At 44.5% G+C, this 60,948-nt stretch overlaps 1 protein-coding gene across 1 annotated transcript; it reads left to right on the forward strand.

Annotated features, from left to right (window-relative positions):
- Positions 1-33,678: 33,678 nt before the first annotated feature.
- On the forward strand, positions 33,679-53,840 carry linc.pou2af1 (lnc RNA pou2af1; the record flags this gene model as incomplete). The annotated part of the gene is made up of 5 exons (XM_070892833.1): positions 33,679-33,754; positions 36,879-36,979; positions 49,653-49,707; positions 51,372-51,589; positions 53,520-53,840. Coding segments are annotated over 5 exons (771 nt in total), but the record flags the coding sequence as incomplete, so codon positions are not given.
- Between the last annotated feature and the right edge of the window lie 7,108 nt (positions 53,841-60,948).

Raw genomic sequence — 60,948 nt, forward strand, 5'->3', positions numbered from 1 at the left:
CAAAAAGGAGTTAGATGAGGTCCTTACTACTAGGGGGATCAAGGGGTATGGCGAGAAAGCAGGAATGGGGTACTGAAGTTGAATGTTCAGCCATGAACTCATTGAATGGCGGTGCAGGCTAGAAGGGCCGGATGGCCTACTCCTGCACCTATTTTCTATGTTTCTATGTTTCTATGTCTACATATTAAGCACGTAGAACTGACTTATCAACCTAAACACATCTTACAAAGGAGCCCTCACCATTTTCTACCAACCATTCTTGAATGAGCTCAATCCACCACTGACATGTGAAGTTTATATTTGTTGTTTCTCATATCACTGACAACTGGCTTCTGTAAAACAATCCTTGCAATTAAATAGCCTATTGGTGTTCAATAGAGTTTCCTCTGTGCCCTAAGAAACAAGTCGGGGCCAGAACCTAGCAATTGTACAAACAGCTGGGTTTCAGTGTAAAGCCAGTTCAGGGCAGGCAAATTCTGATCAACTTGTTCCGATAGTTTTTGTGGTTAACGTGTACAGCCTGGAAAGCCCATCAAGTAAGGCACAATATCCTTCGACTTTATCAACTTGAGGTGGCCTTCAGCTTTAGAAACTCAGAAACATAGAAAGTTACAGCGCAGAAGGAGGCCATTCCGGTCCATCGTGTCCGCGCCGGCTGACAAAGAGCCGCACGGCCCTCGGTCAGCAGCTCTAAAGGTTACATACAAACCCACGAACAATAACGGAAAGGCAAAGAGCACCCAGCCCAACCAGTCCGCCACACACCACAGCAACATCCCTACACATACTAAAAAATATCTGCACACCACCCCAACTAGAGCCATGTGATCTCCTGGGAGAGGCAAAAACCAGATAAAAACCCAGGCCAATTTAGGGAGAAAAAATCTGGGAAAATTCCTCTCCGACTCATCCATGTGATCGAAACTAGTCCAGGAGATCACCCTGGCCGTACTTAGTTTCAGGTACCAACTTTACGGAGACAAGGCAAAAAATGAATGTAAAGAGACGGGCCTACAAGATCCATCCTTCTAAGGTGGCGTGGCGCCTCACTGCTCCACCTGAAGTCCCTCCAAGGCCCAAGTTGCTCTCAGTTGAACCACTCTGACTAGAGAAGGTAATTCATACTCTCCAGGATCGATTGCTTTATTCTAGCAAAGGTTTAGGGCCTTTAGAAAGCGTAAAAGTGACACGCATAAGCTCTTAACTGATGTGAATTACATCATATTTACAGCACAGAAGCAGGCCATTTGGCTCAACAGGTCCATGCCATGAACTCTACTGAAGCCTTTCCATAAAAGGTGTGGTTTCCCAGAGGAGCTCCTTTGTCGTAGGGAGGAGGGCGGAAGATCCGCTTATGTAACCCCCACCCGCCCCCTCCCAACCCACCTCCCCGCTCCAATTTAAAGTTCTGGTCTAACAGCGGCAAAATCCCAGTAGAGATGGATTCTGCCCCATGTTCCAGACACCTCTCCTTCTCCAGCCCCATGAATTTCAGAGCTACGGTACTTTTGTCAAACTTTCATTTGCCACCAGTTTTTCTGCCATTGGACTATTCCTCTCCCTCAAGGCTTGAACTCGTTGCTGGGGAGCAGTTGCAGGGGAGACAACCATTCTTGCCCAAGCGGCCAAGGTCATGTGTAAGTCTTAATATGGGTATGGGCAGACCATTTGATTATGTGGCACAGCCCAGCCAAGATTGGATGTACCCTCATCTAATGTACAGACACATACTTCCAGCAGACATCACTGGAGGCAAGGAACGCTGGCTGATTTTTCCATTCTGTAACCCAGGAGGACACCCACTTCTGCTCCAGTTCAGACCAGCTAATAAAGCACAGAATGGGAATTAAACCTGGCACCATCCTGGTCTGGAAAGCTTCTCGCTGGATGAACTAATTGAGCAATGGTGGAAGCATATTGCAAGTTTGATAAGTATCTGCTTAAATGAGTATCAGTGGAAATTCAATAGTAACTTTCACAACTCTCCATCAAGCCCAGGGGCTCACATTGTCGGACTTTTAAAGAGGTATTTTGTCACCAATAACATCAACAACGGTGGGACAAAGGAAATTGGGAATGCACAAGAGTCCAGAATTGAGGAGCGCAGAGTTCTCGGAGGGTTGTAGGGCTGGAGGACATTATAGAGATAGTGAGGGGTGAGGCCATGAAGTGATTTGAACAAAGGGATGACAATTTTAAATTCAGTGTGTTGCTGGACTGGGATTTGGCGCAAGTTGGGATACGGGCAGCAGAGTTTTGGATGAGTTCAGGTTTTACGGAGGCAGGAAAATGGGAGGCCAGCCATGAAAGTATTGAGTTGAATTCGGAGGTAGCAGAAGCATGGGTGAGGGTTTCAGCAGCAGATGGGCTGAGGCAGGGGGCAGAGACGGGCGATTGTCATCATTATAGGCAGTCCCTCGGAATCGAGGAAGACTTGCTTCCACTCTTAAAATGAGTCCTTAGGTGGCTGAACAGTCCAATACGAGTGCCACAGTCCCTGTCACAGGTGGAACAGAGAGTCGTTGAGCATAAGGGAGGGTGGGACAAATTTTCCACACCCTCTTTCCGCTGCCTGCGCTTGGTTTCTGCCTGCTCTTGGCGATGAGACTCAAGGTGCTCAGTGCCCTTCTGGATGCACTTCCTCCACTTAGGGTGGTCTTTGGCCAGTTGCACTTTTATCAGGGAGGGTGTCCTTGTACCGTTTCCTTTACCATCAAGGGGTGATTGTACAGAGGTGGGATAGGCGGTCCTCATGGTGGCGAGGATATGGGGTCAGAAGCTCAGCTCAGGGTCAAGTAGGACGCTGAGGTTGTGAACCAATGGTTTAGCCTCAGACAGTGGCCAGGGAGGGGGATGGGCGGGGGCCGAAGATGATGGCTTCGGTCCTCCCAATATTTAATTAGCGGAATTAAATTGGACGTTGGACAAGCAGCTTGACAAATAATAGGCAATGAAGGGGCCGTGAGAGGCGGTGGTGAGGGATGGGTGTCGTCCATGTGGAACCTGACACTGTGTTTCCGGATGATGTTGCCGAGAGGCTGCAGGTATATGAGCAATAGGTGGTGGCCAAGCATCGATCCCCGGGTGACTCCAGAGGTCATGGTGCAGGAGCGGGAAGAGAAGCCATTGCAGGATATTCTCTGGCTATGATTGGATGGATAAGAATGGGAGCAGATGAGAGCAGTCCCATTCTCGGGCCAGATGCTGAATCTCACAGACAGCAACCTTGCTGAGAGCTGTTACGTATTTAACCCTTGGCAACCTGTATCACACCACCACCAGAGGGCCTACCTGTTGGCGTCCCAAAGGATCCCAGCATCCCTTGGGAGCACTGTATATAAGCAGGTCACCCACGCGGTACCTGCACTCTGAAGTCTAATTAATAGAGCTATGGTCGCACTTACTCATTGCTTACAATACTCAGTTTCATCCTTTATTTCGAGCGTAACAAGAGCAAACGTTCTTGTGCTGTCTACCTCCTCCAAATATCCGACGCAATTGTGGATCGAGGAGGAATTTTCCTCACCCTGCCAGCTGTGTATACAGGTCCAGGCAGTCGTACCAAGACACTGCTTGAAACTCCCACCTTTCCCTCCTCATTTTTGAACGATAAGGGAGTGAAGGGTTATTGGGCACGGGCAGCGAAGTGGAGCTGAGCCCAAGATCAGATCAGCCATGATATTAAATGGCGGAGCAGACTCTAGGGGCCAAATAGACTACTCCTGCTCCTATATCTTAGGTTCTTATGTTCTTATGTTCCCCCTCCTCTGCATTGTGTGTAAGTGTGTGTGATTGCCTCATTGATGATCTTATCAAGGCCTTAAACAAACGGTGACTTCCTTTTTAAAACTAACTTTTCACTAATGTTTATTGATTCTTTTTTGGAGGAATAGAAATGGACAGAGAAGTGCTAAAGCAAGAAGGAGATTGCGATGACACTTTCTACCTACACAATCAGCGCTTAAACTCACATCTACTTTCTTGCTCCTGATGACGGGGATTTTGGCCCCTAATTGTTGAAGAATATTCAACTTCTGATGGAAAAACATATTTTGTGCTACTTCTTGAATTGGACGCACACAAAGAAAAAAATATGTTGAAGGTAATGGTGTTAGAGTAGATGGTTTCAGTGTAGAACTAACACAGGCACAAAGGGCCAAACAGCCTCCTACATTACAACAGTGACTATACTCCATGAGTACTTAATTGGCTGTAAAGCGCTTTGAGTCGTCCGGTGGTCATGAAAGGCGCTATATAAATCCAAGTCTTTGTTTCTTGCCTCTTGTTTGACATTTTATGACTCCAAGGGCTGGGCAGTATCAGCATCATCTAGTATTATAAAACCGGCCAGGAGTTTGAGAGTTAAACTTACTTTGGAACCAGATTGTTACAAATCAATATTAGTGTTTGTGATTCATATCGGAACGTATAGAAACATAGAGAATGTACAGCACGGAAACAGGCCATTTGGCCCCACAGGTCCATGCCGGTGTTTATGCTCCACGCGAGAGTCCTCCCACCCCTCTTCATCTCATCCCATCAGCATATCCTTCTATTCCTTTTTCCTTCATGTGTTTATCTAGCTTCCCCTTAAATACATCGAGGCCATACACCTCAACTACTCCTTTTGATAGCTAGTTCCACTCTCTGGTTACAGAAGTTTCTCCTGAATTCTCCTGAATTCCCTATTGAATTTATTAGTGACTATCTTATATTTAAGGACCCCTGCGAGTGGAAGCATCTTCTCTACGTCTACCCTCTCAGACACTCTTCCTTTCAGTTGGCTCCTTACCATTCATAATGTATTTGCTTCATGGGTTCTTTGCTTAAGAATTCATGGCAACACATTGCTATTAAGAACTAGTTGACTTATTAGCAAAGGTTTAACAATCACACTACACATTACCAGTTTATCCAGCAGGCTCACAACTGCCTGCCTCATCGTTGATTCCCCAAACCCAACTAACTGGAGTTTTATTGAGTCCTGTGAACATCACGTGATTGGCTAAGCACTCACAATTCAACAGCTCTACAACTATTATAAGTAGAACTTTAAATCAAGCGCCCCCTTTTGGCAAATAAAACTTTAACGAAAATTTAGATCAAATTAAAATTTGTTTGCCGGGGGTTATGATGCACTCCAGTCCCTCCGGTGCCCAACTCTCACAGAAGACCGCAAATGCACCAGTGGACACCGTGTGCTCCATCTCCAGGGATACTCTTGCGGTAATGTAACCGCGGAAGAGAGGCAGGCAGTCGGACTGAACGACCCCCTCGACCGCTCGCTGCCTGGACTGATTAATGGCCACTTTGGCTATGAGGAGGCCCTCTGACCTGCCCGCTCCCCTCCGCACGGTGCCCAAAGATCAGGAGCGAGGGACTGAAATGCAGCCAGAAATCGAGGAGCAGCCCCTTCAAATAAAGCTGTGAGCATACTCACAAGTGCATACATTACACCATTAAAGATGTATAACTAGTTCTCAGATTTCTGTGTAGCTGTTTGTCTTTCACTGTTCCTGTGCTATATTGCTGCCGTGGGAAAGAGGAAGTTAGTGAAAAGTTTTGCAGCTGCTATCAATCCCTGTATCTCCACGGAATGGCCTTTGTGCACTGTTTTGAGAAAAGCAATGCCCATCCCTAAAATCTGCAGGTAAGGAGGAGGATCACAGGAGGCGTACCATATACTTATGTTTGTGCCTCAGAAGATTGAGAAGGCGTTTTCCTCGCGCTGTATATACAGGCCCAGACATTTGTATTTGGACATGCTGCAAGAAATTGTTCTGTGGAGTCTACACTTCCCCAAAGAATGGACTTTGCTCCTAGTCAGACCTGAAAATCAGTTCAGTAATAGTGACTGCTACCCGTCGCGGTCAAGGTGACTATAACATTGAATTTTAAACAACAGTGAAGTGAAGGTTGCAGAAAAGATTTACCAGAATGATTCCAGGGATGAAGGACTTCAGTTACGTGGATAGACTGGAGAAGCTGGAGTTTTCCCATATTACAACAGTGATTACACTTCAAAAGTATTTCATTGGCTTTGAGACGTCATAAAAGGCGCTATATAAATGCAAGTCTTTCTTTCACTTACTTTCTTTCTTTCTTTCTTTCTTTCTTTCTTTCTTTCTTTCTTTCTTTCTTTCTTTCTTTCTTTCTTTCTTTCTTTCTTTCTTTCTTTTCTTGGAACAGAGAAGTTTGAGAGGAGGTTTGATAGAGGTGTTCAAAATCATGAGTGGTTTAGACAGAGTAGATAGAGAGAAACTGTTCCCATTGGCAGAAGGGTCGAGAACCAGAGGACACAGATTTAAGGTGATTGACAAAAGAACCAAAGGCGACTTAAGAAAAAACTTTTTTACACAGCGAGTGGTTAGGATCTGGAATGTGCTGCCTGAAAGATGGGTGGAGGCAGATTCAATCATGGCTTTCAAAAGGGAATTGGATAAGTACCTGAAAGAAAAAAAGTTGCAGGGCTACGGGAAAATGCGGGGCAGTGGGACTAGCTGAAGTGCTCTTGCAGAGAGCTGGCACGGGCTTGATGGGCCGATGGGCCTCCTTCTGTGCTGTAACCATTCTATGATTCTATAACAGGGACTTTTCAAATAGCCGCAGGAGATATCTGCCAAATCACCCAACATGCTTTCCCTTTAAGGCCAATCAGCAGCCTTACAAGAGCAGTCAAAGTCCTGTCCCCACTATAGTGCACTCCCAGTGTTGTGAACCGGGAATGGGGAGGATTTATTTAAATGACCTCACATTATAAAATGAAGGCAGAAGAACATTTTTCTTTGCCTCAATATTGGGGAAAGAATTTGTATGGGTATGACAATCCTTTCATTGAATTATTATTTTACTGTTCATTTAATAATTATAACTGTTTCATATTTCCTAGTCTTCTGGCCAAATTCACCTATTTAAGCCACCTGGATTAATGTTGCCCAAGTTTGCATTCCCCCCTTGTTACACAGTCTCTCTCGTATCACAGAGGTTTACATCCAACAAACTGAGTGCAGACCAGTGGTCTCTTTACAGTAAGCATGGGGTTAAATCCAACAAACAATAGCTTTGGAAAGTGAAAAATATAAAGGAACATAAAGGAGGCTTGAATCAATATGTATACAAAGGTAAAATAATACTTTAATGCTCCGTTTGTGCCGAGTATAGACTCCCTAAGTCAATATAGTTATAACTAGTGCCAAAAATGTATAACAAACCAAAAAAGGACAGCCTCCCTAAAATATGCAACCACATTGTGACCTTTATTCGAGAAGAAAAGCACTGATTAAAAAATATCTCAACTATGTTTAGGCAAATGGCAGTGTTTGTTTTTAAACAATTGCTCTTCTAACTTTTACGAACTGGATAACAGCAGATTAAGGTTAAATTATAGGTGATTTCAGGTGATTGGCAAAGGACTGAAAGGCGATGTAAGAAAAACTTTTTTACGCAGCGAGTGGTTGATACTGGAATGCACTGAAAGGGTGGTGGAGGCAGATTCAACCTTATCTCTCAAAAGAGAGTTGGATAAGTACCTAAAGGGAAAAGAATTGCAGGGCTACGGGGAAAGGGCGTGGGAGTGGGACTAGCTGAGATTTGGCATGGGCTCAATGGGCTGAATGGGCTTCGTCCTTGCTGTAACCATTCTATGATTCTGTGATTCTATGAGATAGGATGGGTAAGCTCCACTTCAAATGAGGTGCCTTTGATCATATGCGCTGCGGACGTTCTCATTTTCTCTCTTGGCCCGGCAAGTCATCCGAATCGGTGTCAGCCATGGCTCAGTGGATAGCACTCTAGCCTCTTAGTTAGAAGGTTGTGGATTCAAGTTGTACTCCAGGGACTTGAGCACAAAAAAAATCTGTGCTGTACACCAGTACAGTGCTGAGGGAGTGCCGCATTGTCGGAGGTGCCTTCTTTTGGATGAGACATTAAACCAAGCCCCCGTCTGCTCTCTCAAGTAGATCTAAAGGATCCCATGACACTATTTCGAAAAAGTGCAGGGGAGTTATTCCCGGTGTCCTGCCAATATTTATCCTTCAATCAATATAACAAAAAACAAATCATCTGGTCATTATCACATTGCTGTTTGTGGGAGCTTGCTTGTGTGCAAATTAGCTGCCGCATTTCCCACATTGCAACAGTAACTACACTTCAAAGAGTACTTCATTGGCTATAAAGCGCTATGAGATGTCCGGTGGTCGTGAAAGGCACTATATAAATCCAATTTTTTTTCTTTGAATAAGACTCCGCAAGCAATATCAGTTCAGCAGTGGTGACCCTATAACCAAGTGCTTGATGAGTAGGCCCGACACCTTTTAAGGCTGATGGGAAGGAGTGAATAACACAATTGGATGAAGTGATCTCATCCTTTTTCGGCTCTGCCATTTGCATGTAGCTGCCACTGGAAGGTATGAAGCCTATAAAGGAAGATTTACATTTCACAACCACCGGACATCCCAAAGCGCTTTACAGTTAGTGAAGTACTTTTTGATGTGTTGTCACTGTTGTAATGTGGGAAACGCGGCAGCCAATTTGCGCACAGCAAGCTCCCACACACAGCAATGTGATAACAACCAGCTAATCTGTTTTTGTTATGTTGATTGAGGGATAAATATTGGCCAGGACACCGGGGATAACTCCCCTGCTCTTCTTCAAAATACTGCTATGGGATCTTTTACGCCCACCTGACAGGGCAGATGGGGCCTCGGTTTACTGTTTCATCTAAAAGATTGCAGCTCCGGCAGTGCAGCACTCCGTCAGTACTCCCTCAGTGTCAGCCTAGATTTTTGTGCTCACATCACTGGAGTGGGTCTATGAACCCACAACCTTCTGGCTCAGAGGCAAGGATGCTGCCCACTGAGCCACTGACTGGCTAGCTTCAGAGTGCCTTGTAACTCAACAGAATTTAAGCTGGGGTGCTCCTGCAGTTGAACCGCAGTGTACATCGGCCCTGTCAAAACTCCCAGCCTCTGCAAAGACACAATTGCCCACTTATTCAATGACCAGGGATTTCAGTTACATGGGGGGTGAAATCGCCCTTTTTCATAGTCCCATCTCCGCCTCCGTTGAGGGGCGGAAGGGCTGAATTCCGCGTCGGGGGTGGAACTTCTGGACCGACCGATAAATGTCCTGTCCCCAGAAGGTTACCGCCTCCAAATTTCGTCCCCATGGTATCTGAGGTGAGCAATGTGCTCGTAGGAGTCCTGAGAGTACTGCCCTTACACTCGATTTGTGTTGAACCTAGCTTTTGAAATGTAGTTCCTTCCTGTCATGAAAAGCGCTCATTAATACTGGGCAGTTTTCCAAAGCAGGGACCCGTGCCCCAACTGTATCTGTCTTCCCATAGTCCTCTCACGCTCTCTTGCAGGTGGCGTTCCTCTCATTTGCCTGATATTTTTGTCACAATAAATGTAAGCTATGAATAAAGTGGATACATTTTAGTGGTAAATATTTGTGCGGTTGTGTGCGTGCCAAGGTACTTTGCGCACTCAGGCAGATGCGCTCACCTTTTTTTTTTTGCACATCTTGTCCCTGTCACATTTTAGTTCAAATTTGTTTTTTCAGGAGCAGAAACAACAGAGCAGGTCAATTGAGAAGATTGTGTTGTGCAAGTGTAACAGTCTGAGAAAGGGGAACCATGGCGTTGTGGTACCAGGTATTAGCCAGTTTCAACCGGTTGGATTCCCAAACACATTTTTGGATGGGTTTCCTTGGGCGAGAGCCAATTCAGAAGCAGCCAGTTCAGACTGATTGCGGCGGCAAACAAAAGTTGAACATTTGTCAAATCTGAAACCCACCTGCCTCTATAGACAGAGGCCAGGAATTTTCTGCATCAGTGCAACCCAGAAGTTGGCATCGAAAGTACGCCCATTCTTCTGATGTCAAGCTAGGCTCAAATTGCCTGCTAATCTCATCAGCAAACATCCGAATGAAAAATCTGTGCAACTGCCCAGCATGGGTTCAAATCAATTTGACTGACTCACAAGAGAAGGCTGCCAGGAAAAGGACTTTCAAAGTCACGGAAGAAGACCTGAAGGCTCTTCTGCATGAGATAGAAGAAAGGCAGGACCGGTTACTCTGATCCCCGACATCCCAGCCCTCACGTGTGGTCAGGAGGTGGGTGTGGAATGGAGGTGGCTGAGGCACTGAGTGCCACATCCATAGTGCCCAAGATAGAGGAGCCGTGCTTAAAAAAAACATTCAATGACCAGGCCATAGCGAGGAAGGTAAGACAATCACCACATTCTCTTTTCCTTCCTTGCCTACTGTGAGCACCATCTCATATCTCTGAGGTAGAAATAATTGTTCATTGACCCCTTGCAGCGAATCGCCCCCACCCACCCCCCCCCCCCCCCAGAAAGATGCAGACCAGATCCTTCAATTCTTCCACTTATTCAAATGATTGCAGGTCTAATCATTCCCTATTTTTGTCTTTGCAGGGCAAGATGGCACACAACGCCCGTAAGAGGGCAATGATTAGGGGTGGTGAACTGAAGTCTCCGCTCTCTGACCCCACACGGGGAGGAAGCGGTGCAACTGTTGAGCTGCCGCACTACTGAGGAGGCCGAGGTGTGTGAGGGAGGGAGAGACCAGAGCTCCCTTGTCCACTTGCTATCCGTCAATGCTCCATGATCGAGGCCCAGGCCTCTACCACCCATCGAGGCATCACAGCACTAGCAAAGGCCACCATTCTAACCCTCTGTTTTTTCTTCCTATAGGTGATTCAAAGATGCCAGAAGGTAGACGCGGTAGAGGAGGAGGGGAATAAAGAGGAGGAAGGTGGAGAAGAAGACATTACAGGAAAGACGTGCTTGCACTAGAGAAGGCGCAGAGGAGATTTACGAGGATGTTGCCAGGACTGGAGAATTTTAGCTATGAGGAAAGATTGGATAGGCTGGGGTTGTTTTCTTTGGAACAGAGGAGGCTGAGGGGAGATTTAATTGCGGTGTATAAAATTATGAGGCGCCTAGATAGAGTGGATAGGAAGGGTTAGGGTTAGGGTTAGCAGAGAGTCCAACAACCTGGGGGCATAGATTTAAAGTAATTGGTGGGAGAATTAGAGTGGAGATGAGGGGGGAAAGATCACGCAGAGTGTGGTGGGGGTCTGGAAGTCACTGCCTGAAAGGGTTGTAAAGGAAAAAACCCTCATCGCATTTAAAAATTACTTGGATGTGCACTTGAAGAGCTGTGACCTACAGGGATACAGACCTAATGCTGGAATGGGATGAGGCTGGGTAGCTCTTTTTTGACCGACACAGACACGGTGAGCGAATGGCCTCTATTGTGTTCCTAACACAGATGAGGCTGCACACAGGGAGGTTAAAGTAACAGTGACCTCAGTCTTTAATAAGACATTCCAGAGTGAGGAACAGGTCTTAGAAGCCGGCTTATTGACAGTGCTCCCAAGGGATGCTGGGATCCCTTGGGACTTCAGGGGATGAGCTCCCTGGTGGCGGAACATGGGAGTGCACGCTTTATAGATACACGTCACTCCGCCCCCAAAGTCAAAGTGAAAACTATGTACAAGGTGAGGCGGTCAGGAGCCTTTCTTTCCCAGGTGGACCGCCTCAGTACAAATGTCTGTTCTGGTGTGTTGGCTGTGCCCTCGCTGGGCTGGCGTGTTGTTGGCCCTGCAGGGCTGCTGGGTGAGCCTGGCCTTGCTGGGCTGTTGAGCGTGATGGGTTCGATTTCCTGGTCTGGTGTGGTGTCGTTGATCCTTTGGGTGTGTGTTGTGGGCTCGAAAAAGGTGGTGTCTGCTGTGGGTTGTTCAGGGCAGTCTGTAAACCGCAGACTCATTTGGTCCAGGTGCTTTCTGCAAATTTGTTCATTGTCCAGTTTGACTACAAACACCCTATTCCCTTCTTTAGCTATCACCGTGCCCGTGATCCACTTGGGACCATGTCCATAGTTTAGCACATAACACAGGGTCATTCAGATCAATTTCCCGTGACACAGTAGCACGACCATCGTTTACATTTTGTTGCTGCCGCCTACTCTCTACCTGATCATGTAGGTTGGGGTGAACCAGCGAGAGTCTGGTTTTAAGTGTCCTTTTCATGAATAGCTCAGCCGGGAGCACCCCTGTGAGCGAGTGGGGTCTCATGCGGTAGCTGAGCAGTACTCGAGACAGGCGGGTTTGGAGTGAGCCTTCTGTGACTCGTTTAAGGCTCTGTTTGATGGTTTGTACTGCCTGCTCTGCCTGCCCATTGGAGGCTGGTTTAAACAGGGCCGAGGTGACATGTTTGATTCCATTGCGGGTCATGAATTCTTTCAATTCGGCACTGGTGAAACATGGCCCGTTGTCACTGACCAGTATGTCAGGCAGGCCGTGGGTGGCAAACATGGCCCTCAGGCTTTCAATGGTGGTGGTGGTGCTTGCCGACACTATTTCACATTTAATCCATTTTGAAAAAGCATCCACCACCACCAGGAACATTTTACCGAGAAACGGGCCTGCATAGTAGACATAGATCCTCGACCATGGTCTGGATGACCAGGACCACAAACTTAGTGGTGTCTCTCTGGTCGCGTTGCTCAACTGAGCACATACAGTACACAATGCTGTACACAGGACTCTAAGTCAGAGTCGATACCGGGCCACCACACATGGGATCTGGCTATCGTTTTCATCATTACTATACCCGGGTGTGTGCTGTGGAGATCCGAGATGAACGTCTCCCTGCCCTTTTTTGGTAGCACTATGCGGTTATTCCACAACAGGCAGTCTGCCTGAATGGACAGCTCGTCCTTTCGCCGCTGGAACAGCTTCATTGACTCTTGCATTTCAACGGGGATGCTGGCCTAGCTCCCATGCAGTAAACAGTTTTTTTACTACGGACAGCAGAGGATCTTGGCTGGTCCAAGTCCTAATCTGGCGGGCCGTGACAGGTGATTTATCATTTTCAAACGCTTCCATGACCATTAACAAGTCTGCGGGCTGCGCCACCATCAACAAGTTTGCAGGCTGCGCCATTTCCACCCCCCTGATGGGCAATGGTAGCCGACTGAGAGCATCCGCACAGTTCTCGGTGCCTGGCCTGTGGTGGGTGGTATCGTTATGTGCTGATAGCGCGAGTGCCCACCTTTGTATGCGGGCTGAGGCATTAGTATTTATCCCCTTGTTTTCAACGAACAGGGATGTGAGGGGCTTGTGATCGGTTTCCAGCTCAAATTTTAGGCCAAACAGGTACTGATGCATTTTCTTTACCTCGAACACACACGCTAATGCCTCTTTCTCAATCATGCTGTAGGCCCTCTCGGCCTTAGACAAGCTCCCGGAAGCATAGGCGACAGGTTGCAACTTCCCCGCAACATTAGCTTGTTGTAATACACACCCGACTCCATACGATGACGCATCATATGCTAGCACAAGTCTTTTACACGGGTTAACATAGAAACATAGAAACATAGAAAATAGGTGCAGGAGCAGGCCATTCAGCCCTTCTAGCCTGCACCGCCATTCAATGAGTTCATGGCTGAACATGAAACTTCAGTACCCCCTTCCTGCTTTCTCGCCATAACCCTTGATCCCCCGAGTAGTAAGGACTTCATCTAACTCCCTTTTGAATATATTTAGTGAATTGGCCTCAACTACTTTCTGTGGTAGAGAATTCCACAGGTTCACCACTCTCTGGGTGAAGAAGTTTCTCCTCATCTCGGTCCTAAATGGCTTACCCCTTATCCTCAGACTGTGACCCCTGGTTCTGGACTTCCCCAACATTGGGAACATTCTTCCTGCATCTAACCTGTCTAAACCCGTCAGAATTTTAAACGTTTCTATGAGGTCCCCTCTCATTCTTCTGAACTCCAGTGAATACAAGCCCAGTTGATCCAGTCTTTCTTGATAGGTCAGTCCCGCCATCCCGGGAATCAGTCTGGTGAACCTTTGCTGCACTCCCTCAATAGCAAGAATGTCCTTCCTCAAGTTAGGAGACCAAAACTGTACACAATACTCCAGGTGTGGCCTCACCAAGGCCCTGTACAACTGTAGCAACACCTCCCTGCCCCTGTATTCAAATCCCCTCGCTATGAAGGCCAACATGCCATTTGCTTTCTTAACCGCCTGCTGTACCTGCATGCTAACCTTCAATGACTGATGTACCATGACACCCAGGTCTCGTTGCACCTTCCCTTTTCCTAATCTGTCACCATTCAGATAATAGTCTGTCTCTCTGTTTTTACCACCAAAGTGGATAACCTCACATTTATCCACATTATACTTCATCTGCCGTGCATTTGCCCACTCACCTAACCTATCCAAGTCACTCTGCAGCCTAATAGCATCCTCCTCGCAGCTCACACTGCCACCCAACTTAGTGTCATCCGCAAATTTGGAGATACTGCATTTAATCCCCTCGTCTAAATCATTAATGTACAATGTAAACAGCTGGGGCCCCATCACAGAACCTTGCGGCACCCCACTAGTCACTGCCTGCCATTCTGAAAAGTACCCGTTTACTCCTACTCTTTGCTTCCTGTCTGACAACCAGTTCTCAATCCACGTCAGCACACTACCCCCAATCCCATGTGCTTTAACTTTGCACATTAATCTCTTGTGTGGGACCTTGTCGAAAGCCTTCTGAAAGTCCAAATATACCACATCAACTGGTTCTCCTTTGTCCACTTTACTGGAAACATCCTCAAAAAATTCCAGAAGATTTGTCAAGCATGATTTCCCTTTCACAAATCCATGCTGACTTGGACCTATCATGTCACCATTTTCCAGATGCACTGCTATGACATCCTTAATAATTGATTCCATCATTTTACCCACTACTGAGGTCAGGCTGACCGGTCTATAATTCCCTGTTTTCTCTCTCCCTCCTTTTTTAAAAAGTGGGGCTACATTGGCTACCCTCCACTCCATAGGAACTGATCCAGAGTCAATGGAATGTTGGAAAATGACTGTCAATGCATCCACTATTTCCAAGGCCACCTCCTTAAGTACTCTGGGATGCAGTCCATCAGGCCCTGGGGATTTATCGGCCTTCAATCCCATCAATTTCCCCAACACAATTTCCCGACTAATAAAGATTTCCTTCAGTTCGCCCTCCTTACTAGACCCTCTGACCCATTTTATATCCGGAAGGTTGTTTGTATCCTCCTGAGTGAATACCGAATCAAAGTACTTGTTCAATTGGTCTGCCATTTCTTTGTTCCCCGTTATGACTTCCCATGATTCTGACTGCAGGGGACCTACGTTTGTCTTTACTAACCTTTTTCTCTTTACATACCTATAGAAACTTTTGCAATCCACCTTAATGTTCCCTGCAAGCTTCTTCTCGTACTCCATTTTCCCTGCCCTAATCAAACCCTTTGTTCTCCTTTGCTGAGTTCTAAATTTCTCCCAGTCCCCAGGTTCGCTGCTATTTCTGGCCAATTTGTATGCCACTTCCTTGGCTTTAATACTATCCCTGATTTCCCTTAATAGCCACGGTTGAGCCACCTTCCCTTTTTTATTTTTACGCCAGACAGGAATGTACAATTGTTGTAATTCATCCATGCGGTCTCTAAATGTCTGCCATTGCCCATCCACAGTCAACCCCCTAAGTATCATTCGCCAATCTATCTTAGCCAATTCATGCCTCATACCTTCAAAGTTACCCTTCTTTAAGTTCTGGACCATGGTCTCTGAATTTACTGTTTCATTCTCCATCCTAATGCAGAATTCCACCATATTATGGTCACTCTTCCCCAAGGGGCCTCGCACAATGAGATTGCTAATTAATCCTCTCTCATTACACAACACCCAGTCTAAGATGGCCTCCCCCCTAGTTGGTTCCTCAACATATTGGTCTAGAAAACCATCCCTTATGCACTCCAGGAAATCCTCCTCCACCGTATTGCTTCCAGTTTGGCTAGCCCAATCTATGTGCATATTAAAGTCACCCATTATAACTGCTACACCTTTATTGCATGCACCCCTAATTTCCTGTTTGATGCCCTCCCCAACATCCCTATTACTGTTTGGAGATCTGTACACAACTCCTACTAATGTTTTTTGCCCTTTGGTGTTCTGCAGCTCTACCCATATAGATTCCACATCATCCAAGCTAATGTCTTTCCTAACTATTGCATTAATCTCCTCTTTAACCAACAATGCTACCCCACCTCCTTTTCCTTTTATTCTATCCTTCCTGAATGTTGAATACCCCTGAATGTTGAGTTCCCAGCCCTGATCATCCTGGAGCCACGTCTCCGTAATCCCAATCACATCATATTTGTTAACATCTATTTGCACAATTAATTCATCCACCTTATTGCGGATACTCCTTGCATTAAGACACAAAGCCTTCAGGCTTGTTTTTTTAACACCCTTTGTCCTTTTAGAATTTTGCTGTACAGTGGCCCTTTTTGTTCTTTGCCTTGGGTTTCTCCGCCCTCCACTTTTCCTCATCTCCTTTCTGTCTTTTGCTTTTGCCTCCTTTTTGTTTCCCTCTGTCTCCCTGCATTGGTTCCCATCCCCCTGCCATATTAGTTTAAATCCTCCCCAACAGCACTATACAATACAAGCAGCTTGTTGGAGCATAAAATGTTTCTGGCTTTCTCAAAAGCAATTACTTGTTTTTTTTTCTCATACCCAGTTCTCACCTTTGCACAATAACACATGTAGAGGCTCTAAAAGGGTGCTTAACCCCGGTAGGCAGTTACCAAAATAGTTGAGGAGTCCGAGGAACGACGGCAGCTCCGTGACATTCTGTGGCCTGGACACGTTCCTGATAGCCTCTGCCTTGGCGTCTGTGGGCCGAATGCCATCCACCGCGATCTTTCTCCCCAAAAACTCCACTTCTGTTGCCATGAAGACGCATTTCGACCTCTTCAGCCGCAGCCCTATGCAATCCAGTAGCTGGAGGACCTGCTCCAGGTTTTGTAGGTGCTCGGCGGTGTCCCGACCCATGACCAATATGTCGTCCTGAAAGACCACCGTGTGTGGTACCGACTTGAGTAGGCGCTCCATGTTTCTCTGGAAGATCGCTGCAGCCGACCGAATTCCAAACGGGCATCTGTTGTAGATGAACAGTCCCTTGTGCGTGTTGATGCAGTTGAGGCCCTTCGAAGACTCCTCCAGCTCCTGCGTCATGTAGGCCGAAGTCAGGTCAAGCTTGGAGAATGTCTTGCCTCCTGCCAGCGTCACAAATAGGTCGTCTGCCTTAGGTAGCGGGTATTGGTCCTGCAGCGAGAAACGATTAATAGTTACTTTATAATTGCCACAAATCCTGACCGTGCCATCACTTTTGAGTACTGGAACAATCGGGCTGGCCCACTCACTGAATTCCACTGGGAAGATGATGCCCTCGCGATGCAGCCTGTCCAGCTCGATTTCCACTCTCTCCCTCATCATGTGAGGTACCGCTCGCGCCTTGTGGTGAATGGGTCGTTCCTCTGGGACCAAGTGGATCCGCACCTTCACCCTGGAAAAGTTTTCAATGCCTGGCTCAAAAAGGGAAGGAAATTTGTTAAGAACCTGGGTACATGAGGCCTCATCGACATGTGATAGAGCTCGAATGTCATCCCAGTTCCAGCGTATTTTGCCCAGCCAGCTCCTTCCAAGCAGTGTGGGGCCATAGCCCGGGACAATCCAGAGTGGCAGTTCATGCACCGTGCCCTCGTAGGTGACCTTGACCATGGCGCTGCCCAGGACAGTGATAAGCTCTTTAATGTACGTTCTCAGTTTCGTGTGGATGGGGCTCAGGGCTGGTCTGAATGCCTTGTTGCACCACAGTCTCTCAAACATCTTTTTACTCATGATGATTGGCTAGCCCCAGTGTCCAGTTCCATGGCTACGGGTAAACCATTCAATTTTACGTTGAGTATTATAGATGACATTTCGTCGAAAATGTGTGCACCCCGTGTACTTCAGCATCTGCCTCCTCTCTCTGAGGCTCAAAATTGCTTTGATGCACCTTGGACCGATCTTCCTCTGCCACGTGGTGGTTAGCAGGTTTTGCAGAGCTTGCAGCTCATTTGCAAGCTCATTGGAGGTGCCCCATTGTTGTACAGCTCTTGCAAACATACCCTTTGAAGCAGCATGGATAGGTTGAATGGAAGCCTCCACAACGCCAACAAGGTGTGAATTGCCTTGCATTCATCCTTTGTTGGGGACTCTGAGTCATCTGGGTCACCTGAGGCCTGCTGGCAGTTGCAGACTTGTGGGTTCTGCCCTGTACATTTCTGCTCGCAAACACGGTTCCAGTTAATTTGTGAACATTGCTAGCACTTGTGTGCTGAGAGATTTGTTTGGTGTTATCACTGGTGGACATAAATGCCTGTGCTATCGCAATGGCCTTACTGAGGGTCGGTGTCTCTACAGTCAAAAGCTTTTGTAGGATGGTCTTGTGGCCAATGCCCAGGACAAAAAAGTCTCTGAGCATTTGCTCCAGGTAGCCATCAAACTCACATTGTCCTGCAAGTCGCCTTAGCTCAGCGACGTAGCTCGTCACTTCCTGACCTTCAGATCGCTGGCACGTGTAGAACCGATACCTCGCCATCAGCACACTCTCCCTCAGGTTAAGATGCTCCCGAACCAGTGTACACAGCTCCTCATACGACTTATCTGTGGGTTTCACCGGAGCCGAAGATTCTTCATGAGGCTGTCGGTCGGTGCCCCGCAGACCGTGAGGAGGACCGCTCTCCTATTTGCAGCGCTTCCTTCTCCGTCCAGCTCGTTAGCTACAAAGCCGTTCGACATAGGCTTCCCAGTCCTCACCTTCCGAGAACTTCTCCAGGATGCCCACAGTTTGCTGCCTCTTTGCGTTGGATTCGGATTCTCGTCGCCAGTTATTGTGTTCCTAACACAGGTGAGGCTGCACACAGGGAGGTTAAAGTAACAGTGACCTCAGTCTTTAATAAGACACTCCAGAGTGAGGAACAGGCCTTAGAGGCCGGCTTATATACAGTGCTCCCAAGGGATGCTGGGATCCCTTGGGACTTCAGTGGCGGAACATGGGAGTGCATGCTTTACAGATACACAACAGCCTCCTTCTGTGTCGTAATTTTCTATGATTGTATGGCAAGGGAGGGGGAGCAGCTACCGCAGGAGATGGCGAACACGGACTCTGGTTTTTGTACAGGAGCAAGGATGTCTTACAACAGTTATACAGGGCCTTGGTGAGACCGCACCTGGAGTACTGTGTGCAGTTTTGGTCTCCTTACCTAAGAAAGGATATACTTGCCATAGAGGGAGTGCAGCGAAGGTGCACCAGACTGATTCCTGGGATGGCAGGACTGTTGTATGAGGAGAGATTGGGTCGACTAGGCCTGTATTCACTCGAGTTTAGAAAAATGAGAGGGGATCTCATTGAAACGTATAAAATTCTGACGGGGCTGGATAGACTGGATGCGGGGAGGATGTTTCCCCTGGCTAGGAAGTCTAGAACAAGGGGCCACAGTCTAAGGATACGGGGTAGGAAATTTAGGACTGAGATGAGTAGAAATTTTTTCACTCAGAGGGTGGTGAACTTGTGGAATTTTCCACCATAGAAGGCTGTGGAGGCCAAGTCACTGAATATATTTAAGAGGGAGATAGATAAATTTCTAGAAACAAATGGCTTGAAGGGGAATGGGGAAAAAGTGGGAATATGGTGTTGAGATAGAGGATCATATTGAATGGCGGTGCAGACTCGAAGGGCCGAATGGTCTACTACTGCTCCTATTTTCTATGTTTCTATGTTTCTACGTCATGCAAGTTGACCCCACTGAGCTTCCAGATGAGGGCTGGATGGAAAGCCAATGCCTCACACCTGTGCTTTTTTCCTGGAAGTGCATCCTTCCTCCCTGACCCCCAAGCAGAGTCAGAGTCACCCCACTCTCCTCAACCGGGTACCAGCTCCGACAGATTCCACATGGGCACTGCCTCATCGCCAGGAGAGCTGTCCACCTTCACAATCCAGATTCGGGGAGACCCATCCTCTCCAGAGAGAGACGGCCATGGACTACTGAGTCAGTGGAGTGCGATTTAACGGCAGCAGTCCTGAAGAGGCGCATCAGAGAGACTCTGGGCTCCCACCAGCAGTAAGGTGAAGCTTTTTGCGGACATGGCCTCCGAGTCTGTGATGCAAAAGCCGGCAGCATTATAGGCAAGGAGGTGCGTTGGGTCAGTGGGATTGATCGACGATCGTAAAAGCTCGAGGAGATTTGGGCGTATTGTACTCATATGCGTAACTCACTTATGCCCCAAACATCCTTGATCTTTTAGACCACGTACTTAGCACCGATTGCGCGTGTCTCTGGGCTCAAATATGCAGGAAATTCCTTGTCAAGAGTATTAAATATAATTGTGCGCATATACTTCTTGTGTCATTCATGTGATGTATTTAAATGAGGAAAATAAGACCCGGCACACAGGTTATTTTGTATGGTTATGCCTGCTGCTGTGTTTCTTCATTGTGTGTGTGAGAGAGCGAGAACGCGGGAGAGATGTGTCACACAAAGACAATGAAAGAGAGAAAAAGGCAGAAAGCGATGCTTACAACAGAAATATACACAAGCTATAATAGAGGCAAAATATTAAAGTCATAGCACTCTGAAGTTGATGAAAAGAGAGGGCAAGAGAGAAAGATTTAAAAAAAAGGACACAGACAAACATAAATGTATAAATGAGAGGCAAATATAATAGAAAATAAAAACTTACATTTATATAGCGCCTTTCATAACCACCAGATGTCTCAAAGTGCTTTACAGCCAATGAAGTATTTTTGGAGTGTCATCATCATCATAGGCAGTCCCTCGGAATCGAGGAAGACTTGCTTCCACTCCTGAAGTGAGTTCTTTGATGGCTGAACAGTCTGTTGAGAGAAAGGGTGGGTGGGACTGGTTTGCCGCACGCTCTTTCTGCTGCCTGCGCTTGATTTCTGAACGCTTTCGGTGTTGAGACTTGAGGTGTTCAGCGCCCTCCCGGATGCACTTTTTCCAGTTAGGGCGGTCTTTGGCCAAGGACTCCCAGGTGTCAGTGGTGATTTCACATTTTATCAGGGCGGCTTTGAGGGTGTACTTTTAACGTTTCCGCTGCCCACCTTTGGCTCGTTTGCCGTGGAGGAGCTCCGCATAGAGCACTTGCTTTGGGAGTCTTGTGGCTGGCATGCAAACTATGTGGCCTGCCTAGCGGAGCTGATCAAGTGTGGTCAGTGCATCAATGCTGGGGATGTTAGCCTGGACAAGGACGCTGATATTGGTGCGCCTGTCCTCCCAGGGGATTTGTAGGATCTTGCGGAGACATCGTTGATGATATTTCTCCAGCGACTTGAGGTGTCTTCTGTTCATATCTCTGAGCCATACAGGAGGGTGGGTATTACTACAGCCCTGTAGACCATGAGCTTGATGGCAGTTTTGAGGGCCTGGTCTTCAAACACTCTTTTCCTCAGGCGGCTGAAGGCTGCACTGGCGCACTGGAGGCGGTGTTGGATCTCGTCGTCGATGCCTGCTCTTGTTGATAGGAGGCTCCTGAGGTATGGGAAGTGGTCCACGGTGTCCAGGGCCGCGCCATGGATTTTGATGACTGGGGGGTAGTGCTGTGCAGCGAGAACAGGCTGGTGGAGGGCCTTTATCTTACGGATGTTTAGAGTAAGGCCCATGCTTTCATATGCCTTAGTAAATACAATGACTATGTCCTGGAGTTCAGCCTCTGTATGTGCACAGACGCAGGCATCATCCTTGTACTGTAGCTCGACCACAGAGGTAGCATTGGATTTGGCCTGGAGACGGCGCAGGTTGAACAGGTTCCCACTGGTTCTGTAGTTTAGTTCCACTCCAGCGGGGAGCTTGTTGACTGTGAGGTGGAGCATGGCGGCGAGAAAGATTGAGAAGAGGGTTGGGGCGATAACGTAGCCCTGTTTGACCCCGGTCCAGATGTGGATTGGGTCTGTGATGGATCCGTTGGTAAGGATCATGGCCTGTATGTCATCGTGGAGCAGGCAGAGGATGGTGACAAACTTTTGGGGGCATCTGAAACGCAGGAGGACGCTCCATAGACCCTCGCGGTTGACAGTGTCAAAGGCCTTTGTAAGGTTGAAGAAGGCCATGTATAAGGGCTGGCGCTGTTCCCTGCATTTTTCCAGTAGCTGTTGTGCTGCAAAAATCATACCCGTTGTGCCGCGTAGGGGACGAAATCCGCACTGTGACTCCGGGAGGAGTTCCTCGGCCACAGGGAGAAGACGGTTGAGGAGGATTCTAGCGACGACTTTCCCAGTGGTTGATAGCAGGGAGATTCCTCTGTAGTTGCTGCAGTCGGACTTACCCCCTTTTTTTAAAGATGGTCACAATTACTGCGTCTCTGAGATCCCCCGGCATGCTCTCCTCCCTCCAGATGAGAGAGACGAGGTTGTGTATTCGCGCCAGCAGTGCCTCTCTGCCATACTTCAATGCCTCAGCAGGGATTCCGTCCACAGCCGCAGTCTTGTTGTTTGTAAGCTCTTTTATGGCTTTTTCTGCCTCGTGCAGTGTTGGGGTCTCACTGAGGTGGTGGCGGGCAGCATGCTGCGGGATGGAGTTGAGAACACTCGAGTCAAAGGCAGAATCTCTATTGAGGAGAAATCGAAGTGTTCCTTCCAGTGGGCCCTGACTCCCTCAGTGTCCTTGATGAGTGTTTCCCTGTTCTTGGCCAGCAGTGGGGTGAGGCATTGGCTGTTTGGACCGTAGTTGGCCTTGACTGCGATGAAGAATCCCCGCACATCATGGCTGTTGGCCAGCTGCTGTATCTCCTGTGCTTTCTTCATCCACCACCTGTTCTTTAGGTCCCGGGTTTTTTGTTGGACCTCAGCCTTGAGCCGTCTGTAATGCTGTTTTGCTGCTCCCGCGTTGGGTTGTTATTTAAGGCTCAGAAATGCCCTGCGCTTGCGATCTATTAGCTCTTGGATCTCCTGATCATTCTCATCAAACCAGTCCTGGTGTTTCCTGGTTGACTGACCGAGTGTCTCTTTGCAGGCACTGGTTATGGAGGCCTGGAGGGAAGACCAAGCGCTGTGGGCATTCTGCGTCTCGGTTTCATCAAGGCTTGCCAGGTTAGCTGTGAGGTGCTGGCTGTATAGGAGTGTTGTCACCGTTGTAATGTAGGAAACGCAGCAGCCAATTTGTGAACAGCAAGCTCCCACAAACAGCAATGTGATAATGACCAGATAATCTGTTTTAGTGATGTCGATTGAGGGATAAATATTGGCCCAGGACACCAGGGATAATTCCTCTCCTCTTCTTCGAAATAAGGCCATGGAATCTTTTACATCCATCTGAGAGAGCAAATGAGGAGTCGATTCAACATCTCATCCATAAGACAGCACCTCTGACAGTGCAGTGCACCCTCAGCACTGTATTGGAGTGTCAGGCTAGATTTTTGTGCTCAAGTCTCTGGAGTTGAACCCAGAATCAGAGGCAAGGGCACTACCAACTGAGCCATGGCTGACATTAGGCGACAAATATGGAGCAAAAACACAACATGGATTGTCTGAATTATCATCTTGTAATTTCTTAATTTAATGATGTACATATATGAAGAAATACATGTCAGAAAAATTTTTTAAAAATAACTTAGGTTGCTCTTTAAAAGTAAGAGCTACATTATTATTCACCAAGAAAAAATAACATTCTGAAATAATTAAGCACCCCAAAAAAGTTTTACATTTATCTTCCTGATTGATATATAACAAGTGGAGTATACAGCAGAATTTACATGTTAGCTGACCCGTATGGTCTCCTGTTCAGTATTACTGCCATTTCCAGTTCTTTATAAATGCCATTACCCTCTACTGTCAATAGAGGATGCCAAATTCATATCTGAAACATAACTTCAACTAGAGATTGTTCTGCAAGACTTTTAACTCTGAGTAATTTCACCTCAACTTCAACACTATTTGACTGACCATTTTAATCACTGAGATTCTGGATTACCCATCTTAAAGGTTGAATGCCCTGCTTCCCTACCTCTCTTTCATCCTATAAGATGCTCCCTAAAACCTATCTCTTTGACTAAGCTTTTGCTCACCTGCCCTAATGTCTCCTTACGTGGCTTGGTGTCAAGTTTTGTTTAATGACACTCCTGTGAAGTGCCTTGGGACTTTTTACTACATTAAAGGTGCTATATAAATGCAAGTTGTCATTGTGTAGGATATATGGACAGAAATGTGAAACAGATTACAAAGACATGTCCAGTATGGAAGGTGAGGACGAATGAAGGGTTTGAAAGTGATTACTGACCATTTATCAACCACGTTTATCAAGTAGAGGGTGCATTGCGACCATATTTGATTATTAAAAAAAAGACTTGGATTTATATAGTACCTTTCACGATCACCAGACGTCTCAAAGCACTTAACAGCCAATTAAGTACTTTTGGAGTGTAGTCACTGTTGTAATGTGGGAAACTCAGCAGCCAACTTGCACACAAGCAAGCTCCCACAAACAGCAATGTGATAATGACCAGATTATCTGTGGGTTTTTTTTTAAGTGATGTTGATTGAGGGATAAATATTGGCCAGGACACCAGGGAAAACTCCCCTAATCTTGTGAAACATAGAGCCATGGGATCTTTTATGTCCATCTGAGAGAGCAGACAGGGCCTCAGTTTAGCAGCTCATCTGACAGTGCAACAGTCCCTTGGCACTGCACTGGAGTGTCAGCCTAGATTTATGTGCTCAACTCCCTGGAGTGGGACTTGAACCTACAACCTTCTGACTCAGAGGCGAGTGTGCTACCCACTGAGCCACAGCTGACAAGTCAAAATAAGTTATTCTAACCATAAATAAAAACAAAAAATGATGGAAATCGCAACAGTTTAGGCAGAATCTGTGGAGAGAGAAACAGAGTTAACATTTCAGGTGGAAGTTTGACCTGAAAAGTTAAGTCTGTTTCTCTCTCCACGGATGCTGCCTAACCCACTGAGATTTCCAGCATTTTCTACTTTTATTTCAGATTCCAGCATCCACAATATTTTGCTTTTATTCTAACCATTCGAAGGGCAGAATGGTCTACTCCTGCACCTACTTTCTATGTTTCATATATAGCTCTCTGGTGATGGCCTATTCAGCACACTATCTGCATTTATGGATGCAACAGTCTTCAGAAGGACATTTATAGAATCATAGAATAGTACAGCACAGAAGGAGGCCATTCGGCCCATCGAATCTGCGCTGGCTCTTTCGAAGAGCAATCCAGTTAGTCCCACTCCCCCCGCTCTTTCCCCATATCCCAGCAATTTTTTTTCCTTCAAGTATTTATCCAATTCCCTTTTGAAGGCTACTATTGAATCTGTATCCACCACCCTATCAGGCAGAGCATTCCAATCCTAACCACTTGTTGCATAAGTTTTCCCTCATGCTCCCTCTAATTATTTTGCCAATCAGCTTAAGTCTGTGCCCTCTGGTTATCAACTCTTCAGCCATTTGCTCTATCTAAACCCTTCATGATTTTAACCACCTCTATCAAATCTCCTCTTAGCCTTCTCTGATCTAAGGAGAACCTTAGAATGTAGAGAAGCCTAGCTTCTATAATCTATCCACGTAACTATATTCCCTCGAACCATTCTAGTAAATCTCTTCTGTACCCTCTCCAAAGCCTTCACGTCCTTTCGAAAGTGTGGTGCCCAGAACGGGAGACAATACAGGTACTCCAGCTGGGGACAAAATAATGTTTTATATAGTTTTAGCATAACTTCTTGGCTTTTGTACTCAATGCTGCTATTTATTAAGGTTAGGATCCCTGGGCTTTGAACTCAAGGCAGCATTGGAAGTGTTGAACACATTGAAAGGCCTAGATAATGTAGATCTAAGCAGGCTGCTTAATTTGGACTCTGAAGTTGATGAAAAGAAAAAGCAAAAGAGAGAGATTTTAAAAAGGCACACAGACAAACATAAATGTACAAATGAGAGGCAGACAGGCAAATATAATAGAAAATAAAGACTTGTATTTATAAAGCACCTTTCACAACTACCGGATGTCTCAAAGTGCTTTACAGCCAATGAAGTACTTTTGGAGTGTAGTTGTTAATTCCTGGATTCTTTTACTTCAATCTGGTTCAGTAAAATTACTGAGTCGAATACCTCTTGTGCTTTGAACAAAGCAGTCTTTATTACCGGCCAGTAAGACCTATCAGACAGAAGATATACTCTCTGGATAGAGCGTACACACTCCCTACGGATAGGTGAAGTTACATCATAAAGCATTAACAGTTATACAGTTTTGAAATCAGATAACAAAATACAAGTGGATTGACAGTCTAACTCAGCCACTCATTAGTCAATCTATATGAGATGTTCTTCTTGAAAGCTCAAGTATTGCCTCCAAATGTTTCAATCTAATGGTGTGACTATTTACTGAGACCTTGCAATTCTGCAGATGTATTTCATGTTACAATTATATATTATTGGCAGGATTAGTGACTTGAAACCTTGAGACAGACTGTTAGCTATGCTGATGTTGCACTATTTGCAATCTGACATTCTCCCAGCTATTCTTCCATGGCTTATACATTTTCATATATCCCGTTTACTTTACTGTCCTTAATTCCATATATTCCGTTCAGATATCCACATAGTCACTGTTGTAATGTAGGAAACACAGCAGCCAATTTACGCACAGCAAGCTCCCACAAACAGCAATGTAATAATGACCCGATAATCTGTTTTAGTGATATCGATTGAGGGATAAATATTGGCACAGGACACCATTGATAACGTCCCTGCTCTACTTCAAAATAGGGCCATGGAATCTTTTACATCCACCTGAGAGAGCAGATGAGGAGTCGATTTAATGTCTCATCCCTAAGACGGCACTTCTGCACTGGAGTGTCAGCCTAGATTTTTGTGCTCAAGTCTCTGGAGTTGGACCCAGACTCAGAGGCAAGGGTGTTACCAACTGAACCACGGCTGACAATAGGCGACAAATATAGAGCAAAAACACAACATGGATTGTCTGACTTATCATCTTGTAATTTCATAATTTAATGATGTACATATATGAAGAAATAGATGTCAGAGATTTTTTAAAAATAACTTTGCTCTTTAAAAGTAAGAGCTACATTATTATTCACCAAGAAAAACTAACATTCTGACATAATTAAGCACCCCAAAAAAGTTTTACAATTATCTTCCTGATTGATATATAACAAGTGGAGTATACAGCAGAATTTACAGGTTAGCTGACCCGTATGGTCTCCTGTTCAGTTTTACTGCCATTTCCAGTTCTTTATAAGAATTAGGAACAGAAGTAGGCCATCTAGCCCCTCGAGCCTGCTCCGAAATGCCATTATAAATGCCATTACCCTCTACTGTCCATTGGAGTGGATTTTAATTCTGGGCAGGATGATGGAGTGAAACAACGGCCTTCCCACCCGAAGATCTCTGTGAGATCTTTATGTTGTCCCAAAGTACTTTACAGCCAAAAAGTACTTTTTGAAGTGCAGTCACTGTTGTAATGTATAAACCACGGCAGCTGATTTGTGCACAGCAAGTTCCCACAAACATCAATGACCAGATAATCTGTTTTTAGTGATTTTGATTGAGAGATAAATATTGGCCAAGACACCGGGGGTAAGTCTCCTGCTTTTCTTTGAAATAGTGCCATGGGATCTTTTATATCCACCCGAGAGAGCAGACAGGGCCTCGGTTTAACGTCTCATCCTAAAGACGGCGGGGGCAATTTTGGCCGAATATTTTAGGCGCTAAAGAGGTAAAGAGGAGGCCAAGATGGGGTCTTAAGTGGCAACGCCTTTACTGCAAGCCACCATCTTGGTAAAGGAGTTGAAGCCAGCACCAGGAGTGGCAGCCTGGAGGATAGTTAAGGGGCTGATTGACAATGAAATTGCCTGCCAGCGCACATTAAAGAGGCTGTATGCCGATTTTGGTGGATTACACTTAATTTAACGACCTCTTCTAACAGTGAGTAGCTGAACAGAGGTAATCAAGTCTGGCACCTCTGACAGTGCAGCACTCCCTCAGAACTGCATTGGAGTGTCAAGCCTAGATTATGTACTCAAGTACCTGTAGAAAGAACCCACATGCTCAATGGAACTTGGATGAACTTGTGACACTTTCTGCACAGTTGCAACTGTGGCGAAATTGTTGGGATGCGAATTCGGCTTCAAGATTCACTTGCTCGGAAACTGACCCTTGTGTTGGGTTGAAAGGATTGGGTTGTATGTTCTGTTCATCAAGTCAATCGCAACGCGGGAAGAATAGTTCTTCTGCCGCTAGGTGGCGCAGAATTCTTTGCCCAGGCAGACCAAATACTACAGGGGGAAATGCACTCAGCCAGTATCTCGACTCTGCATTCTGCTTGAGTCCACAAACCTTGTTCAATCCGTAGAAATAAAAAGGCGTACATTTTTTTTAAAAGACGTTGCAAGAAAGCATGTTTGCACAGACAGCAGTGTGAATGAAATAGAACGAAATAACGAGTTAGTCCCTTTATACCGGGCTTGTTGTTGCGACAGGTGGTCTCAAGGTACTTGCACCGCCCTAGGCACAATTTGCTTCAATATTTTGGGACGTTTAATAAGCAGAGAGATCTTTACACAGTTATGCCGATAAGGTTACATGGATTAATAAATCAAATGAATGCCACATGCCTTCTGTTGGAAGCTTACTGGCATCCTGTTAGTTTTGGCAGATTTTTATATTTAATATGTTTATTAGGGCTATCAACATAATACATCGCATTCTTTCCCATTGCATTGGCAGAAAGCAATATGCAACGCCCATGGATAATAAAAAGTACCTGATGTCTCTGCAGCATCTATGGGCAATATAAAGCAGCCTAATATATAGGAGTAACAATAGGTAATAAAAGGCGTCCCAATATATATGAGCACCTATAGGTAATATAAAGTGTCCCAATATATATGAGCACCTATAGGTAATATAAAGTGTCCCAATATATATGAGCACCTGTAGGTAATATAAAGTGCCCCAATATATATGAGACCTGTTGGTAATATAAAGTATCCCAATATATATGAACATCTATAGGTAATATAAAGTGTCCCAATATATATGAACGCCTATAGGTAATATAAAGTGTCCCAATATATATGAGCGCCTATAGGTAATATAAAGTGTCCCAATATATATGAACACCTACAGGTAATATAAGGTGCCCCAATATATATGAACACATGTAGGTAATATAAAGTGTCCCAATATATATGAGCACATGTGGGTAATATAAAGTGTCCCAATATATATGAGCGCCTATAGGTAATATAAAGTGCCCCAATATATATGAACATCTATAGGTAATATAAAGTGTCCCAATATATATGAACATCTATAGGTAATATAAAGTGTCCCAATATATATGAACATCTATAGGTAATATAAAGTGTCCCAATATATATGAACACCTACAGGTAATATAAGGTGCCCCAATATATATGAACACATGTAGGTAATATAAAGTGTCCCAATATATATGAGCACATGTGGGTAATATAAAGTGTCCCAATATATATGAGCGCCTATAGGTAATATAAAGTGCCCCAATATATATGAACATCTATAGGTAATATAAAGTGTCCCAATATATATGAGCGCCTATAGGTAATATAAAGTGCCCCAATATATATGAACATCTATAGGTAATATAAAGTGTCCCAATATATATGAACATCTATAGGTAATATAAAGTGTCCCAATATATATGAACATCTATAGGTAATATAAAGTGTCCCAATATATATGAGCACATGTGGGTAATATAAAGTGTCCCAATATATATGAGCGCCTATAGGTAATATAAAGTGCCCCAATATATATGAACATCTATAGGTAATATAAAGTGTCCCAATATATATGAACATCTATAGGTAATATAAAGTGTCCCAATATATATGAACATCTATAGGTAATATAAAGTGTCGCAGTATATATGAGCGCCTATAGGTAATATAAAATGTCCCATTATATATGAGTACATGTAGGTAATATAAAGTGTCCCAATATATATGAATACCTACAGGTAATATAAGGTGCCCAAATATATATGAACACCTATAGGTAATATAAAGTGTCCCAATATATATGAACACCTACAGGTAATATAAAGTGTCCCAATATATATGAGCACATGTAGGAAATATAAGGTGCCCCAATATATATGAACACCTATAGGTAATATAAAGTGTCCCAATATATATAAGCACATGTAGGTAATATAAAGTGTCCCAATAGATATAAGCACCTATAGATAATATAAGGTGTCCCATATACAGTACATATACAGATAATAGGATATTCCTTGATATATGTGCAGCATCTATGGGTAATGTACTGATTTCAGGGTGGGGGAAAGCACCCCACCCCAGATTGCCAGAGTGCACAGCGTGAACGGAGTCTGGGGGCACCTGTGAATGCACAGGTGTAGCTGAACTGCAGGCAGGCCTGCGTCGAATTACTCGCTCCAGCAAAGTTCAATAGTTTAGAAAAGGACCATTGGAATTTAGGGGGAAAAACAAGGGGGGGGGGGCAATGGGTTTAATTTAAGGTGTTGAGTTCTCCACCCTGTGCTGTGACGCCGCAAGGGTAACCCACAATCTCAGTCTTCAAGCCCGTTAGATATGGATGGACAGTACTGGTGTCCTCTGAACCTTGTAAGCACCGATACACTCAGGCAGGGCATGATGCAAAATGTTTCAGTGTCATTATCTCATTTTATAACACAAGATTTAAAAAGAATTGTATCTGGGATGTTCCCCGTCACAAATATCAATGACATTAACAAGTGACTACTCCAAATGGGTACATCAGCTTAGAGCCATTTACTTATTAATAGATTAGTTAGTAGTGTCTGGTTCATTAAAGGTAGTGTACCCATCAAGAATCAGAAGTAAAATTAATGTAGTGTACATATATGCACTTGCAATTCTCGAAGAAGCCTGCATTCTTATACAATGGACAATTAAAAACTTATTCCGATTGACAGTCGGGGTGAGTGTGGGAAGCGTATTGTTTTTAAGCAATGAGAACATCTTCAACAACAGAATTTTTATTAGTCACACATTAGAACAACATTAAAACGAATGAACATAGGTAAGATGGACTGAAGACACGGGGATTCCGCTCTCACGTCAGTGTCCTGATGGTGAATTGAAGTCCGTTCAAAAAGGGCCCTCAATTTCTTCAAAAAGTTGTAAAAGAGTTGGAAATTCAGAAAAAAATAAATTTGTAACAAATCAGAATGATGGCCCTCAGACACTGCAGATACAGTGTTAAAAGACGAGCGCGCCTGTACTGGGCCGTGAGGGAGGCCCTCACTAATATCACTACCTAAAATTAAATAATTTAATTAAAAAACCACACTTTATAATGAGGATTCAATAGAATGAAATCGATGCAGGTAAACGTGAGGATCACCACTTGCAGCTTCATTGTATGGTCGAATAAAGGACTGCTCCATGCCACGCCCACAATCTGCCATGTTTGATACCAAATTGTGAATAAATAGTATTTTTTACAATAAAAAGACAAGATAAAGTATATCCAAAGCTGCAGAACATCACATGTAAACTTGTGTGAGGAGTTGGGAGTAGGCTGGGGCAACAACGAGCTGGCAGATTGAAAATTATGCACATGTTTGGGTCTCTCGGGCCTCTCTGGCCAAAGGTTGCTAAAATCACGAAAATGTGCCCAAATCTGCAGAAAGTCCCACACTTTACATTGTATTTTATTCCATTGGAGTCTTTACTAGATGGAAAAGCACAGTGTTTCAAAAAGAGATCAGTCTTTTTGTCTAGGCTTTGAATATTCAAATTGAAAGTATCGCGCAATCATTCATTGTCAAATCATTGGATTGTAGAGGTTTTAAAAAGGTCGGCTTGAGTGCTGCAAAACTCTAAGTTATATCCCATGCTATAGTGCAATAATTGTGTTTGTGTATTGTTTAAATTGCAGCACTGCAGGGAGGATATTGCCTTAATTTTAAAAATAGTGCATTCTTGTGAACAAATCTGAAGAGAAAGATTATATTCTGGGGCCACTCAAAGCATCTCTGCTGCAGCAAACTGAGAGATTAATAATCTTATAATGTCTGGTAAGGCGATTTTTTTTTTGTTGCTCTTGGAGATCTTTTTTGCACTGTCTTTTCTTGTCTTGTCTCGCATTAGTATTCACCTGTAGACAGAAAGAGGCGAAATCAGCGTTTACTGATGTGATGTACCATACAAGTTCAAATCCGTTAGGTGCCTTTATTTCTTCATTACAAGACCCACAGGGTTAAATGTTACTGCTGCTACTTCAACATTTTGGGTGCAATCGGTTGCAAATTGTCCCCAGCAATTTAAAATAACGATTAAGTGTTTCTGCGACTTGTTCTTTTTGCTTGCAGTATTTTATTGTTCATTTACTTGGCTCTTTGGGAAAGTTAGGGAGTAAATATTCCTGCTCGGAATTGGCTTCAGTTGCGTGGGCTGTACTGAGTATTTTCGTTGATCAACCTTCGTGTTCAACTTTTTAAAAACTTAATGGACTGCTGTTTAATGAGATTTAACTTGTCCCCCCCACCCCCCCTCCTCCCAAGTGGGGTAAAATAGGCACGTGTTTCCACAAAGGAGAAAGTTAATGAAAGGGAAAGGAGTTTTTTTCCCCCTGCAACATCATTTGACGTTAGGCTGGGTGCTTGTTTCTGATTCCTTAACTGCGCCACTTTCTGTACATTGAAAACTGCGGCTGTGTGTGACAGCAGTTAAACAAGTTATATTTTAACCGTTCAGGTATACACTTCGCAGACTGCCGCATGCTCCAGAGACATTCCTGCATTAGATACGCTGCTTTTTATTCACTTCATTTTAATGTCTGAAACTGCCTGTGACTATACAATTATTGTGCTTTTTAAAAACAAATACAAAATATAAACCAGCCAGTGCACTTTAAATCCCAAAGAGATCGCAGGCGTATTTATTTTGTAGTTGTTTTCAGCCTGTGCATTTCCAATGGCAGGACAGAGGGAGGCGCATTTTAACAGGTACAGACCCCGCCAGTTCCCCAAATCACTGTGTTCCCAGGTAAAACACAGGGGGCCGTGGGGTGTTGGGGTAGGGGGCATTTTCTATACCACAGCGCTTACCCAGATGGGGACAGAGATGTTGGAAATAATCTGAAAATGGGAAGAGGGGCAGAGTGAAAACTGGCCTTTTTAAAACTCGCTATCGATCTGTTTTATGCGGGACTTGACAGCGCGGGGAATCACACATTTTAATCTTTTAAGAAAGTGGAATTGAGCGGCGAGAGGAAAGTTAGCTCATAGATTTAGTGAGTTATTTTCTTTTTTCTCGAAAAACGTTTGCTGTGCAGTCTCGCCACTCTGTAATCTGATACCCGCCCCCCTCCCCAACATTACCCAACGAAGCAAATCGCCTACTTCAATCCTCCTTGCAACCTTTAAATAAAGCCTCAAAAAGTTACAAGTATTCGATGCAAAGTGCACCAAGCTGCAACGTTTACCTATGGTTTGGTGCGCGCCCTCGTAAGCACCGTCTCTGGGCCAGGAGAAGGCTGAGAGTGGGAAGGACCCGGGCAGTGAACGCCTCGCCCCGAACAGTGCAAATCCCCGAGTTCCTCATTCAACCAACGTTCCCTCTCCCGTTCCACAGGCACTCACCACTGTCCCTGTGCCCTCGCACCTTGCCCGGCCGTCTCCTGATCACTTCCCTCCATTATTTTTCAACCCACCCTTCCTTTTTTTTTAAAAACCCAAATCAATAAAAAATTTTCTCCTTGTGGAAGTAAACGCCTGCCGTTAAATAAGTTCTATCTTTTTACGACTTTGGTCGGCTGTTGGAAACTTGGTGAGAGCCCCTACTGTGTTGATATCTGAAGCAAGACTGGAATCAGAAGGGGTTTGTGGCGAGAAAATGGGTCTTGGTGGAGAGGGACAGATATCAGCGCTCAAACTATCTCCACATGTTTGCACCAAGTATTTTATTTGTTAAAGGAAGGCAGATTCTGAAAATATTAGACATATTGCTCTGTGTCTTTCGAGCTGATCCATCACCATGCGCTGTTAACTCTTTCAATGCCGAATAGAACTTAACGCACGGGGATTATTACAGACTAATGTCACCCGATTCTCAACACTCCACTGAAGGAGATTGCACGCGTCAGGTTAAAGTGATTCGCTCTGCTGGATTGGGGAGAGTCTGACTGAAAGAAAGATAGTTGCTTCTACTGAAGTTGCATGATCAGCCACGATCATATTGAATGGCGGTGCAGGCTCGAAGGGCCGAATGGCCTTCTCCTGCACCTACTTTCTATGTTTCTATGTTTCTATAATGGGAGAGGTGAAACATTTTAAATTTCAAAACATTGCCAAAAGCCAGGTAAACTTCGCAGGGCCGAGAACGTTTTTGTACTGCTAGTAAGGTTTTTCCTGTGCGTAAAATGGATTATTCAAAGTTTCCCAACTAATTCTTACGTTCTTATATCGACAATGAATTCGGTTCTGTTAAAACGCACAACTCGTTGTGTTCCTCTAACTCGAATATGAACAAGAGTTCAGTAAATGTTTCTTCCAACAGCCCAGTGATTTTTTTTAAAACGCCGGGGAGGTTCCCTGCAAACATAACATGACGTTCTGGGCTCTGGTTAGGGCAGTCTTATGCAGACGAACTTCGTCAGAGAATAATGAAATCCCTCAGCAGAGGGAATAGAACTCGCGGCTTTAAAAAAACAAGGCAAATATTCGGCATTACTTAACCACGGCGAGTGCACACACTGATATTGTATGATATGCAGTGCAACCCATTCCAGTGTATCTGGGTTTTTTTTGGGATGGGATCAAGTGGAGATTTCTGGCAAGGGAAGACATTGTGGAGGATTTATGTTCTTCTTACATGAACCGCGTGCCTTCCCGGGGAGAAGTGGAGATTCGTGGAACTGGCCCCTCAGGCAAAACCGAGTTCAGCACAGGGAGCGTGCAGCTCCGAGAGAATGCGGTTTTTAATTTGAGACAGATGTTATCAGACTTGTGCAAAGCACTTGGCTCAGCGCCAACCATCGAGCTGGAAAGCTCGTGGAAACGAGAACTTATGGGGGATCCACACTTTATTTTCACCACTTTATTGACAAAACCATATTGTTATCCTGAATTAAAAAATAATCCAACAGGCTTGGTTTGCAGAATGGTGCCGGGAGAAATAAATACATTGTGTATGGGGAGATTTTTTTTTTATTGCTATGATCTGGAGTGCGCTGCCTGAAAGAGTGGTGAGAGCAGATTCAATCTTAACTTTCAAAAGGGAATTACTTCAAAAGGAAATAGATACAGAACTATTGGGGAAAAACAGGGGTTTGGGACTAACTGAATAGCTCTTTCAATTATTACCTCGGTGATAAACAGTACATGAAATCCGTATCAACTTTAAGGGCTGTACACACACACTATAGAATCAGAAGCAAAAATCTCCACTTCATAAAAAAACAATTAAACAGGAACTTGTTTGAATTTCTGATGTGGCTCCGGGTTTCAAGCTGTTCATTTCAGCAACGCATGAGTACGTTAGTTAAGGAAGCATGGCATTAAATGTGCGCACTCCCATACTTGCAGCAGTGACAACTTTCTGCTATCCTGATGCTCACGGTTCTGGTTATTTCAGCGCCATTTTTGTCTCACTGGCAGCCCTGAGTCAGAAAGTTGTGGGTTCAAGCCTGACTCCAGAGTTTTGAGCCCATAATGTAGTCTTCCCCTACTGAGGGAGTGCTGCCACAATCAAACATCCCCTCTTACGGATGAGACATTAACCTGTGGCCCCGCCTGCTCTCTCAGGTGGATGTAAACGATCCCATGACACTATTTCGAAGAAGAGCAGGGGAGTTATCTCCGGCAGGGGAGTGGACCTGAGTCCATGATCGGATCAGCCATGATCGTATTAAATGGTGGAACAGGCTCGAGGGGTCAAATGGCCTACTCCTGCTCCTAGTTCTTATGTTCTTATGTTCTGGCCAATATTTATCCCTCAACCTACATTACAACAGTGACCACACTCCAAAAGTACTTCATTGGCTGTAAAGCGCTTTGAGATGTCTGGTGGTCATGAAAGGCGCTATATTAAAAAATCCAATCCAAGTCACAATCAACATCACCAGAAACATTATTATCCGGCCACTTATCACATTGCAATTTGTGGGAGCTTGCTGTGTGCAAATTGGGTGCCACATTTCTCGACATTACAACGGTAACCACACTTCACAAATCTTCCATTAGCTCTGAAGCATTTTGGGACACCCTGGGGATATTAAAGGTGTTATAATAAATGCAAGTTATTTCTTTCTTTGTAACTAATGAATTTCTGCTTCCAAATTTCTAACCAATTTCTTTATGAATTTTCTAAAAGCACATTTGAATAACAAGAAAAAACTTGTATTTATAAAGTGCCCTAGGACATCCCAAAGAGGTTCAAGTGTGTATGTATATATATATATAAATATGTGTATACTCCCAGTATAAATATTGATATTTATATTTCAGAATAGAATTTTATCTTAATTTGCCTGACAACATATTCTATACTTTTCAAATGTGTCCTCTTTTTCTGTCTTGTATACTCAACAGTCTCAGTGTTGAGTTACCCAGAGCAACTCCTTTTTTCTCATCATTCAGATGGTTTCAGGTGGATGGAGCCAAGATGGTGACACTGATTCTTTACCTCCACCAGTGCCACACGTGGGTGTTTGAGGTTACAACCTTGTCTCACTTTCTCACCATTGAAAACAACTTGGACAGCACCGTGAGGATACTGAACATGTTGTTGTTTCACAAATTAAATGGTAGAATGGATTGGGTTTGAATGAAATTGGTTTAAGTGTAAAAATGTATTTTTTTTTTGAAGACGTGTTTACTCAAGTAAAATAGGTCAGGACGGAAACTCTGTGTTTGGGCGTCTGTATTATAATCAAGTTTGATTTTTCCAACAGAGAAACAGAAGGTTTACCAAGGGGTGAGGGTGAAGATCACGGTTAAAGAGCTTTTGCAGCAAAGGAGGGCGCTTCAAGCAGCAGCGACAACCACCACAGCGGTACGGGGTATCTCCTTTACATGTTAACTCTTAGTACACAAGACCTTCCACCACCAATAAGCGTAACCTGTGTGGAATAGAAGACTTTTAATTTGGTGAAACAAGGCTTCCTCCTGGTGTCAGCCTATGGCTTGGTCTCAGTCAAGAGGTCGTGAGTTCAAGCGCCACTCCAGAGACTTGAGCACAAAATCTCCAGTTTGGGCTGACACTCCAGTGCAGTGCTGAGGGGGTGCTGCACTATCAGAGGTGCCGTCTTTCGGATGAAAAGAAAGAAAGACTTGCATTTATAGAGCGTCTTTCACGGCCACCAGACATCTGAAAGCACTTTACAGCAAATTAAGTACTTTTGGAGTGTGGTCACTGTTGTAATGTGGATGAGACGTTAAACCAGGTGGATGTAAAATAATTATTTTGAAGAAGAGCAGGAGAGTTCTCCCCGGTGCCCTGGCCAATATTTTTCCTTCAACCAACAGATTACTCACATTGCTGTTTGTGGGAGCATGATGTGTGCTATGTTTCCTACATTACAACACTGATTACACTTCAAAATAACTTCATTGGATGCAAAGTGCTTTGGGAGGTCTTGGGGTTGAAAAAGGTACTATATAAATGTAAGTCTTTCAATAACTTTAAACTCAGCACTGGTCAGCTTTACACAACTCTCTAACACAGACCCATAGAATCTTACAGTGCAGAAGGAGGCCATTGGGCCCATCGTGCCTGTGCCAACTTTTTGAAAGAGCTATCCAATTAGTTTCACTCCTCTGCCTTTTCCCCATCGCCCTGCAAATATTTCCTTTTCAAATATATATCAAATTCCCTTTTGAAAGTTACTATTGAATCTTCTTCTACCACACTTTCAAGCAGATCATTACCACTTGCTGCGTAAAAATATTCTCATCTCCCCTCTGGTTCATTTGCCAATTGTCATAAATCCGTGTCCTCTGGTTACCAGCCGTGACCTCTGGTTACCGACCCACCCATCAGTGGAATTGTTTTCTCCTTATTTACTCTACCAAAACCACTTATAATTTAGAACACCTCTATTAAGTATTACCTTAACCGTCTTTGCTATAAGGAGAACAATCCTAGCTTCTCTAGTCTTTGCACATAACTGAACTGCCTCACCTGGCATCATTCTGGTGGGTCTCCTTTCACCCTCTCCAAGGCTTTGATATCCTTCCTAAAGAGTGGAGCCCAGAATTGGACACAGTACACTAGCTGAGGCCTAACCAATGATTTATAAAAGTTTAGCATAACTCCCTTGCTTTTGTACTCCATTTATAAACCCAAGGAACCCATTTGCTTTTTAATACCTTTATCAACTTGGCCTGCCACTTTCAACATTTGTGTGCACGCACCACCAGGTCTGCTGTTCCTGCGCCCCTTTTAAAATCATACTATTACATTTATATTGCCTCTCCTCATTCCTCCACCAAATGCAGCATTTCACACTTCTCTGCATTAAATTTCAGCTGCCACCTGTCTGCCCATTTCACCAGTCTATCTATGCTATCTCACAGTCTGCTACATGTAGTCCTTCTCACTCTTTACTACATTTTCAAGTTTTGCGTCATCTGCAAACTTTGAAATTATGACCCCTATACCCTAGTGCAGATCATTAATATATATCAAAATAGCAGTCATCTTAATAACAATCACCACTACTCTCCGCTTTTGGTCTCTTAGTCAACTTTGTATGCATGCTGTCACTGCCCTATAATCCTATGGGCTTCAATTTTGCTATCAAATCTATTATGTGGCACTTCATCAAATGTCTTTTGAAAGTCCATATATACAACATCAACAGCATTACCTCCATCAACCCTCTCCATTATTTATTGAAGAACTCGATCAAGTATGTCAGCCAAGTCTTGCTTTTAACAAATTGGGTTGGCTGTCATTAATTAGCCCATATTGTTCCAAGTGCCAATGAATTGATTTTGTCCTGGATTATGGGCTCCCGAAGTTTCCCCACCACTGATGTTAGGCTGACTGGTCTGTAGTTACCGGGTTTATCCCTCCCCCCTTTATGCCCACAGTTCTCGCACTCTGGTGCGAAATATTCAACTGCATAATAAACCAATGAGTTTGTAACAACATAAGGAAGACTAACTCCAAGTGCCTGTCGGAGCTGCCAGCATTAAAGAGTTAGGAGTGACACTGATGAGCAGTAAGAGTGACGGGGGTTTACTTAAACGTGAAGGATTGTGTTTACTTTTGAGGCTACAGGTATACAGCCTTTGTTTGTGGATGCAAAGCAATTTGAGTCATACATTGATGTGAAAGTTGCATCATATGTAACTCTGGAAATTGCCATGGGAAAAATTATTTGTAAGCCTTTTTGCGCCTGACCCTCCCTCCTAGGATGTTTTTTCATGCCACATGGGCTTGGCACAATTTGAAAAGAAAAACTTGCATTTATGCAACCACTGCACATCCTAAAACACCGTACAGCCAATGAAGTACTTTTGAAGCATAGTCACTGTTGTAATGTAGGAAACGCAGCAGCCAATTTGCACACAGCAAGCTCCGACAAACAGCAATATGATAAAGACCAGATAATCTGTTTTTTTCGTGATGTTGATTGAGGGATTAATTTTGGTCAGGGCACTAGAGATAATTCCCTTGCTCTTTTTCCAAAATAGTGCCAATGTGTTTTACAGCCATTGAAGTATTTTTGAAGTGTAGTCACTGTTGTAAGGTAGGTTGAGGGATAAATATTGGCCAGGACACCAGGGATAACTCCCCTATTCTTCTCTGAAATAGTGCCAAGCGATCCTTTACGTCCACCTGAGAGAGCAGATGGGCCCCGGTTTAACGTCTCATCCGAAAAAGGGGAAGTTTGATAGTGCAACACTCCGTCACTGAAGAGGAAGGCTACATTATGGGCTCAAGACTCAGCCAATTTGCACGCAGTAAGGTCCCATAAACAGCAATGTGATAATGCCCAGATAATCTGTTTTAGTGATGTTGGTTGAGGGATAAATATTGGCCCAGGACACAAGTGGCATTTCTGCAGTTCCCAATTAGTAAAAATTCACAGCAGCTAAAGGCCATTAAGTAAGGCTCCATATAAACAATTGAGTGTACATACATGGAACTCCGCTTCCCGTGTCGACAGAGAGGGCAATATGACGTGGATCTGCCATTATATCATGGTTGTAAAGCTGGTGACACTGTAGTGAAAATGCGATTTGCCAACACCATCACTGTTGCTCAGTCTCATATGTTCAAACATAGAATTAATCATAGATATAGAAACATAGAAATTAGCTGCAGGAGCAGGCCATTCAGCCCCTCGAGCCTGCACTGCCATTCAATAAGATCATGGCTGATCATTCAACCTCAGTACTCCTTTCCTGCTTTCTCTCCATACACCTTGATCCCTTTGGGCGTAAGGGCCATATCTAACTCCCTTTTGAATATATCTAACGAACTGGCCTCAACAACTTTCTGCGGTCGAGAATTCCACAGGTTAACCACTCTCTGAGTGAAGAAGTTTCTCCTCATCTCGGTCCTAATTGGCTTACCCCTTATTCTTAGACTGTGACCCCTGGTTCTGGAACTCCCCAGCAACGAAAACGTTCTTCCTGCCTCTAACCTGTCCTGTCCTGTCAGAATTTTATATGTTTCTATGAGATCCCCTCTCATTCTTCTAAACTCCAGTGGATACAAGCCCAGTTGATCCAGTCTCTCCTCATATGTCAGTCCTGCCATCCCGGGAATCAATCTGGTGAACCTTCGCTGTACTCCCTCAATAGCAAGAACGTCCTTCCTCAGATTAGGAGACCAAAACTGCACACAATATTCCAGGTGTGGCCTCACCAAGGCCCTGTACAACTGCAGTAAGACCTCAATGCTCCTATACACAAATCCCCTAGCTATGAAGGCCAACATACTATTTGCCTTCTTCACCGCCTGGTGTACCTGCATGCCAAACTTCAATGACTGATGTACCATGACATCCAGGTCTCATTGCACCTCCCTTTTTCCTAATCTGTCAACATTCAGATTATACTCTGTCTTCCTGTTTTTGCCACCAAAGTGGATAACCTCACATTTATCCACATTATACTGCATCTGCCATGCATTTGCCCACTCACCTAACCTGTCTAAGTCACCCTGCAGCCTCTTAGCATCCTCCTCACAGCTCACAACACCACCCAGCTTAGTGTCATCTGCAAACTTGGAGATATTACATTCAATTCCTTCATCTAAATCATTGATGTATATTGTAAATAGCTGGGGTCCCAGCACTGAACCCTGCGGCACCCCACTAGTTAATGCCAGCCATTCTGAAAAGGACCCGTTTATTCCGACTCTCTGCTTCCTGTCTGCCAACCAGTTCTCTATCCACATCAGTACATTACCCCCAATACCATGTGCTTTAATTTTGCATACTAATCTCTTGTGTGGGACCTTGTCAAAAGCCTTTTGAAAGTCCAAATATACCACATCCACTGGTTCTCCCTCGTCCACTTTACTAGTTACATCCTCAAAAAATTCTAGGAGATTTGTCAAGCATGATTTCCCTTTCATAAATCCATGCTGACTAGGACTGATCCTGTCACTGATTTCCAAATGCGCTGCTGTATCATCAATAATTAATTCCAACATTTTCCCCACCACCGATGTCAGGCTAACTGGTCTATAATTCCCTGTTTTCTCTCTCCCTCCTTTTTTAAGATTCTTGCTGAATCATAGAAACATAGAAACATAGAAAATAGGTGCAGAATTAGGCCATCCAGCCCTTCGAGCCTACACCACCATTCAATAAGATCGTGGCTGATCATTCCTTCAGGATCCCTTTACTGCTTTCTCTCCATACCCCTTGATCCCTTCAGCCGCAAGGGCCATATCTAACTCCCTCTTGAATATATCCAATGAACTGGCATCAACAACTCTCTGTGGCAGGGAATTCCACAGGTTAACAACTCTCTGAGTAAAGAAGTTTCTCCTCATCTCAGTCCTAAATACCCTGCCCCTTATCCTAAGACTGTGTCCCCTGGTTCTGGACTTCCCCAACATCAGAAACATTCTTCCCGCATCTAACCTGTCCAGTCCAGTCAGAATCTTATATGTTTCTATGAGATCCCCTCTCATCCTTCTAAACTCCAGTGTATAAAGGCCCAGTTGATCCAGTCTCTCCTCATATGTCAGTCCAGCCATCCCTGGAATCAGTCTGGTGAACCTTCGCTGCACTCCCTCAATAGCAAGAACGTCCTTCCTCAGATTAGGAGACCAAAATTGAACACAATATTCCAGGTGGGGCCTCACCAAGGCCCTGTACAACTGCAGTAAGACTTCCCTGCTCCTATACTCAAATCCCCTCGAATCATGTGTTGGACTATGAAAAATCCGCAATTTGTCAGGTAATACCCAAGATAGGTTATCCAATACTTTTCCATGCATCCAGTAACCATCAGGGTTAGATTTATAAGACACCTGTCCTCGTTACATTTGATTCAGGTTGCAATCTATAATTATGCCTTCTAGAATACAGGAAGATATGAAAAATATCTTTGTAGATGCACAGGGATAGTGCAATTGCATAAACAAAGGATTTTTTTCACAGTTAACTTGTTGAATCCTATTGCCACTTTCCACGGTAGTATCCCGATAGTGACTTTGCATAGGAATTATTCCAATTATAATGCAGCAAGTGATGATTAATAATCTTTAAATGAGTGATAATTCAGAACATTGCTATATATTTGTATTTGAAAACCAAAACAAAATTCTGTTTGCTAGAGTGAAATTTTGATCTCATAAAAGACAAGGATGTCAGTGCCAAGGCATGGAATAGTTTGCTGCATTTAACACTTTGAGTCAGCAGCAGGAACTCATGGGTTAGGTGTAGCTGGGCGAGGTGCAGAGTATAGCTTGCTCTACATTTCTGGAACAATGTACCTCAGAAGCCCCTATTTCACCCGTGTAATATTTCCTATTCCGACCTCCCATCATTCCTGAGTGAGATTATCATAAGAACATAATAACATAAGAAATAGGAGCAGGAGTTGGCCATTTGGCCCCTCAAGCCTGTTCCGCCATTTAATAAGATCATGACTGATTTGATCTTGGGCTCAGCTCCACTTCCCTGCCTGCTCCCCATAACCCTTCACTCCCTTATCGTTCAAAAATCTGTCTATCTCCACCTTAAATATATCTATTTTAACCCAGTTTTCCTCGTTTTTGTCCAAAGCAGCTCCAAATTCAGGCCAAATCTGTTACCAACAATTTTATAAAACTCTCAAGCTGCAATACAACAACCAAAACAACAACTAGCAATTATGTAATACTTCTGCTCCAATGGTATGTGGATATAGCTGCAGGATAACTGAAGGACAGTTTATTTTTAACATCGTACATCATAATGCATTGCACAATAAAGTGATGACACATTTGGTTCCACATTGTTGCCTGGGTCCTATGGGATGATGACATGAGATTTTGAATAGTCAGTTCCTCGACTTCATTAATATGCTCTTGCAGATTTCAAGCCAGTAACTGCCTTTGATGGCTAAGTATTAGAAGGAAAGAGCTTGCATTTGTTGAAACTTTCATGTTTCAGAATGTGTCAAATCACTTCACAGCTGATGAAGTACTTCTGAGGTGTAGTCACTGTTGTCGTAGGTATCACTCATAGCTTAGTGCTAGCACACTTGGCTCTGCCAGAAGGTTATTCAAGCCCTACTCCACAGTCTCAAGCACATAATCTAAGCTGACATTCTCATACAGTACCGAGGGAGTGCTGCTTGGTCGAAGGTGCCGTCTTTCAGATAAAATGTTAAAATGAGCCCTCGTCTTCCCTCTTGAAGAAAAGCAGCGGAGTCCTCCTGGTGTCTTTCACCAACACCACTAAAACAGATTATCTGGCCATTCATTTCATTGCTGTGTGGGATCTACTTTTTTTGTTGCAAATTGGCGGCTGTGTTTTCCTGTATCTGGATAAGTATAATTGGATTATCTGGATTTAATTATGTGCTGCAAAAGTGTGCCCACTAGTAAGTGGCTGAGAATGTTGGAACCTGTGCAATGAACAATCCTGCTGCTAGGCGGAATAGAGAAAATACTTTTATCACTTCATTCTGCGCTGCATTTGATCCAAGATCTCTGAGCACTTCACTGAATGCCAGCACCCTTGAATCCAATTCAAGTTTACATTGCACAATAAGCAATGTGCAAGCCCAACTCAGCATCCAGTTTAAAAAAAAACAATATTATATATGATTTGTTAATTTGTTGGTACTTTTTTTCCAGTTTAGTAAAACATACTAGCCTCACAAATATATTCAGCACACAACCTTCTGAAATGTCATGACCACCAGTGCAAAATGATCATAGTGAGGAAACAGGAGCAGAACATGTCTTTTCATATTAACGCTGGGGTGGGGTGGGTGGGAGGGGGGAGGGGTGGGGGGGGGCGATTGGACCTTCCAGCATTCCAGGTTGGAACACTAATGTGATGCAAATATGCATACAAAGTTTCAAACTTGTTAAAACTAGCATTAGAGAACTTTACTGCATGTCAGCTCAGCACCCTTGAAGCCAATTCAAGTTTACATAACTCTTCTGAATTTAATAACTTGATGTTTAAACAGTACATCTATTAAGGGTTGGTCTGTAAGCAATTTTAATTGTGTCAAACTTATAGCTAGAACTAATACTACCCTCCTATCTTAATTTTCTTGTGTGAAGTGGGAATTTCACGCTCTCAAAGACGGGCTTGATAACAGAGTTTTGCCAATGGTCAGGCAATAGGCATCTGAAGGTTCTTATGCAAATTGAGTGTATTCAAATTATTGCATTATTCCTTTTCCTAAACTTCTCATAAACCCACACTGAAATCTGAGAGTAATAAAAAGATTTCTTCTTTTATATCTCAACCATGCCCACTACCCTAAATGTGCCAATATATTCTCCTGTAATTATTGTGTCGCAGAAATGTAGTAACCTTATTTCCTGGAAAAAAAGTCTTATTCTGACCTGTAATGAGTTATATCCAGTCCCTACATGGTTTACTCCTAATGCCCTCTGAAGTGGCCTATGAAATTAATCCGTTATAAGAACAATTGCTGCAGTCAACAGGCATGAAATGCAGACTGGCACTGCATCGTCCCATTCACCACAGTTAAAAAATACTTGGATGTGCACTTAAATTGTTGTAACCTACAGGGCTATGGACCAAGAGCTGGAAAGTGGGATTTGGCTGGATAGCTCTTGGTTGGCCGGTGCGGACACGATGGGCCGAAATGGCCTCCTTCCATGCTGTAAATTTCTATGATTCTATGAGAACAAATAATAAAACATTACAGCTAACCTTGCTTTAGTGAGGAGCAGTTGCCATATTGTTCAGGTGTAAAATTCCCCACTTATCTGGAGGAGGTAGTCTTACATCACTTCAGCTTCACACAAGTTACAGCTAACACCCACTTTGTAAAGCACCTAGAGATGTTTCACTATATTAAAGATGCAAATATAAGTTGTTCTTGTAAGATTTTCAAACTTTCTGCTGATCCATCTTTGAACCAAAATGTAAGTTTTTTAAAGTTGAAAAGAGCTGGCAGTGTTAGTCAGCTCCTTTCCGATTAAAACATTCACAGGCAGTTGGAGGCAGGGTCATGCTCCAACCCCCTGCCTATCACTTCACATTGATGCAAGACAACAGAAACAACAAGCTTGTATTTATATAGCACCTTTAATGCAGTAAAACATCCCAAGGTGCTTCTCAGGAGCGTTATATGGCAACATTTGACACCGAGCCACATAAAGAAATTTAAGGCAGATGTCCAAAAGCTTGGTCAAAGAGGTACATTTTAAGGAGCATCTTAAAGAGGAAAGAGGGGTAGAGAGGTGGAGAGGTTTAGGAAGGGAATTCCAGAGCTTAGGGTCTTGGCAGTTGAAGGCATGACAATGGTGGAGCGATTATAATCGAGGATGCTCAAGTGGCCAGAATTGGAGGAGCGCAGAGATCTTGGGGGGTTTGTGGGGCTGGAGGAGGTCACAGAGATAACGAGGGGGTGAGGCCCTGGAGAGATTTGAAAACAAGGATGAGAATTTTAAAATCGAGGCATTGCTTAACTGGGAACCAATGTTGATCAGCGAGCGCAGGGGTTCAGGGACATGAAAATGGCAGCACAATTCCAAAATTAAACAGATACTGCTGAAAAAAAACAACAGGCCCCTCAGCATCTGCTCCCAAAACTTAGCCTTTTCCCTTTTCAAATGCTGACATAATGATTTTATGTCAGGTGATTAGCATTTGCAGATTTTTTAACGTCTACATTTTAACTCAGAAATGAGATGCTGATCTAACTCTCAAGAGCACTAAAGCCAAGTGGTGAGAGACCCCACCCCCTTACTGAATGGCACATTCAACCAGTTTGATATACTAATGGGTGGAATGGAACTCCAACCCGCTGGGATGACCCATTTGAAAAGTGTACAGGTGACCCATTGGTCTCCATGGGGACATTACATGCTGGTGCCCTAACGTGCACCAAGTCCCGCTCACCATTCATCCCTGTGCTCGCTGACCTACATTGGCTCCCGGTTAAGCAACGCCTCGATTTCAAAATTCTCATCCTTGTTTTCAAATCCTTCCATAGCTTCACCCCTCCCTACATCTGTAATCTCATTCAGCTCCACAACCCCCCGAGATGTCTGCGCTCCTCCATTTCTGCCCTCTTGAGCATCCCTGATTATAATCGCTCAACCATCGGTGGCCGTACCTTCTGTTGCCTGGGCCCCAAGCTGTGGAATTCCCTGCCGAAATCTCTCCGCCTCTCTTTCCTCCTTTGAGACGCTCCTTAAAAACTATCTCTTTGATCAAGCCTTTGGTCTCCTATCCTAATTTCTCCTTATGTGGCTCGGTGTCAAATTTCTTTTTGTCTCTTAATGCTCCTGTGAAGTGCCTTGGGACATTTCACTATGTTAAAGGCGCTATATAAATACAAACTGTTGTTGTGCTTTCAGTGCGTAGTATCAGTAGATGAATATTACACCTGTCCATCTTTTCCCAAGGTTGAATTAAGTTGCCCGGGGAATGAAGTTCTACACAAGCATTTAAACATGCATGCTCAGAGCTCCTTTGTCACTGACCTCCATACCAGTAATACTCGGGTCTGCAGGATGTGTATCACACTCCACCAAACCCTGACCGAGACTGGTAGATGCAGCATGACTGCAGACTAATACCTGCCTGGCTTAGAGTGGTGTAAGCAGAACATTATAACATAAAAGAATTAGGAGCTGGAGTAGGCCATTTGGCCCCTCAAACCTGCTCCACCATTCAATAAGATCATGGCTGATCTTTGACCTCAACTCCACTTTCCCGCCCGATCCCCATATCCCTTGATTCCCCGAGAGTCCAAAAATCTATCTATCTCAGCCTTGAATATACTCAATGACTCAGCATCCACAGCCCTCTGAGGCAGAGAATTCCAAAGATTCACAACCCTTGCCCAATGAGAAAGAAAGACTCGCATTTATATAGCGTCTTTCACGACCACCAGACGTCTCAAAGCATTTTACAGCCAATGAAATACTTTTGGAATGCAGTCGCTGTTGTAATGTGAGAAACACAGCAGCCAATTTGCGCACAGCAAGCTCCCACAAACAGCAATATGATAATGACCAGATAATCTGTTTTAGTGATGTTGATTGAGGGATAAATATTGTCCAGGACACTGGGGATAACTCCCTGCTCTTCTTCAAAATAGTGCCATGGGATCTTTTACATCCACCTGAGAGAGCGGACGGGGCCTCGGTTTAACGTCTCCTCTGAAAGACGGCACCTCCGACAGTGCAGCGCTCCCTCAGCACTGCACTGGAGTATCAGCGTAAAGTGCTTAAAGGACTTGAACGCACAAACTTCTGACTCAGAGGCGAGTGTACTACCACTGAGTGCCATACCAGTGCAACGTCGGTCTCTGCTGTATGAGTGCATCTTAATAATCTTATGGAAACCATTCTAATTGTGAGGCTATTTAGTCTGTTCGCTATAGAAATCTCTGTTTATTAAACAGACCTGAAATTAAAACCATTGAGGGACTCCAAAGTGCCTCCTCGCGGCTGTTTTTGCGCGTTGTTTACACGTTACTCATAATATAGCTCAATCTCTGCTATAGAAATGCAAGTCTTTTTAATGTATCAAGTATATAAGCCTCAATTTATATCCCCCACCTCAAAACACTGTCTACATATTGCATGTTACTTCATTTCCAAAAGAGCTTTCCTGGACACGCAACGAGCTTCCCTAAGTTGTTCATTTAGATTTAAAGGACCATTATACTTAAAAAAAAACATTTTGATATTAACTCTTTGGTAAAGGATGAGTAAAGACTGTTTTTAACAGCTGGTGGAATGTTTCTGAACTTTAACCACATGAAGGGGCGTGGAATGGTTTTGGACTGTGCACCCCTCCAAAAAAAGCTGCACAGTTCACAACGAGCTGACTTTTGTGAAGCGGAGTGAGCAATGGGCAGCGGTATGCCTGTGGAATGCACACGCCACTCCTCACTGTGGGAGCAGATCAACACTGGCACCTTCCAGTGTATTCAGCCCCCTGAGAAAATGCCGATTGAGCGAATCTCTTGCTAAATCGAGCATTTTTTAACTAAACGATTCTGCTTCCAGTTGACCGCAGCAGAAAAATAAATTAATATCCCCCATTTTAAAGTTTTCAAGAATTTTTTTTTGACAAGTCGAAGTCTGGCTCTAGTTAAACATTGCCTGAGCTGCACCTGCAATTAAAACATGGAACCCCTTCCTCTGTCAAAGATCTGGAAGAATCGTATTATCTAATGATTAGCCATTTCCCAAACATGTAATTGTCCATTTCAGGTCAATTTCGAACGCAACGCGTGCGCCCGGAGACCACAGATCACTACGCTTGTAGATGTATGAACAGATTTGAAAAGGCTCTGTCCATGATAGGATTTGGGAGAGAGGGAAATCATCATCAAACATACCACACACAAACCACCTTTGTGCACTTTATCGGGTTTAAAGTGGGACTGAAAAAAAACCCCAACAAAAATCCCGGGATATTTTCAAGTTTAAAAATTCTGAAATCCAATCGTTGAAAGGGGATCTCAGATCAAGGATCTCGAAGCGAGTGCAGCAACACCGGGGTGATGTAATCGAAATCTGACCCGCCGGCTCCTTGATTCTTCAAATCATGTGACGTGAAGGAAGCCCTGCTCACAGTGTTAGTCTAACACAGTTCCTGCAGCGTGTTAGAGACCCTGGCTTTCTCTGTGAGCCAGCTTAAACTCTTACCACAAAAGACAAACCCAACTCACTCCAACATAACTTGCCAATTCTGCTCGGGAAGACGCTTAAGTTAACGATTTGCAAATGTTTTAGAATAATTCGAAATGGCAAAACTCTGTCAATCGGTGCACACACACACAAAGAAAATAGCAATAAAATCACCAATCTGGACACAAAGGACAAATTGAATCTTTATGGATTGTGCCAGATAAGGAATCAATATTTTGTATATATAATAAAGCGAAACAAACGCAATTAAATGAATGATATTTGTGTAAAATAGCAATTTAATTAATCCTCCCTTGCTGGTTTGATCTTGTTTTGCTCAGTATACATATTTTCTCCTTTATTCGCCCCTCTCTCCCCAAACTTACTTTGTATTTTCCTGTTGCAGCTTACCACAGTCAACAGTCCTCAGTTCGCCGAGCCAGTCTGTTCCTCGCATTCAGGTCAGTAAGAGATACCCAAGAATCACCATCCAGCCTCTCCAAAAGAGGGCCAAAGAAAATTCTGCTTCGAGCTTTTAGATAAGACACCCTATTCTTTAATGTTAAAGTACAGGCAGTGCATAATCTGCCATCCACCAATCAGACACACAAAGTAAAAGAATGGAATGCAGATGCAAAGGTTGGGACGAATCAGACTCTAGGGTCCCTACAACATTCACCAACTTCATAATTCACGATACCTTTGGTGAATACAACGGAAGGGGGGAGGGCGATCTCCATGTAAATGTAAAGTTCGACACCGAATCTGCAAATCCGCAACAGTTGAGACGCTGCACCCTCTCTGATCATTGCATCCCCCCTGTCAGCTTGTAAAAAAATTCCTCCCATTCGGGTAGTTGCTAAGCGCCGCGTCTCGGCTGAGCAAGTCTGCCTGGCAAAGGCTTTATAACTTCAGCCCACTTGCTTGTTTCAAAGGCGAGCGAGCTGGGCGTGCGGCACATCAGAGTTGAGCAAAAAAAAAAGTGTTTCCCGTTCACCAAAGCTCCGTCCACCTGCAAATCGACCGACCTTATATCCTCCAAAAATCAATCCTGGTGTTTTTCCACAAAAAAACCCTCATTCAATACAGCCAATCTTGTCCCCGCAACAGAAGCTTAACTGATCTGTGCACTTGTAACCAATGGAGAGTTACAAGGTCTAAATCATACATTTCAAACCCAAAAAATACTCTTTAGCCGGAAAGCAGCGTTACAAAATCAAATTTCACCATCCTTTGTAACTCAAGAAACACCAATTAGACCCGCTAGATTGCAATCTGATTCACGGAGCTGTGTCAGGAAAATCTTGTGCCGTGCAATGTCCAGAGATGTTATTGCAGGCTGGTGAGACGATGCTATAGAGGCAGGAAACAACTCTAGTATTTCTGTTCTGCACTGAAAAAGCATATCTTCACAGCCTCCACTGCATAATAGCAACACTCATTTAACGAGAGCAGACCTGAAATACACTGGGTTCCATTCAAAATGAACAAATTCTGCATGGCGCAGTTCAAAGAAAATAAACTCTCAACCCAGTTTCAAAGTCCTCTTAAAATGTCTTAATAAAGTTAGCAGCTTCCATTTATTGCGGGTGAACCCCGGACACTTGAGAGTCAGAGACAAGTGCTGATTGCTGGGGAGCTCAGCGTTTTGGACACAGTTCCTCCCAGTTTCCCAGATTGGAAGTTTTTTTTTGCAAATGAATCACCTGGAGGCTTTTGTTGACATGTTAAAAGTGTCGCGAACCCACCTGCTCGTCCCGCTGTTTCAGAGAGTCGGATACTTCTGCAAACCTCGAATAATTTTGCCACTGACCAAAGTAGAAAGGCTTTCTGAAGAAATCGACAGATGCTGTCCAGTATGTGATGGGCGTCCAGCCTTTCAATACGCTCTTGTATTTGACATTGGAAGTGCATTTTAACCTGTAGGATATCCACTTTTCCCCTCGTGAAACCGAAATCATTAAAACTTCAAAGAGACAATTCCAATCTATATACAATCCTGAATATTACACACACGCAGTTCAATCCACCAGAGCAAAAGTGCAGTTAAGGCCGCCTATTTTTCCACCCAGGAAAGTCTGCATTAAAATGTTTGCTGAATTGTGTCCTGTTTCTGTTTATTTAGCTCCCCACTATGTCTGCCCTCCACCTAACGGATGTGAATCCAGTTTCTATGAGTGCAGCCAGTTCTCAGGGAATGCTGCATACGACCACAACCCGAGCTTGTACGAAAGCCCCGAGGTGTACGAAACGTTCCTGCCTGACCTCTACACCGAGAACTCATTCACTTCACAGCCCCCAGCCACTTATCCGCCACCCACCCACTGCAATCACTCAGCCATGGTAAGTGAACTCACTTCAGCCTCTTAATGTTGCAGTACTTTGTCGACACAGTTTCCTTTAACGGTGAGTTTTTTTTTGTCGCCCAATTTACTTAACCAATTACAGGTATACAGCTTTCTTCAGATGCCCAAATCCCATCATCAGTTAAGGAAATCCAGCCAATCCCTCTTATATATGAACGGATCTTCTCAAACCTGAGATATTAATCCTATGATAAATGCCTAATATTCCAGCAGATTTGCTCTGCTTCATTGGTGACAGGAACTTCCTGCTTTGATCTCCACATAAAAAGTCCAGTTCATTCGAACACTTGGAACTCAGTGAGAACACCCACAAGCAGAGTTCTGTCATCCATGTGGTAAAATGGGCAACCTACCAGCCTTCCAACATTGAGTAGCCTGAGCCATATTTGGGTAACTTGAGGAGTAGTCGTTCCTGAGAACCATTCTGCTCCTAGCTTAAATTATTGTGATATGCTCATCTCAAATATTAGAACTTCATTACTAGCTCACTGCAATAATGCAGTCATTCATCTAAATCATACTTGGTACGCAAAGGCTGCAGGCATTGCGATTACATATGAGCTTGCCCTGACATCTACAGTAGATCTTTCCAACACAGGTCAAACAAGTCAAAAGTTATGCAAGTAAAAGAAAAAGAAAGAAAGACTTGCATTTATATAATGCTTTTCAGAACCACAGCATGTCTCAAAGCACTTTACAGCCAATGAATGTACTTTTGGAGTGTAGTCACTGTTGTAACGTGGGAAACATGGCAGCCAATTTGCAGACAGCAAGCTCCCACAAACAGCAATGTGATAATGACCAGATAATCAGTTGTTTTGTTATGTTGATTGAGAGATAAATATTGGCCAGGAAACCTGGGATAATGCCCCTGCTCTTCTTCGAAATAGTGCCATGGGATCTTTTATGTCCACCCGAGAGAGCAGGCAGGATCTCGGTTTAACATCTCATCCAAAAGGTGGCACCTCCGACAGTGCAGCACTCCCTCAGTACTGCACTGGAGTGTCAGCCTAGATTTATGTGTTCCAAGTTTCTGGAGTGGGACTTGAACCCACAACCTTCTGACTCAGAGGTAAGTGTGCTACCCACTGAGCCACAGCTGACACAAATGTGCATAATTTTGAAATAAATTGTTGCCGTATTAAACCTGGTCAAAAAGTAAGAATTTACATTTAGATAGTACCATTCACATCTTCAGAATTTCCCAAAGAACTTCACAGCCAATGATTTACTTTTTAAATCATAGAATCATAGAATGGTTACAGCATGGAAGAAGGCCATTCGGCCCATCGAGCCCGTGCCAGCTCTCTGCAAGAGCATCTCAGCTAGTCCCACTGCCCCGCCCTTTCCCCTTTCCCTGCAATTTTTTTTTCTTTCAGGTACTTATCCAACTTCCTTTTGGAAGCAGTGATTGAGTCTGCCTCCCCCATCCTCTCGGGCAGTGCATTCCAGATCCTAACCACTCGCTGTGTAAAAAAGCTTTTTCTTATGTTGCCATTGTTATATATGCAAATGTAGCATTAAATTTGTACACAGCAAGGTCCCAGAAATACCAGTGAGATACATGACTTATTCATTTTCTTTGGTGTTGTTGGCTGCGGGATGAATGTTGGTCAGGATATTGGAGAATGCCTTCATTTTCCTAAAATAAATGGTATGGGATTGTTTACATCCACGTGAACAAGGAGACAGAGCCTTGTTTAATATCTGTTCTGAAAGGTGAGACCTTCAACAATGTGATGACATCCTCAGTATTGCACTGGTGTGTCAGCCTAGATTATGTGCTCAAGTCTTGGATTGGGGCTTGAGCCCACAAGCTTTTGACCCAGAGACGAGCGTGCATTAGAATTGATAACATTCATTTCTTAAAATGGTACACGCAGATAATTCCATTGTTTCCTCTCCAGATCTCAGGATCTCCTGCTTACTCTTCGGTGGATTATGGGTATTCTACCCAACGTGTTCCATTAACTCCAGAATACTTCAGTCCATCTTCACACCTGGATCCGAAGTCATTTTATTCAACTCCTGAAGAGTATTTATCTCACCAGCACTACAGCTGTACATCAGCCATCTGCTCCATCTTTTCCTACATGCCAGACAACATAGAAATGGGCCCGGTGTCTGAAAATGGATCCTTCACAATGCCAGAGTATAAGGACTATTCACCTGGAATGCTCACAGAAGATATCTGGAGAGGAAACCTTAATGAATGCTTAGACTATTGATATAATATTTTAGGTGAATGAACTAAGGTTATAATTATCAATAGTGGCATTGGGAGTATCTATTCCTCTTTAAACATTTATGTACAGATTGGCTTAAAATCATTTGCGTTGAATTTGAACATGAACAACATTATAAAACCAGACGAGAAAGATTTCCAAATCTAGAGCATTGGAATCACTGCCACCTTAATTTCTTCCAAAATTTTCTCTGCCAAATTTTCTTTCTTCTCCTTTATGTATTGACTCCTTGCTGGAGCATTGTGCCATGGGTGCTGGTCACTCTCTGGTACAATGGGCAATTAACTATTATGAGGTACAAACACTTACAGGGAGCGCGCTATCACATGTCAATTCCTACACATATGCATTTCTGGAAAAAAGTTGCTGGATAGTATCCAGCAACAGCTTGGCTGATTAGTCCCCTTTCTAATCCAGGCGTGCTAAGGTGAAATGTAGTGCCCATTCTGTTGCCCTGTTTGAGGTCAGAATAGACTTGGGATTGAACCTGGGATCTTCCTCTGTAAATCTCAGCTGCACACTGCATGAACATACTGAGCCATACAGACCAGGGGATCCCAGAAGAGTCATATGGAAGTTCCTTAAAAAGTGGCTTAATCAACACCAACTTGCCTTTCACTGTCATGGGCTACTGCATCTTATTTGAACTTTTGGGGGATATATTGTTGATAATATTTGGAATATTTCCTCCCCCCTTTTATAGCTGGGGGTAACACTAAGCACTTCCAAATCAAGCAGGGGATCAGTCAGCTGCAATGCCAAATTCCTCCCATGTTATCCCAACAATGAATGTAACCAGTAATCAGAGAATCCACTTCCCACACAATGCAAGTTTAACTTTTCCATTTCCACATTTTCATTCCTTTCCATAAGATCACATCAAAAATATGGATAAAGAAGCCATTCGACCCACCTCAGTTTATTCATCTAAAATAACCTATACTTTCCCCAATACAGCATCCAACCATCTCTTAAATGACCCCAAGGCCTTTACTCGGCTCTGGGTAAAATACATTTCATGTGTTGATCACTTTTTGTGTGAAGAATCTTCTGATATCAGCCCTAAATTTGCCCTTTGCCAATTTGAACCCATCTCCTTTGTGCTGTTATAGTGGTTTACCTTTGAGCAGTGTTGTCCAATAGAAGTCACTGACTAGTCACAGATCATCATCATAGGCGGTCCCTCGAACGAGGATGACTTGCTTCCACATAAGTTCACAGATGTTTCGATGAAGGACCCGATGTTCCAGTCCCTGAACTCCAATTGAGGGGCTGGAAGATGCCTGTGTGTGGATTTTTTTAACGTATGGTGACTGTTGCACCCCAGCCACCACATGGGCTCGACAGAGCTAGGCCTTTATCCAGTGGCAAGGGATAACCAGGACACTGGAGACCTGCTCTGCCGCACAGACCTAGTGCGCACACATATCACAGTATGGGTTGTCCCATGCTGCCCCTGGGCTCTCGCCTCTTCTGGGCCCGTACCCTCATTCACCGCACCTCCGCCATGATCTCTCGCCGCTCCTCCGCCACAAACATTCGCCGCATCTCCGCCACGATCCCTCACCACTCCTCCACCACTAAAACACTCGCCGCACCTCCGCCATGATCTTCCGCTGCACCTCCGCACCAAACATTCGGCGAACCTCCGTCACGATCACCCACCAAATCTCATCCACGATCCTTCATCACTCCTCCGCCCCGATCACTCGTCGCAAGTCTGCCACGACCTTCCATGCTCTTCTGCTGTACCGATGCTCCTGCCCTCGCTCCAAACAGCGACCTGGGTCTTGATGTATGGCTACCATGATACTTTTAGCCACACGCACTATCAGAAAATGCCTTTATACACAATACAGGTAAATATACTTTACATGTATATTAACTTAACAAGCATCTAGCACCATTCAGTGTGAAACTTTTGTACTCTTTCTCTTTCACCAAAGTTTTGAAATCTTCCATGAATTTATCGGACGCAACACATCTCAGTGAAGCTTCTTGGTTTTTGTCCAGCAGTCGCAAGCAGTACTGTGACTTGGTTAGAGTGCTTGCTGAGAATGTTGCCTGACACAACGAGGCCCACATCTGATTGTGCTTGAATGGTTAACCTAATTCCCCTTGGTGAAGGGGCAACAATCCAATACTTCGTCACATTTTAAAATTCCAACTGCTGGCCTAAAGTTAATTGAAATAGTGATGACCCATTTCTGCTCTACTGTTGAGCGAGTGGATTGCTTGAGCTCACAGGCTGGCAAACATGCCTAAAACTCGCATTCCTGATGTAAAGGGGGTAGTTACTATTCAAATCATTCTTGAACTTAATGTTCTACGATGTGTCATTCCATTTGTTTTACCTGCGTGGAGAATATATTTTTCAGAATGTATGTCTGGATTGTTTGATTTTTTTTATCTGTTTAGGTTGTATGTTGTAGTGCCGCTCTGGAGTAAAGCACTTGTGTTTGTGTAAAACTGGCAAACCACTAAACAAGCGTATTTTGAAAATAATTTTTTTTTTTTACGAATGTAGAAAATAAAAAAAATATTATAATGGTATGCTAAGCTTCAGTGATTAATCAATCATAAGTGTTTCCATCTATGCTGTTACCACTGCAGGGAGCAGCCCGTGCTGCTGCAGGAGGGCGACGGCTACGAAGCCAGGTCGCTGATTGCAGTGCGGGCAGGCACAGCAGGAGGGGCGAAGGAGCGGCAAGAGTTTGTAGAGGGAAGTGACCGGGGCCCAGGAGAGGCGTGAATCCGGGGCCCAGAAGAGGCAAGGGTCCAGGGGCAGCACGGGCCAGCCCACACTGCGATATGTGTGTGCGCTCAGTCTGTGCAGCAGAGTCACCAGTTAGTCTTGGGTAATCCTTGCCACTGGACCAAGACCTAGCTCTGTCAAGCCCGTATGGTGGCTGGTGTGCAACGGCCACCACATGTTAAAAAAATCTAAGCACAGGTATCTTCCACCCTTCAACATGTAGTTTGGGACTTAGAATATTAGGTCCTTCATTGAAACACCTGTGAACTCATCCCTTTTTGACGTGGAAGCAAGTCATCCTCGCTTCGAGGGACTGCCTATGATGATGATGGTCAGTCAGTCCTCATAACCAGGCTGGTCATTACTTACACCATCGAATGATACAGTACAAGAGCACAGGACAGTGTGCCTGTGCTGGCTCTTTGAAAGCGCTATCTAGTTAGTCCAACTCCTCTGCTCTTTCTCCATAACTCTGCAAAATGTTCTATTTCAACTATATATCCAATTCCTCTTTGAAAGTTCAGGCAGTGCATTCCAGATCATAACAACTCACTGCGTAAAATCATTTCTCGCTATCTCCCCTCTGGATCTTTTGCCAATTATCTTAAATCTGTGTCCTTTGGTTACCGACCCTCCTGCCTGTAGAAATAATTTTTCTTTATCTACTCTATCTAAGCCCCTTATCATTTTGAACACCTCTATTAAATTGCCCCTTATCCTTTTCTGCTCTAAGGAGAACAATCTCCAGTCTCTCCACTGTGTCTGCTGCATGGGGTCTTGTAAAATTGGCCCCAGTCACTACTTTAAGTCAAAGTTGAGACCATGAATGTTAAAGTTAGATTAATGGAAGCCCAATATTACATTAAGCAACTAATGAACAGACAACAACTTGCATTTATATTGCACCTTTAACGTAAGACTCGCCTAAACGCACTTTACAGAAGCATAATCAAACATAAATTGACACTGAACCAAATGCGGAGATATTAGCAAGGGTGACTAAAAACGTGGTCAAAAATGTAAGTTTTAAGTAGAGATGGAAAGGCAGAGAGATTTCGGAAAGGAATTCCAGAGCTCAGAGCTGCCGATGGTACAGCTAACGAAGTGAGAAATGTGTAAGAAGCCAAAGTCGGAGGAACACATAGTTCTCGGAGGGTTGTAGGGCTGGAGGAGGTTACAGAGATGGGGAGGGGCGAGGCAATGAAGAAATTTGAGCACGAGGATGAGAATGTTAAATTTTAGGTGTGGGTGGACCTGGAGTAAATATGGGACAGTGAGCACAGAGGTGATGTATAAATATGTCTTGGTGCAGGTTGAGATATGGGCAGTAGAGGTTTGGATGAGCTCAAGTTTATGGAGGGTGGTGGGTGGGAGGCCAATCAGGAGAGCTTTGGAATAATTGAATCTAGAGATGGCAAGGGCAGGGATGAGGGTTTCAGCAGCAGATGGAAGTGGAAGTAGGTGGTCTTTGTCATAGAGAGGATGTAGGGTCAGAGGTTAACCGTGGGGTCAGATGGGAGGGTGAGGTTGCAAACTTCTGGTTCAACCTGAGAGGGTGGTCATGGAGGATTGACATTGGTGGTGAGGGCCAGTGAGCACAGAGGTTAATATGTCCTTACTCTACAGTATAAATGCACACGAGGCCCATACTTGAGAGAAGGTCACTCTGTGACCAGTAACCTTTATTAGCCAGCACTGAAGTGATGAAGGTGGGTGGAGCTTCCCCTTTTATATCTGAAAGTCCAGGTTAGGAGTGTCTCCCACAATTTCACCACCTACTGGTCAATTTCTCACAGTGTACAACTTAGTTTATACACAGGTTACAATGACAGTTAAATACATGACATCACCTCCCCCCCCAAAGTCTTACTGGGATCACAGGTTAAGTCTCTCTGGTGGTTTACGCTCCCTTGTAGAGCACCTGAGTTGGGGCTCCGGTTGTTGGGCGCTGGCCTGAGTGTCTGCTGTTGGCGGTGCCTCAGGCCTGTCCGGACTGCCCACAGTGACTGGGCTCTTCTCCGCTTGGTTCCGGTGTTCGGTCACCTGTGGTGGAGTGAACTCTACATTGTGTTCTTCCTCTGCTTCTTCTATGGGGTTGCTGAACCTCCTTTTTGTTTGATCCACGTGTTTGCGGCAGATTTGTCCATTGGTAAGTTTAACTACCAGAATCCTATTCCCCTCTTTGGCAATCACAGTGCCTGCGAGCCATTTGGGCCCTGCAGTGTAGTTGAGGACAAAGACAGGGTCATTGACATCAATACATCGTGCCCTCGCATTCCCATCATGGTAGTCACATTGTGACTGGCACCTGCTCTCAACAATTTCTTTCATGGTGGGGTGTATAAGGGATAACCTGGTTTTGAGCGTCCTTTTCATTAGCAGCTCTGCGGGTGGGACCCCTGTGAGCGAGTGTGGTCGGGATCTATTGGCCAACAGGAGGCGTGATAAGCGGCTTTGTAGGGAACCTCCTTGGATTCTGAGCATCCCCTGTTTGATTATCTGCACTGCTCGTTCAGCCTGGCCCTTTGAGGCCGGCTTGAACGGTGCCGTTCTGACATGGTTGATACCATTTCCTGCCATGAAGTCCTGGAATTCAATGCTTGTAAAGCACGGGCCATTGTCGCTGACCAAGACGTCCGGTAGACCATGGGCGGCGAACATTGCCCGTAGACTTTCTAACGTGGCAGAGGATGTGCTTGAATTGAGAATGTCACACTTGATCCATTTGGAGTAGGCGTCTACTACAACCAAAAACATTTTTCCCATGAAAGGACCTGCGTAGTCCACATGGATGCGTGACCATGGCTTGGCGGGCCAGGACCAGGGGCTAAGGGGGGCTTCCATGGGCGCATTGCCCAGCTGGACACACGTGTTGCACTTGCGAACACAAAGTTCCAGGTCTGCATCTATCCCTGGCCACCAAACGTGTGATCTGGCAATTGCCTTCATCATGACAATGCCCGGGTGCTCATTGTGGAGTTCTCTGATGAACGTCTCTCTGCCCATCTGGGGCATGACTACTCGGTTTCCCCATAGTAGGCAATCGGCCTGAATCGAGAGTTCATCCTTGCACCCGTGAAATGGTTTGAATTCCTCAGAGCATGCCCCGTCCGTGGCTGCCCAGTCCCCATTCAGGACACATTTCTTGACTAAATACAGTAGCGTGTCTTTATTTGTCCAGACTTTAATCTGGCAGGCTGTCACGGGTGAGCCTTCGCTTTCGAAAGCCATGACCATCTCAGCCGCAAGCTTGGTTGCCCCCTTGGTGGTGGCTACTGGGAGCCTGCTGAGTGCATCGGCGCAGTTTTCAGTGCCCGGTCTGTGCCGAATTGTATAGTTATAGGCGGCTAACGTGAGTGCCCACCTCTGTACGCGGTCTGATGCATTTGCATTTATGGCCTTGTTGTCGGCCAAAAGGGACGTTAGGGGTTTGTGATCTGTCTCCAGCTCAAATTTCCTGCCAAACAAGTACTGGTGCATTTTTTTTACAGCGTATATACATGTGTAAGTGCTTCCTTTTCTACTATCCCATAACCCCGTTCTGCCTGGGACAGACTTCCGGAGGCATAAACTCCCGGCTGTAACTGACCCTCGGCTGACCTAGCTGCAAGTTGAATCCTCCGGGCAGACTGCGCGGACCCCACCCATTTACCTCTTAACGGTTTCAGTCGGGAGCAGCGTCGAGGAGGTCCGTTGGTGAGGCCTATAAAAGGCACAGCAGGGAGTCCGGGGCCCAGAGTCGGCGGCAGTCGGGAGCAGCGTCGAGGAGGTCCGTTGGTGAGGCCTATAAAAGGCACACCAGGGAGTCCAGGGCCCAGCGTCGGCGGCAGTCGGGAGCAGCGTCGAGGAGGTCCGTTGATGAGGCCTATAAAAGGCACAGCAAGGAGTCCGGGGCCCAGCGTCGAGGAGGTCCGTTGATGAGGCCTATAAAAGGCGAGCCGGTGCAGCTACAGGGGGAAGGCAAAAAAGAAGTAGAAAGAAACAGAAAGGTGACGTCACAGCCAAGAGGGTAAGTGATTGGCTGGTGATTGGTGAGTAGTTTTTCTTTTTTCTCTTCTATAACAGTGAGTAAACTTTAGCATTGTTGTTGCTTATCTAAGGGTTAAGTCATGGCAGGAGAGCTCGGTCACGTGTTATGCTCCTCCTGTACCATGTGGGAACTCAGGGACGACTCCAGTGGCCCTGACGACTACGTGTGTGGGAAGTGTATCTGCCTCCAGCTCCTGACGGACCGCGTTGCGGAGTTGGAGCTGAGGGTGGATTCACTCTGGAGCATCCACGATGCTGAGAATGACGTGAGTATCACGTGTAGCGAGTTGGTTGTACTGCAGGGAA

Source organism: Pristiophorus japonicus, chromosome 11, assembly GCF_044704955.1.
Source record: "Pristiophorus japonicus isolate sPriJap1 chromosome 11, sPriJap1.hap1, whole genome shotgun sequence".
Classification (NCBI taxonomy): domain Eukaryota; kingdom Metazoa; phylum Chordata; class Chondrichthyes; family Pristiophoridae; genus Pristiophorus; species Pristiophorus japonicus.